Raw genomic sequence first — 59,420 nt, forward strand, 5'->3', positions numbered from 1 at the left:
CTGCTTCCCTCGCTGCTTTTCTCCCGCCAGGGGCCAAGGACACAGGCTGGGCCAGTTCCCTCTTGGGTTCTCCTGCGCTGGCCCGAGGGCGTGGGGTGGGGATGGGGGTGGCCACCACTTTGGGGAACCAACCCCATCCAAACCCAGAAGGAAAGAAGAAACCTGGAGGGGGCGGGGGTGGGCATCGCTACAGGGCGTGGGCTTTGCAAAACGTATGTGGCTGTCTCTGGGAGAGCGGTTCGGGGGTCAGAGCTGTGGGGGGGGGCTGGGAGTTAGGACTCCTGGGTTCTGTTCCCAGCTCTGGGAGGGGAGTGGGGTCTAGTGGGTTAGAGCAGGGGGGGCTGGGAGCCAGGACTCCTGGGTTCTAGCCCTGGCTTTGAGCAGGGAGTGAGGTCTAGTGCATGGGCAGCGTGTGACTCCCACGTTTGGGGAGGCTGGGCATGAGCATAGGATACTCCCTAAAAGTGTGGGAGGGGGGGCGACCGGATCATGACCCTGCCCCCTGCTGCGCCCCGAGGTCCACCCCCGCTCGGCCTCCTCCCCCTGAAGCTCCACCCCAGGCCCTGCTCCTGCTTGGCCCCCTCCCCCGAGGACCCTCCGCCCCGGGGTGGAGGATTCTTGGGGGAAGAGGTGGAGCGAAGGCGGGACCTTGGGGGGAAGAGGCTGAGTGGGGGCGGGAAGAGGAGCAACATGGGCGGGGCCATGGGGGAAGAGGCTGAGTGGGTGCGGGGCCTCAGGGCGGAGCATGGGAGCCCTTTCGGGGGCAGCACTCCAAAGGGGGTGGGCCAGCGCACCTCCAGAGGGAGGGGCACTGCATCCTGTTTAGGGGAGGCTTAGCCCCCCCGGCCTCTTATACCTGCCACCCGTGGTCTAGTGTTGGGGTTCTCAAACTTCATTGCACCGCGAGCCCCTTCTGACAACAAAATCACTTCATGACCCCGGGAGAGGGGACCGAAGCCTGAGCCCGCCCGAGCCCCACTGCTCTGGGCAGGGGCCCAAAGCTGAAGCTCAAGGGCTTTAGCCCCAGGCAGGGGGCCTGCAACATGCGTCCTGCAGCCCTCGGGCTTTGGCTTCGGCCCCGGGCCCCAGCAAGTCTAAGCCAGCCCTGGCGACCCCATCCAAGGCATGGGTCATGATCCACAGTTTGAGAACCGCTGGTCTAGTGGGTTAAAGTGAGGGGACTGGGAGCCAGGACTCCTGGGTTCTTCTCCCATCTCTCCTGTCCCTAGCCCGGGGGGCCGCAGGGTGGGGGGGTCCTACTCCCCCTAGGGACCAGTGATAGTCTTAGCTCAGCGGTGACCCTCTAGGTATGAAAGAGGCTCCGGGAGTCCCAGGGGGGCCAATCCCATGGGCCACCAACCCACGTCACTTCCCTGGTAGGGGGCTGTTGTGGCTGGCCAGCTCCAGCCTGTTGGACGGCGTGAGTCCGGAGGCGGAGAACTTGCCTGGGGCGGAGGCGGGCAGGGGGTGCCATGTGCAGGGGAAGGTGGCCGTGAAGGCCTGGCGGAAGGAGCGCATGCGGAAGACGTACACCACGGGGTTGATGGCGGAGTTGGCGTGGGACAGGACGATGGTCGCCAGCACGAGCGGGCTGGGGATGGGGCAGCCGGGGCAGGCGAGCTGGAGGGTGTTGATGACGTGGAGGGGCAGCCAGCAGAAGGCAAAGCAGAAGAGGACGATGAAGAGCGAGGTGGCCAGCCGCAGCTCCTTGTGCAGGACACGGCGGCGTCGGGCCTGCCGGCTCACCTCAACCTCCCGCTCGGCCACCTTGCGGATCTGCCGCTTGGCCTCCAGGAAGATACGGCCGTAGAGGACCAGCATGATGGCCAGCGGCACCAGCATGCAGGCCATGAACTTGAAATAGACCTTGAAAGAGTCCTCGATGAAGGCGTTGAATTTGCACTGGCCGTCGGGCGGGAAGGGTTTATGCCAGCCCATGAGGGGCAGTGACCCAATGAAGGTGGCCAGCACCCAGCTGCTCAGGATGACCAGGAGCGAGTTCTGGGGGCTCATGAGGGATGGGTACTGGAAGGGCTTGAGGATGGAGATGTACCGCTCCACTGCAATGGCCAGCAGGCCGAAGACCGAGGCCTGCGTGAAGATCAGCAGGGTGCAGAGCATCAGCAAGCACAGAGTCGGCCGGCCCCGCGGCAGCCCCGCATCCGCCATCTGGGCGCAGGGGATGGCCACGGCCCCCACCAGGATGTCGGCCGCGGCCAGCGAGACCAGGAAGTGGTTGGTCACCACGGCGCGCAGCTTCCTGTCCCGCAGGATGACAGTGCAAATGAAGAGGTTGCCCGCGACGGACAGCACAGCTGTGACGGTCTCCGTCAGGAAGTAGGGCACGTCCAGGCTGGGCAAGCTCCTGTTCGATGCCCCCGGGCAGGGCGGGGGAGTGATGGGCGGGAAGGACGAGTTGGGGAAGGCGTTGGTGGCACGTGGGGCTCTGGCCATGTTAATCCAGGTGCCTCGCTGGGCCGTCAGTGCTCCCCCGTCTCCATACTCCATCAGCGCGGCTGCACGGAGGGAAACCAGAGCTCAGCATATGGCCAACCTCTACGGGGGGTTGGGCTACGGGGGTCGAATTCTGGTCTTTGATTTGGTGAGCAGGAAGCTGGGAGGGGGTCACTGGCCTGGGATCTGCAGGTCAGACCGGAGGATCTGGTGGGCCCCTGCGATCGGGGGGAGAGCCTCCGAGAATGCCCAATTCCCCTGCTCCTGAGGGCTAAGACATGGGAACCTGGCCCTGTTCTGTTGGAATCAGAGGGACACGGGATGTATCTCCCCACCTCGTGTTAATGGCTGTCGAGGGGCCACATGCCCGCACACGCTAGGTATTTCCATACATCCAGTGACGTATCTTATACGGCCGCTACTTCCATTACCAGGGAGGGAGCAGTTCACCGAGGGCTGGGGTGGATTCTCCGTCCCTGGCACTTTTCTCAATCAAGGCGGGCTGTTTTTCTCTGGCTCAACCGGGAATTAACCCAGCACCATCCTATGGCCTGAGTCATCCAGCGGGTCAGCCTAGATGGTCCCAATGGCCCCTCCTGGCCTTGGAATCTCTGGCCCAGGGAGAGGTTGGACCCAGGTGAAAGCACAAGGCAAGTTGGAGGGGGGGCAGATTCCTGGTGTGCAAGGCGGGCGGGGGGGGGATTAAGGCATTAATCCCACGTGCAATGCCCATATGCCATGCTGTAAGAAAATATCTCCAGTTTGCTTTACAACTTTGAAAATGTTCTCTCTGAACTTGTGAACACAGCCACCGGAATCGTCTCCCACCCCACACCCCGCCTTCCCTGCCAGAGGGACTGTCGAAAGCAGATGGGCCATGGAGCGGGTTGGTCAGATGGGGTTAAAACAGCCCTGGGGGGGTGGCGGGACGGACAGGACTGCCCTGGGGGAGCCAAAGGCTAGGCTGATGGGGAAGGCAGCCACAGCTGGGGCCACGCCCCAATCAGGCCACAGCTGGCCTTATAACAGGCTATGAGCCAGGTGCTCAGGCAGTCTCTCTCTAGCTGTGGAGAGAGATGGGCCTGGCTAGCTTACCAGTGTATCCAGAGTGAAGCAGGGCTGGGGAAAGGCCAGAGGAGTTGGGGAGCTCCAGGCTGGAAAGCCCCCTTCCTGCAGGCCTTGCTGAAGGCCTAAAGCAAGTACTGGGGTTGCAGAGCAGCAGCCCAAGTTTAGACAAAGGCAGCAGGTCCAAACCCTCCTTGCCGATGATGAGTGGTACAGACTGCAGTCTGCCCCAGTGTGTGTGGGCTAGATGAGGACTGGTAGTAGCTGCTGAGGCAAGGTGGGGATAGAGGGTGGGGGAAACCCAGAGACTGTGGGGGGTCCGCAGAGGGCAGAACCCTGAGGGAAGGGGCAATGGGCTCTGGGAGGGACACGGAGGCCTGAGGCAAGCGGGACACCGGCCTGCAGAGGGTGCTCTGAAAGCTGGAGAGCTAATTCCCAGGATGACCAGGGGGAGGCACTGCACTGGTGAGCCATGCCCTGCTACAGGCCATCAAGGATCATTGCAATACAAAGGATTGGTTAATGGCCCTTTCCAGCACTTAAGAATTGCTATGTGCCAGGAAGCTCAATCTGTGAGCTTGGAAACTGAAGGAAGGAAATCAAACAAAGCCACAGGAATATTTTCTGTCTTTTTGGCTGGTTGAACTCCTAAGGAAGCTAGAGATTCCCTGGGGCTGCCCTGAAAGACCCTCTGAATTGACTGATGCATCTGCCATTTTGTTGCCCAGTCACGCAGTTTTGTGAGGTCCCTTTGTAACTCTTTACGGTCTGCTTTGGACTTAACTAACTTGAGTCATTTTGTATCCTTGGCAAATTTTGCCACTTCCCTGTTTACCCCTTTTTCCAGATCAAAGGAATACTGGCTCTGCTTAGTTTGCATTTAAGCAATAAACAAAGTAATCAAGCAGGAAGGAAAAGAAAGGGTTCTTAAACAGGTGAGGGAAAAAGCAGCAGGGAACATCCTTTCTAATAGACACTTTCTCTCCTGAATCTCAGCTGGAAAGGCTTTTCAAGAGGGTGACTGACACCCCCTCCCCCCTGCTCTTTGCATTCATGGCATCTGAAGCAATAAGAGGCATTCTGGGGAGAAGGGGTCCTGACCTAAGAAGTTTAGTCAGTAAAACTACTGAAAGCATCTGGTGAGAGATCTTTAGTTGAATTTAGCAGAGTTTGTTAAATTAAGCATTGGTTGCATTTTATCTTTACTTTTCTTGTAACCATTTCTGGCTTTTATGCCTCATTACTTGTTCTCACTTCAAACCTCTCTCTTTGTAGTTAATAAACTTGTTTCTCTGTTTGATCTAATCCCATGTGTTTGAACTGAAGTGTCTGGGCAACTTCATTTGGGGTGGCAAGTTGCGTGCCTATTATCTCTATTAAAGCAACAACAGACTTTGTATAATTTGCGTTGTCCAGGGGAGGACTAGGCAGTACAGGACAGACATTTCTGGGGGAAAATCTAATGCTGGGAGTGTGTTGGGGTCACCCAGCAAATTAACCAGGGCTGGTAAGAGCCAGGGTGTGACAACAGCAGAAGCACAGGCATAGCTGGGAGTGACTTGCACGCTGGAGGTTCTTTGTGAGCAATCCAGGCTGGAGAGTATAGCAGCAAAGCAAGGTAAAGGGCACCCAGGTTAGAGGGCAGGAGTGACACAGCTACTCACTAATCTGGATTGTATCTTGTATGTCACAGCCCGCTTGGCAAGGGTGAGGGAGGCAGGCTAAAGCCTCGGTTGACAGCTCTCAGCCAAACCTAGCAGGCCACTTGGCTCAGCCCCCCAAACAGACCTAATCTTTAAGCAGGCGGATACTTGCTTTAAGCACGTAGCAAGAATACAACGTTTGTGTGCAGACAAGACCTGAGTCTCTTCCCTCCAAGCTCTGCTCTGGCCAGGGCCGTCCCTAAGGGGGTGTGGGGCCCGGGACAAGTCAGCCCCTGCCATAGGCACAGGAACTATGGGGGGGGGGGGCTGCAGCACCCCCGGGCTCCCAGCTGCCAGCCCTATGCCCAGGGTCCCGGCTGATGGCCCCGCGTGCCCCGAGCTCTGGCTGCCGCCCCATGCGCCCAAGGTCCTGGCTGCCAGTCCTGTGCAGCAGGGTCTCAGTTGTCGCCCTATGCCCAGGGTTCTGGCTGCAGCCCCGTGCGCCCGGGGTTTCTGGCACCAGCCAATCACACTGGCCTGAGGCACCCCCCCCCCAAAGTGCGGGGCCCGGAGTGGTCACTCCCATTTGCCATACCCAAGGAACAGCTTTGACTCGGCCACCAGCTCTGGTCAGGGTGGCATTTCTGGCCTGGGATGTGCAGGAGATGAGGGTGGCTAATCCTGAAGGGCCCTGCTGGCTTTAGAATCTAGAGCCCAGGCCCATATCCTTGCAGATAAGACACCTAACACCCCCTCCCTCCCAAGACCTCTGGGGTTCTGTTCTGAACGTTTCCCAGGGCCACGTGTGGCCCAAAGAGCCTGGGCTTATACTGGGCAGAAGCAGACACGCTTCTTACATTTGAGGGTGAATTTAAGCCCAATGAAGGGGACTGGCAGCTCCTGCAATTTGCATCCCTCTAGTTATCAACAGCACAGGGCCAGCATAGAGCCTAAGGAAGCAGGTGTCCCTCCCAGTCGGGTAAATTTCAACACTGCTATATGCTTTCCGTCTTCTTCTTTCACCTCTGTGATGAGATCATCTATGCCTAGTGGATAGAGCACTGGGCTGGGGCTCAGGCGATGTGGCTTTTATTTCTGGCTCTGTCACTGGCCTGACAGGTGACTTTGGTATGCCCTGGTCTGTGCCTCAGTTTCCCCATTTGTTAAGCACTTTGAGATCCAGTGATGATAAGAACTAGGAGTTATTACTGCTATGAGCCAAGTGAAACCTCACCATGGGTTAAGAGCAAATGGATACGGGAATGAATCCTCTATGTCAGAGACAGTCGAGGGGCCTGCGCAAGCCTCATAGAAACTAGCCCCATGTGGGCAGAGGGTTCAGCCAGGCATTGTGACCCAGTGCGGGTGGGTGAAGCGAGATAATGGAGAGCAGACAAGGATGGAGAGGTGAGAGGCAAGAAAGCCAAGCAGGAGACTGTATGTTCAGCGTGGGCCTGGAAAAAAGACACAGAGAACTCTGGGGTCTGGGATTGGCTAAAGAGGGGCGGTGGGGTGGGGGGCTGTAAGCTAAGAGACTGCTCCTTTTGGTCTTCGTGTCATCTGTATTCAGAGCCACAGGACTTCATACATTCTGGGGGTTGCGTCAAAGAAAATACCAGACTCCATCAATGTCTCCTCCTCTCTGGAACATCCCCAGGGCCCTGGACTTTGGCTGGCCACTAGGGACAGAAAGGGGCAATGGTATTTAGTGTCCCTAGCGGGCCCAGTCCTCTGTCGTCTTGCCATTTCTACAGTCATTTGCACCTGTGCAAAGCCCTGCTAGATCACGTACAGGGGTATCAACCAGGACACAAGGTGGGGGACCGTCTAGTGGATAAGCAGAGCTCTAGAGAGAGCCGGATTCTGCTGCCAATCTCAGCATAAGCTCAGAGTGAGTCCATTGACTTTGTGTTGCCTGCTGTGACAAAGTCATTGCACGTCTTGGGATATTCGGGGTTTCCCTGAAAGCCCCAGCTGCTGGAATCCAGGGGCAGCCAGAGGCTCTCAGCGTCAATTGTAAAAATAACGCCTGTTTCCAGCCCCTGTGTTTGCGGAGCGAAGCCCACAAATCCATTTTAAAATAATAATATTGCGTTTTTTTAAGACGCCGTCAGGCTTTGGAGGACCCGACGCACGGGTTTATGCCGTTTGAGGTGGCAGTCTTGTGGTTACTGCCCCGCAACAGATCAGAATAGGCCCCCAGCTTTTCAGAGATCTGAAAGGCCGTCCACAAATGCTTCGGCTCCTGGGTGATTTTTTTTTTTAATGGTAGCGTGAATCGCTCTAGCTTGGTATAAACCCCCTTCACTAGTGGGTGAAGCACTGGCTGGAGACTCAGGATGCCTGGGTTCTGTGCCTGGGTGAACTTGGCCTGACTCCCTCCCCCGACCCCTCTGGCCACTTAGAGGAGTAACTCCACCGGAGACCGCAGGAACAGGGCTCAGAATCTGGCTCAGCAGCCGGAGTGCTCCGGAGACGTGAGGGGCCGTTTCCAGTGAGGAGCAGGAAAGCCAAGTCACAAGCAGGTTATTGATCACAGCCAAGGCGTGGGAAGATGGTTTTGATTTTCTCTGCAGCGTGGGGCATCTGGGCAGATCTCTCCTCATCAGTCCCATCTCAGGGCAAGGACATCAGGGAGAACCCTGGTCTCTCCCGCTGTCTGCCTGCGGGGCACAACGGTTTTGCTTCCTGGGATGTTTTTGGCTAACCCAAGTTACTGGGCTGAGTATAGGGGTAGCTGGGTAAATGTAATAGCCTGGGGTACACAGGAGACCAAACGGGGCGATCTGCTGGCCCCATCTTGCCACAAAAACTCTATGGATGTATGTTACAGCCATGAGCCGCAGTGGCAAAGGCGAAGGACTCACCTGTCGAGGCTGCATATCCATCTCTGCTCCCGCAGGGCATCTGTCCAAAGGGCTCTCATGCGGTCAGCTGGTGGCCGGCATGTCTCCAAGCCCCGTCTCGCCAGCAGCCAGCTGTCCCTGGCCCATCAGAGCCCAGCACAGCTCGGTCCGCCGCAGCCTCACACGCCAGGTGTTTGCAAGGATTGGATCTGATAAGCTGCTGCGCCTATCAAGGTAGGCGCTCTCCACAGCGGGAGAGGGAACTGGGTGGACAAAGGAGGAGGGGATGTTTGTTGGTGGCGCTGAAGGGAAACAGACAGAGAGGCTGCTGGGCTGGGCAGGGGGGCCAAGGACGTTACCCCTCCCCCTTGATTCCTATTGATGCAACATCCAACAGGGTTCAAAGATGCTCTTCATCAGGGTCATATGGGGGAGCAAAGTCCTTGGGGCAGGTGACCCCCCAAATAAAGGTGTGACACGCAGGAATTGTGGCTACAGCCCCCCCCCTCCAGCTATGGATTTTAGGGGCAGAGGGTACCAGGGGTGATGAGGCATTCTCCCCTCCACCCTACAATTTCCACCATCATTTCCTCCCCTTTGTCACTTCTCCTTCTCCCAGGGCCGCTGTCCTCCATGAGGGGCTGGACCCTGAGGAGATCTGGCTGCAATCTGGGGAGGGGACAGAACTCCCTCCCCAGGGGGAGGGCGGTGGAGCTTGCAGCTGAACCAGGGCTCAGGAGGGTGCGCTCGATTCCCAGCTACACTGGGGCCACTTTTATCAGCAAGACTCAAAATCAAACGTGGACAGATGCAAGAGAAAGAACATTTGGCTGGTCAAACTAGTGTAGACCGGGCCTTGTACCGAAATAAGACCCTCGGCATTGCCTTGTGCTCCGGTTTAGCTAGATCACACCTTAAATTAAACCAGGACAATTTCCCTGCGTAGACTCAACTTCATTTACCAGGCAACACTGATGAAAACCAGATTGAAACTGATGGAGAGTGTCCACACACAAAGGGTGCGTCCACCCTAGGAGAAAAAATGGGGGGATCTTACCACTGGGGAAAATAATATGAGGTAATTTCCTAATGTGGACCCAGCACTTTGTGGGGTTTGGGACCATTAGGGCAATTTCCTGGACAAACCATATTGAATGATGTTAAAAGGGGGGACATGGTAGAGGTCTATAAAATCATGACCGGTGTAGAGAGGGTAGATAAGGAAGTGTTATTTACTCCTTCTCCTTCTAATACAAGAACCAGGGGTCATCAAATGAAATTAATAGGCAGCAGATTTAAAACCAACAGAAGGAAGTATTTCTTCACACAACGCACAGTCAACCTGTGGAACTCCTTGCCAGAGGATGTTGTGAAGGCCAAGACCATAACAGGGTTCAAAAAAGAACTAGATAAGTTCATGGAGGAAAAGTCCATCAATGGCTGTGAGTCAAGATGGACAGAGACAGTGTCCCTAACCCTGTTTGCCAGAAGCTGGGAAGGGGCGACAGGGGATGGATCACTGATGATGACCTGTTCTGTTCATTCCCGCTAGGGGTTCATCAGATACAAATGCAAATGTGTATGGTGGGATCGCATGGAAAGTCTTTAGGACAAGGGTGGCCAAACTTTTTGGCCCGAGGGCCACAATGGGGTGCGAAACTGTATGGAGGGCCAGGTAGGGAAGGCTCTGCCTCCCCAAACAGCCAGGCCCTGGCCCCCACCCCCATCCACCCCCTCCCACTTTCCGCCCCCTGACTGACCCCCTCAGAACCCCAACCCATCCAACCCCCCCCCGCTCCTTGTCCCCTGACTACCCCCTCCCAGGACCCCTGCCCCAAACCGCCTCCCCCGGGACCCCATCCCCATCCAACTCCCCCTGTCCCCTGACTGCCCCCCCGACCCCTATTCACCCCCCCACCCCCTGACAGCCCCCCCGGGACCCACCCCCATCCAACCCCCCCTGCTCCCTGTCCCCAGACTGCCCCACCCCCCTATCCACCTCCCCACCCCCTGACAGCCCCCCGGGGACTCCCACACCCTATCCAACCCCACCGTCCCCTGACCGCCCCCCCCAAACCTCTGCCCCATCCAACCGCCCCCTGTTCTCTGTCCCCTGACTGCCCCCTGGGACCCTCTACCCCTTATCCAACCCCGCCCCCTTACCATGCTGCTCAGAGCAGCAGGAGCTCGCAGCCACGCTGCCCGGCTGGAGCCAGGAGGTGGCACAGCAAGGGAGGGTCTGGGGACTAGCCTCCCCGGCCAGGATAGTCCCATGGGCTGGATGTGACCCGCTGGCCATAGTTTGCGCACCTCTGCTTTAGGAGGAACATGGGATTCGCGCAGTCTCTGGAAAGCATTACGAGCTTCAAGGGACAATGCGGCAGAGAGGAATGCTCTTCTGGGAAGTGAAGTGGAAATTGGTGGCAGGAGGGGTTGCAAACCCCTATCTAAGGACTCGGCACATGAAGCATTGCCCGGTGCGGGGAACACACCTTTTGTCTGCTGATCCTCTGTGCCGTGAGGATTGTTCAAAGCTGAAGGGTGGAAAGGAGTCACCGAGTTACTCAGGAGGGGGCTTATTTGGAGTGGAAGCCTTGATCACCGGCCAGATCCATTGGTGGTGTCAGGGCAGGAGGGGGGGAGGGAAATCTCTGGTAAGCCTATCAGCATGTGGGTAGGTCAGCTGATGGGTTTTAATATGTTTTCTCTGTAACGCTTTTACCTTCGGAATCAATGTGCTTGCTTAGAAAGGGCTGGGTGGTCATCACTGGGGCAATTGCGCTGGTTACCGTCTCTGTGTAGACCCGTAAAGCAGGCTGCATTAGGCAGGTGGGCCTGGAGAACTCACAGGTTGGGCAGGGCTCTGTGCAGCCGGGAGGAGAGAGAGAAACACAGGTCTCCACCCAGGAGAGGTGACAGCTGGGAAGCTGGGGGTCTAGAGTGGGGGGTGCGCTTGCTGGAGGGGGAGTACAGGTGCAGGTGCCCTGAACTGTGACTGTTTGTACTCGTGTTAGCAGGGCAGGGTAATGAGGGGAACGGGATTTATCTGGGCTTGCTGAGTTATGCTTACACATTTAGGAAGGTACGCCACATTAGCCACGATGCAGTCACCAAAGCATGCACCCTGAAGCCACCTGTTTAGCTCACCTGATGCAACCTCCCATCTTGAGCTAAACTGGCCTTGCCAGAGCGGGAGGATGGGGACGTGGGATGCTAGCGAGGGTCAGTTCCCTGCCATGCCGCAGATTTCCTGGGTGAATCACTTAGCCTGTCTGTGCCTCAGTTTCCCCATCTGTGCAGGACTCTACCTCACAAGCGGATTGGTGAGGAGAAACACACCACAGATTGTGAGGTGCTAAGACACCCTGAAGAACCAGGCAAGAGTCTAAGGTATCCAGATGATTAGTGCGTCTGTCCCCTCAGCTGATATAAGAGTTTGCACCAGTTCAATAACTGGTTTTAAAATACCAGTTAAACCGGTGCCTATTTCTTGGGCAGAAAGGAGGGCTTTGAATGGCACGAATCCCATTGATCCGCAGACAGGAAAAATCAGCAAATGGCTTTTTTTTCAAGACAGAGCCAACTGTTTACTCTGGCAAAGCCTCCCATAGCCCTCTTACTGGGTGCACGGCTGGTGAGCAATTTTCCAATCTCTCTTTGATCAAGGCCATTGTTAGCCGCTTTTATCAAGGAGATGCCTCATTAAACCTCATCAGCTCTAAAATGTTTAAGCGGCGTCAACTGAAAACTCCGGCCCTGAGTACACAGGCTAAATGAACAGGCTTGGGAGCAAGTGCGTGGCGTGGGGGTGAACCAGAGATTCGGGCCCGGCTCCTGATCCGATCCTCATGCTGCTTGTAGCTCCTGTGTTACCCGTGTTCACTGGTGTTACTCCGGATTTACACTGGCCTGGATGAGCTCAGTATCAGGCAGCTGTTGTTCCTTTTCTCCTGCCAGCTCTTTTCAGTTCTGAGAAACCTCCGACTGAGTTCTTAATGCCTCCCATTACTAAATATGTATGTACTTAATAAAAATCATATACATTGGAGTAGGGGACATTTCCAAAGGGTGTTTAAAAATAACTCTTCTGGTTGCTGTTTGTACTGCGCTAGCCCCTAGAGGTGCCAGATTGGGGGTCGAGGCCCCGTTGTGCTAGGCCCTGTACAAACACATAATGAAAAGGTGATCCAATTTTGATGGTGCAACACCTGCTTACACCCGCTGGGGATCTGGCTTGTAAGGTAACACCCCCAGAAAGGAGGTCTAGGATAGGGGTTCTCAAACTTTTTTTTGCTGGGACCCTCTTTGAAAATATTTCAGGCTCTGATGACCCCCTCTCCACACCAGGCCACCCTTACTTCTGCACTGCTGCTTGCGACACCCTCCCCCCCAACAATAGGCTCGTGATCCCCTTTTGGGTCAGGACCCCCAGTTTGAGAACCACTGGTCTGGACATCCCAAACTCTTGTGGCTGTTCAGGGGATTGGTTGAAGTGCCCCAAATCCCACTGCCATGTATTTTTCTCCCCATGAAAAACAACCATGAGGTTGCAAACCAGATAAGCCTCAGCTCCCACAGCTGGGTGTTTTCCCACAACCTCAGCAACAGAGATGCATGAAAGAAGGAATTTGCAATCTCTTTCCCCGCCTCCCTCCTTTAGATATATCCGTATCCCAGAGGCGCTGGTCCCGACTCCACAGTTCAGGTTGAGCTTTCAGAAATTTCTAGTTTCACAGGAGCTTTAAATCTTTATTTTGTACTGATCTCACTGAAATGGTAAAAAAACTCCCACAAACACAGCCTGTCACAGGCAGCGAACCGGAGAAATGACAGGCTGGAAGGAATCTGGTCCAGGCGCCTGCGCTGAGGTTGGACCAAGTGGAGCGCAGTTTGGATGCACCTGGGGGCTTGACGAAAAACAAACTGATGCAGAGAGAATAATAAAGGTTTGTGTCGGCCCTGTGAAATGAAACGGTTTTTTAAATGAAATGGAAAGATGTGTTTCGTTTAGCAATTTTAGCTAACTTAGAAGTAAGGGGGAGAAACACGCAAACTGAAAACCTGAAAAAATTAGTTTCAGGTTGAACGAAAATGGGGCTTTTTTTGTTTGTTTCAGGGACAAAGATGGAGGGAAAAACCTGTTTAAGTGCAACATGAACTGATATGTTCCCCAGATGTTTTGGTTTGGTCCCTACTTTACTGACGCTACCATCAGCCCTATGACTTCAAAGATCAGGAGTCAGAGACAAAAAAAAAAATCACAAGATTTTTTTCAAGACCCATCTCTGGTGCTTGGGCCTGTCAGTCCATCGCTAGACCTCCCCCCCCACCCCCCCGGTGCTGCCAACTGCCAGAAGTGCAGCGGGTGATGCCAGCCTGGCCCCACTGCAGGGGCAGCTGCCTGACGGCGGGGAGTTTCCAGCTTCTCCCCACAGCCCCAAATTCCAACAAATTAGTTCTGTGTTGTCGTCCCCCCAGCCCCACATCTGTCCTCCCCCCAGCCCAGCAATTAATTACATCCCCCCAAAGCCCCATATCAATTCTCCCCCCACCCCGCACAGCTGCTTTTCCTGCAGCTCATGGGGTTAGTCAACCCGCACATCAGGCCTGGTGTTGCAAGGAAGGAGAGGGGAGCGGAAGTGCCCTGAGCAGCTGAACTCTTCCTATCCCCCCAACCCCAAAACCCCTCTTGGCTCCTTGTGGGGGCAAGAAAAGAGCTATGCCTGCCTCATGCAACAGCTCCAGCTCCCTCTCCTGCCCCCCAGCCTCTGTCCCAATTCCCTCTCCTGTCCCGAGCTTCTGCCCCATCCCCCTCTCCTGCCCTGCCCCCCAGACTCTGCCCCATCCCCCTCTCCTGCCCCCCATCCCGGCCCCAGCCCCATCTCCTGCCTCCCAGCCTCTGTCCCAATTCCCTCTCCTGTCCCAAGCCTTTGCCCCATCCCCCTCTCCTGCCCTGCCCCCCAGACTCTGCCCCATCCCCCTCTCCTGCCCTGCCCCCCAGACTCTGCCCCATCCCCCTCTCCTGCCCCCCATCCCGGCCCCAGCCCCAGCCCCCTCTCCTGCCTCCCAGCCTCCGTCCCAATTCCCTCTCCTGTCCCGAGCCTCTGCCCCATCCCCCTCTCCTGCCCTGCCCCCCAGACTCTGCCCCATCCCCCTCTCCTGCCCCCCATCCCGGCCCCAGCCCCCTCTCCTGCCTCCCAGCCTCTGCCCCATCCCCCTCTCCTGCCCCGCCCCCCAGGCTCTGCCCCAACCCCCTCTCCTGCCCCCGAGTCCAGGCCCCAGCCCCACCCGCGCTCCGCCCACTCCGCACGGGCCCCGCCCCCTCCTCGCTTCCCGCCCGCCCCTCCCCCGCCTTGGAACCCGGGCCCGGCTCGTCCTCGCGCCCCGCCGCGCTCCCGGGAGCTCGCGGCCCGCCCGGGAAAGGTGGGGGGGGGGCGGGGGTAGGGAGCCTATTCCCCCCGCCCCTCCCCCATCCGCCCCGGGGTCCCCCTCCCTCATCACCCCTTCCCCATCGCCCCCTCTCCCTCTATGGCCCCCCACTGCCCCCTCCCCTGTCACCCCCCCAGACCTTCCCCTCCCACCTCAGCCCCAGGGAGCCCCCTCCCCCCGGTTCCCCCTCTCCCATCACCCCCAAGAGGCTCCTTCTGCCCCCCCCACAGCTCCCCTCCCACTGCACCCCCTCCTCCATCAGCCCACCAGGGAGCCCCACCCTCTCCATTCCCCCCCTGTGGGAGCCCCTGTCACCCCCCCAGGAAGCCTGCTCTCCCCCACTGGTCTCCCATCACCCCACAGGGTACCTCCCCCGACTCCTCCCCATCACTCCCAGGGCTCCCCCCCACATTGTCTCAGGCTCCCCCATTCCTGGGAGCCCCCCCATAACCCCTCAGGGAGCCCCCTCCCCCCCGTAGCCTCTTGACTGCCCACAGCCCCCTCCTGGCATCCCCGCATGTGTTCCAGGCTGGGCCCCCTTACCACTCCCCTGAGATCTTCCCCCCATTTGCCTCTCAGAGCTCCCCCCCACCCATTGCAGGGGATTGGGCCTGTCTCCCTTCCCCCACAGTGCTGGGTCTAGTAACAGCTGCCTCCGTCCTCCGTGCTAGTCTCAGCATTACTGCCCCCTCCCTACTGCATGGGGGGCAATATTTGTCCTCCCCACCAAAAGGAGCAGGTGATATTTGCCCCCCTCCTTTATATCCCTGAGCCTCGCAGGATGGTATTGGTCATATCTGCCCCACCCCCACACTCAGATCAGTTCTCTTCCCCCTTCCTGTGTATCTGCCTCTGATTCTTGCAGCTGATGACATACCCCCCCCTTTACGGCACCCCCTTCACCACCCACCCTCTGTAGTGGGGCGGAGGGACAACACATGGGCTCCCCGTTTCCCCATCTCATTCCTGGTCTGGGATCGATTGGAATTCCCCTTCTTTTTCCCTTTGTTCTCCATTGCAGATGTGGGGTCAGGTCAGGCATGCTGGCCCCTGGGAGCCACGTCCTGGCCGCAGCAACTGCCAGCCGCGAACCATCGGAGACGGGTGAGGACATGGGACAGGGCAGTTAGGGCCTATCCCTTCCACGCCAGAGACCAGATTTCCCCTGGCTTTATCCCCTGCCCCCATTCAAAACCCCTTCTTGACACACCAAGTCACTTACGCCAGTGCAAAGCGGTCCCAGAATAGAGTGTTTTATACCCGCTTTGCCCTTGGCAGCTGGGAGTGAAGTTCAGGGGTTTTGCCTTCACTTCCTGTCCTAAAGTGCTGTGTTATTGTGCTGTGTGGCGTTAAATAGCTTTCGCAGTCCCAACGGGATACATGCAGTGTGATTTCTCTGAGCAGCTCTATCATTCCTAGAGAGAAAGCGTTGTTAGGATGGAGTCAAGTTTGTCAATATGTATCAGTCGATCAGTGCACGGGGGAAAGGGGTAGCCTAAAAAAAAGCCACCCCCTGCTCCCCGTCAGCTGGCTGGAGTACAGTGATGAGCATTATAACATGTCTTCGCCTTCCACGCCCTTCGTGGCCCATCCCTACCTGACCTAACATCTCTTCTTTGCTATCGAGTTGTTGACCCGCGCCTCTAGTGGGCCCATGGCGCCAGCCTCCGTCACCCACCAGAGAAACTTTCCAGCAAGCATCTTTGTGCTTCCTCCTTTGCTGCCCTTCACGCTTGGGAGGAACTCCCTGTAAACATCTGCAAAGCCGCCTCCTTCAAAACCCACCTCGAAATGCTCCTTTCTGTGATTCCTATCTGAAACTTGACAACAGTCGGGCTGCTGGTGTGCCGAGACCTCGGCCAGTCGTGCTGACCAGCATTGTCTCGTTTCCTTATACTTCCCGTCCATCTGTCTGTCTCCATCTGTTGACCCTTGGCTTGGGGCAGGGACTTTTTCGGTGTTGGTACAGCTCCTGGGTGCGGCGGTACTACAAATAATTAATACTAATATATTCATGGTTGCATTGAGTTCACTTTTGGTTGCTTTAAATAAAAACTGCTTCAACCACTGTTGCACCCTGTGTGGATGCTCTACATTCAATTATAACCAGGCTTATACCAGTTTAGCTTACCTGGGTGAGGAATCAAGCTAAAGCTAAATCCAATTTAGAATGTCCACACAGGGGTTTTGAACTGATTTAACAAAAATCTATTCAAACTTGCACCTTTTGTGAAGATTTTGGAGTCATGATGGATAATCACCTGCAAATGAGCTGTCAGTGGGATGCTGTGGCCAAAAGGGCTAATAGGATCCTGGGGTGTATAAACAGGGGACTCTCAAGTAGGAGCAGGCAGATTATTTTTACCTCTATATTTGACACCAGCTGCTGGAATATTATGTCCAGTTCTGGTGCCCACAATTCAAGAAGGATGTGGATAAACTAAAGAGGGGCCACGCTGCAAGAATGAAGAAAGGCTGGAAACCTGCCGTATAGTGATAGACTCAAAGAGCTCGGTCTATTTAGCTTAACAAAGAGAAGGTGAAGGGGTGACTTGATTAGAATCTATAAATACCTACATGGTGAACAAATATTTAATAATGAGCTCTTCAATCTAGCAGACAAAGGTCTATCCTGATCCAATGGCTGGGAGTTGAAGCTAGATTCATTCAGCCTGGAAATAAGGTTTAAATTTTTAACAGTGAGAGCAATTAATCATGTGAACAATTTAGCAAGGGCCGTGGTGGATTTTCTATAACTGGCAATTTTTGCATCACAATTGGATGGGGTTTTTTTGCAAGATCTGCTCTAGGAATTATTTTGGAGACATTCTCTGGCCTGTGTTATGCAGGGGGTCACAGTGGTCCCTTCTGGCCTTAGAATCTAGGAATCTCTCTATAAACTCCTAGTGGAAATTCACAGATTCAAGGATTCCCAAGGCTTAGAAGGGACCATTGTGATCAACTAGTCTGACCTCATGTAGTTTTTTACCTGGGGGTAGCTAGTTGAGGTCAACTTCAGGGGGATATAGGGTTGATCTCAACTAGCTACATCAAGGTAAAGACTCCTCGTGCCTCGTCTTCGCTAGGAGCTTACAAAGATAGCTGACTCCATGAAAAAGCTCACCTCTTTTCACAGTTAAGGCATAGCCCAGGGAGCTAGATGGATACCATTCCTTCTTGTGCATCCTCAGCCCAACTCTTCGTGTTCCAGTGAGAGGGCCAGTCAATGAGACCTCGTCTCCACACAAAAGTTGTGCTGCTTGAACTGTGCTGGTCTCGCTAAATCAGGACGGTGATTTCAGTATAAATGTGTTTCTACTGGTAATGCTGATTCCTGTAAGGGAAGGGGAATAAGCTATATGGGTGTATGGCACCCTTGTTCCAATATAACGCCATCTGTACTAGGAGTTGTGCCGGTATAACTACACCAGCAAAAATAATCATTCCCCTAACCAACATGATTGTATCAGGACAAAATCCGTGGGTAGAGCAGACCTCAATAATGAGCGCTTTCCAGCAGTAGGTCTCAAAGCGCTTTACAAAGGAGGCCAGTCTCATTATTCACATTGCACAGAGGAGGAGACTGAGGCACAGGGAGGTGACAGGACTGGCGCAAGTTCACCCAAGCCAGGATTAGAACCCGGGACTTCTGAGTGCCAGTCCAGTGCTTGTTTGACTGCCTGTGTGACCTCTATTGGTGGCTACCCAATTTGTGTGAAGCCTGAAAGTAGTAAGTGCTCAGCAGTCAGGAAATGCCACAGTCAAAGTTGCCTGCATAAGCTTAGAGCTGCCCCGTTTGGATGCATGCAGTAGTACGATAGTACCCGGCCCAGTTCCGCAAAAGTATGTAGGGACCAGAGCAGGCCATTCGTCTGCAGTTTCCTGCCTCTTCCCTGAGCTACGCCTGTGCCACTCGTCTATGTAGCTAAGTGAGCTTTGCAGTTGGTCAGAGGGGAGCATTACCAGAAAGGACTTTTTTGCCAGTGGATTTGGAAGCAACTGTTTGACCTTCTTTTATCCCTGAACAGAAAGAGACGTGGTAACTACACCAACATGCTCCGAGAGCTGGCTCAGATGCTGCCTGTTCCTCTGCATACCGGCTACAAAAAGCTTACCAAGGTACTGCCGGCCAGAGTGGGCTGCTGCCCTGACAGCTGCTTCCCCAAGTATAACGTTCTGGAGAGAAGCAAGGGACCATGTTAAAGAAATAATGTGACTCAGAGAAATCATAGGTGAGGCAGGATGGAAGCCAGCCCGCTCTGAGATCTTCAGTCTATTGGAGGAAGAGAGGCTTTGAGCCTTGCTGCTGCTAAACCTCTAGGCTTCTTGAAGGGAACAAACAGCTTGGCACTCTTATGCGATCTTATTCTGGAATAATGACTCTGTTTCAGAAGCATGCTAATTATTCCGGAATACAGTGTCCACAGGGGGAGCTATTCTGGAATTGCTATTCCGGTCAATTTCCCCTGCAGACAAGCCTTTAGACTCTGGGTCTTATATGCAGGCTGCCAACCCCATCCCAGAATAAATCAAGGAGAAGAATTTCCTCACTGAAATCATCCTTGTGGGGTTTTCTAAAAAGCAAATGTGTTGTGGATGGGTCTGTTGGATTTGCAGCCTTGGAGGCTGACGTGCTGTATCTGCCCAACAGCTGCGTCCCAGACATTTGGAGGGGACGCTTTGCCCCACGCTCACGCCTTGCTCACCTGCCTTGTTTCTGTTCTGGGGGGACCCACCATTAAAGATGAAACATGAAATCATGAAACTTGATGACAGTCCTTGGTTTTTCTGCTGAGTCTTCCAGCTCGTACCAACCCTTGGTGATGTGGATACTTACCCTCATTGAACTGGGCAGAAGAGCAACTTAATTCGCACAACAGCCGTCCCGTGGCAGTGAATTGAGTCGAGTAGGAACCAGTGAATTGAGTTGGGTCACCAGTGAACTGAGTTGAGTGGGCACTGAGCAGTCTAGAGGCAAACGGCTCCACGTCCCATCCCATGAGCCAACCAGCCCCCCTCATGGTCTTGTTTTGCAGACGGGTCTGTCTTACACAGGTGCACGCAGACTAGAAGGTGTAACTCATTATTACTGATAAGCCTAGAAGAAGGTTCCCAGCCACTCTCCAGCTGTGCAGGGCCAGGGACATTAGTGGCTGTGGATTTTGTTTGTAGAATTCACGTGTTGCCACAGAATTGTGCCACGGGTGCTGCATCTACCAACGCTCCTTGTGAGTATAAAGCCTTTCCCTGAGCGTGTGTTCCCTTTGAAACAGAAGGAAATCCTGTTGTGTGTCCTCTGCTACATTGAGCATCTGCAGGCGAGCATCAGCACCGCCAGGACTCTGCTCCAGCTCCGGCGTGGGGAGAAAGAAGGTAAGGGATCGCGGGCGGTGAAGGGAGATGGGGGAGGGCACAAGGGACGTGAGCTGCCACGTGGAGGGAAGCCAAGGGGCGGTGTAGGGACATGGGTCACAGCAGGGATGTGGGATAAGCCAGAGAGGAGATCCGCTGTACGTGCATTGCTCAGCCAGGGGGGCAACAGGGGCTTCCGAGTAGGAGATACAGTATTTTCTGGGAGTGTTTAACGCAAACCAACTGGAGCTCTGAGAAGCCCCTTGGAAGGTGGTAAGAATTCCCCTGGACAGGGAGCCAGTTCTTCCAAATGCCTTGTGCCTGCAGTCGTTCCGGTCCCCTGTCCTTCTGGCTGCTGGGGGCTATCTGCTCAGTTCTGGAGTATTTATGCAGGTGCTTCCTTTTAGAGCTGCGTGAAGAGTTCAACAAATAGCCCCCCACCCCCCACATACACACCTTGGCCATAGCATGAAGTGACTGGGAAAAGCCCCAGGAGGGTCCTATTCAGTCCAGTGTCCTGGAATCCAGTGCAGGATTGGGCCAGGCGATTTGTGTCCCAGCACTTTGGTCAGAGGATTCTTGGTTTTGGAGTCCTCTGATTTGGTCACATGGGGTTAAGTCAGGCTGGCTGTTAAATTGTGCCCTGTGGGTTTGGCCCACCAGGTGTATTATTATTTTGTATTCTTGTAGCCCGTGGGCTTCACAGGGAACAGGGCCCCATTGCACTAGGTCCTGTACGAGCCCAGAACAAAACCAGTCGCTGCCCCACAGAGCTGACACTTTCATTCTGTATTTTCATTTCCTTGAGACCGGAGACCAGGCCCTGCTCAAACCCCCACCCTCGCCCCTTGACCTTGCCCTGGAGGTCAGGGGGGTGTCTGTGACCCACTCAGTCCTTGACCTTTCCACTGAAATGGTGATCCAGGGGGCCATTTGTGAGGCAAGCCCATTAGGAACTGGAATGGGCCACCCCTTGCCACTTGGTTCACCTGGGCCACCAAACAGCTGCCGGGGGTGGTGACTTTTGAATGCTGCTGGGCGGGCGTTGCATTCGCGTGGCTGCCCCTGGAGGGATCAGTTCCGTCTCCAGACCCACACTCCGTGGGCACTGTGGCTGTGACAGGCTCCTCTGACTCCGGGGCCGTCCGCGCTGCAGCTGGGAGGTGTAATTCCCAGCTCAAACAGACGTATGGGCTAACTCTACTCCAGCTAGCATGCCAAAAATGGCAGCGTGGCCGTGGCATCATGGGTGCTGGGACGGGCTGGCCGCTCCAAGTACAGCCCCGTCTGAACCTCAAGGTGTGTACTCAGGTGGCCACCGCTGCCGTCAGAGCCATACTGCTGCTTTTAGTGCACCAGCTCAGTGGTTCTCCACCAGGGGTACGCAGAGGTCTTCCAGGGGGTACATCAACTCATCTAGGTATTTGCCTACTTTTACAACAGGCTACGTAAAAACCCTAGCAAAGTCAGTACAGACTACAATTTTATACAGACAATGATTTATTCGTATTGCTCTATATTCTATACACCAGCAGTTCTCAAACTTTAGTAACCCGAGGACACCCATTTTGATTTTAAAAAATTTCGTGAACTCCCAAGACCCAAACGCTCAGCCCAAGGCCCCACCCCCACTCCACCCCTTCCCCCACCCCACTGCATCCCTGCCCCCCCACCCCCGCCTCTTTCTGCCCCCTCCCCCGAGTGCGCCTGTCCCCGCTCCTCCCCCTCCTTCCCAGCACCTCCTGCACCACGCTGAACAGCTGTTCCCCGGCTTGCAGGAGGCACAGGGAGGGAGGGGGTGGATTGGATCAGCAGGGCCCGTGGACCCCAGTTTGAGAAACGCTACTATACACTAAAATGTAAGTACAATAGTTATATTCCAATTGATTTATTTTATAATTTATGGTAAAAATGAGAAAATCAGCAATTGTTCAGTAACCTTGCGCTGGGACACTTTTGTATTTTGATGTCTGATTTTGTAAGCAAGTTGTTTTAAAGTGAGGTGAAACTTGGGGATACGCAAGACAAATCAGACTCCTGAAAGGGTTACAGTAGGCTGGAAAGGTTGAGAGCCACTGCCCTAGCTTGAGCAGGGCTAACGTGGACCTCTACACAAGCTGAGTGATCGTCAGCTGTGTTTTTTTCTCTCTCCCTTTTCGGCCCGGGGTCCTTGCGAGCCAAAGTGGTTGCTGGAGGGGGGGAGTTCTGACCTGCTCTGCTCTCCCCTCGTCCTGCAGAATTTGAAGCGGGTGCGTTCAGATGTGCAGAGATGTCTGCCTGTCAGCGAGGGCGTGGAGACGGCACTCCGCCCATCACCCCGCAGAGGAGGAGAGCCAAGCTCCTGAACGTTGGCAAGAAACCCCGCAAAGGAAAGCGATCCTGCAGATCAGGTTGGGACAGAAGCGATAGCAGCCATTCCCCCTAGCCTCGCTCTGCAGAGCGATCTCTCCTCCTCCCCCCGCCCTTTCCTGTGGGACAGGCCCATCTCTGCTGCATTGGGACAACCAAGGGGAAGAAGGGGAGATTTCTTAGGAGAGGCAGCTCTTCTCCAATGGCCGGACCCCCTTCTGTGCTCACGTTGCTCTCCATGCTTCGCTTTGGCCAGCCCTGGCTTTTGACTTCATTTTGAACATCCTGACCCCTTGCCTTTGGCAGGGCAGAGCACCGGACCCCCACCTGGAAAGTCACTGGCCATTTTCCCCTAGGAAGGCCCTACAGCACTCAGGGTACATCCGCACTGCAGCTGGGAGGTGTCATTCGCAGCCTGGGTAGATGTACACAGTACGCTGCTGTTCAGTATTTTCATTACGGACGTGGGTAATGGAGAGGAGAGGATGCTTATAACATTTGCGGATGACACCAAGCTGTGGGGTGGGGGAGGTCTGCAAGCACTTTGGGGGACAGGATTAGAATTCAAAGCAACCTTGACAAATTAGAGAATCGGTCTGAATGCGACAAGATGAGATTCAATGAAGACACGGGCAAAGTGCTGCACTTGGGAAGTGCACCACTACCAAATGGGGACTAACTGGCTCGGCGGTCAAACTGCAGGAAAGGATCCGGGGTCATAATGGATCACCAGTGGAATCTGAGTCAGCGATGTGACGCAGCGGCTAACCAGGCTAATATGGTTCTGGGTGTATTAACAGGGGTGTCGTATGTAAGTCGCAGGAGGTAATTGTCCTGCTCTGCTAGGTGCTGTGAGGCCTCAGCTGGAGGGCTGGGTCCAGTTCTGGGTGCCGCACTGTAGGAAAGATGTGGACCGATTGGAGAGATTCCAGAGGAGAGATACTAAGACGATCCAAGGTCTAGAAAACCTGACCTAGGAGGAAAGGTTAAAAAAACTGGCAACATTTAGTCTTGAGAAAAGAATCATAGAATCATAGAATATCAGGGTTGGAAGGGACCCCAGAAGGTCATCTAGTCCAACCCCCTGCTCGAGCAGGACCAATTCCCAGTTAAATCACAGGGAGGCCCTGAGAACAGTCATCAAATACACTAAGCACTGTTATAAAGAGGGGGATTGATTGTTCTCTGTGTCCACTGAAGGTTGGCCAAGAAGCAATGGGCTTAATCTGCAGCAAGGGAGATTGAGGTCAGATATGAGGGGAAGTTTTCTAACTCTCAGGGCAGTTCAACTCTGGAACAGGCTTCCAGGGTGTGGGATCCCCGTCCAGAGAGGATTTTAAGACCAGGCTGGACAACCCCCTGTCAGGGCTGGTCTTGGTTTGCTTGGTCTGGCCTCAGGGCAGGGGGCTGGGCTCGATGACCTCTCAGCCGGACATTTCTCTGATTCCATGACACACGTGCTAGCTCTGCTCAAGCCGGCGTGCTTCCCTAGGATCTTGGACCCGGTGGTCCTCAGGCAGCTAGCTCAAGCCTGTGCCACGGTTGCCAGATTGCTGTTTTTTAGTGCGCTGGCTTGAGCAGAGCTAGCTCATGTACATCTGCGTGAGGTGGGAAGAAGGCCTCCCAGCAGCCTCCGTGTCACAGATCTGAGATTACCTCCAGAGCGTCAATTGGTGAGTGTGGCTAGCAGGGGCTGCTGTTACATTTGTGAAAAACTCTCCCTCTTCTCCCCCCACCCCTCCCGTCCCGTGCATGTGTCATCCCCGTAAGGGTCAGGATCCCAGCTCACCTCCTAGGTTTCTTGCCATGGAATGAGGTAGCTGGGTCTTTGGGTTGCTTGACCCAGCAAAGGGCTGATGCAGGGAAATGATTAGTGTAGCTTAGAGTGGGAGGAGGGCTGGGAGCCAGGACTTCTGCGTTCTCTCCCCAGCTCTGGGAGGAGAGCGGGATCTAGTGGTTAGAGCAGGGGGGAACTGTGAGCCAGGACTCTGGGGTTCTCTCCCCAGCTCTGGGAGAAGAGTGGGGTCTAGTGGTTGGAGCAAGGGGGCTGGGAGCCAGGACTCCGGGGTTTTCTCCCCAGCTCTGGGAGGAGAGTGGGATCTAATGGTTAGAGCAGGGGGGCTGGGAGCCAGGAGGTTCTCTCCCCAACTCTGGGAGGGGAGTGGGGTCTAGTGGTTGGGGCAGGGTAGTGGAAGGCAGGACTCTTGGGTTCTGGACCTAATTCTGCCACTAACTTGCTCTGTGACCTTGGGCATGTCCCTTAATCTCGCCATATGTCAATTTCTCCAGCTGGCCTGTTAGCATTTCCCTTGCTCCTGGTAATCTTATGTTTCCTTCTCTCCCGGTGAAGCTTGCTGAGCTGATGTCCGGGAAGCCTAGGGCGGTGTGCGGCACAGGGGTGTTACCTTGGAGCTCTTGGGGAAGGGGCGTCCTCACAAGCTGAGCTTGGAGCTGACGGGTGCCCAGGGCAAGTGGAATGTTCCTCGTGCCTGAGCTGCACTGTGTGGCGATGCACCTCGGGGCTCACCTGGCTCCGTGTCCTAGGTGAGTTGCTGGGAAAGCAGAGACACAGTCCGTCCTAGAGTACTGTGCCCTTTCCCTTCGCAGAGCAGCATGGGGTGAACAAGGAGATGCGTCGGAGCCTGAGCCTGGGGGAATCGCCCTGGCAGTCTGGGCAGCGCACAGAGGCAGATCTGCACGCGGCAGGCGAAGGGGCCGTGCTTTCTCCTGGCATGAAGCAGCTTCTGTTCCAGTTCAGCCGAAGGGACCCGGCGCTGGGGTCTCGCCAGCCCACAGGCAGCGCCTTCCTGGACAGGGGCAAAGGTGGCATTCCCGACTGTGCAGCAGGTTTGGTCCCTCTCTGTCCTTTGCTGGACACCTCCTGCAGGACTGGGTGAGAGATGGGAGCTGATGGGAGCTCGCCCGTCGCTCGGGTCAAGGGAGTGTCTCACCCCCGCCACGTTCGCCGTGCACGGGGCCTCTGGGGAGCATCAGCTCTCGCCATGCACAGGGGTCCGTGGCAACACAGGGTGTGTGTGAAATCCAGGCCCTCATTAACAGAGATTATGCACCAGATCCCCAGCTGCCCATTTCCACCCACAGAGCATCTGGCCCCGTTCCTATAAGAAGCCATGGCCGTAGCGTCCATAATCTGGGTTGGATCCGTGGTAACCTTGAGTCTCCTCTGCTGGGGGTCGCGGTATCTGGTGGAGCAGGACCAAAGCATGCATGTGCATTTGCAGATTGGTGCGTAGGCTGTGACCGAGAGGGGAGCCAGGAGGAGGATGACATCTGCTCTACCTGCGAGGCTCAGCTGATTTACCGGGAGCAGCGTCGGTACGACGGACCGGACCTTGCTCTGCTGGGGTAAGAGCTGGTGCGGGAGCTTGACCACAGAAACTTGTGGCTCTGGTGACTTCAAGGCGGCTCTGCCAATTTGCACTTGCTAGGGATCTGGTCTGGAGCCGCCATCCAGCCAGGGTGCAGCGTTTTCAAACCCTGACTCCAGATTGCTGCTGGGAGCTCCCTCCACAGCCAGCACTTCTGCCCCGCTCCCCACAGTGCTCCCTGCTGGGGGAGGCTGGGACTGGAGTAGCTGGGAGCTCTGCCCCCAGCCAGTGCTCCACCCCTGCTCCCCACAGCACCCCCTGCTGGGAGAGGCTTAGACTGGAATAGCCTGATGCTGCCCCACTCCCTACAACGTCCCCGGCTGGGGAGGCTTAAACCAGAATAGCCTGGCATTCTCCACAGCACCTCCTGCTGGACGGTCCCCCTAGTTTTCGCCCCTGCAGCGTGCTTAGCAAAGGGGAAGGCTCCCGCAGCCGTACCTGGCAGAAGGCGAGGCTGGGTCTTACGTACAGTTGGGTTCTCTGCCATGTGCCTGCTGGCTCGGCTATAGCCTGCAGACAGCCAGAAGGAGAGGCCTGTTCCCGGCCGGCACTTCTCAAAGAGGATCAGCCGTAGTGCCCAGAGCAGGTCTCCCCGGTTCCAACCCTCCCTGGGCGGGAGGCTGCAGCTGAAAATCTCCAGGAAGCTGGGGTCCGCCCTACCCCACTGCACAACTGGGCCCTAGGACACTAGGAGCTGCTTTCAAAACCCCCTGTGTTTGGTCCAGCCCCTTGCGGCCAGCTGCACAGAGCTGCAAGCAGTTCTGTCTGGGGCTCTGGGAGAGAAGAGACAGAGCAGCAATCCAAGGCCGTCTCTAAACTGCTCTTCCAGGCAGGAGCTGGTGCAGTATTATTCCTGCGGGGAGGAAGAAGAAGATGGGCTGGATGCTGGTCCTTGGCTCTCAACCCAGTCCCCTGTGTGTAGTTCCCATGGTGAGTACTGCTGTAGACTAGAGCGTGCAGAGATGGCAAAGGCCCCTTAGGCTGCACCAAATTGCTGCTCTTCATGTAGCTAAGTAGCACCCGCCAAGGTGGTTGTGTTGGGTACCAAGCATCTGTGTGTCCAGGCTCTGTGAGACAGACCTCGTCAGTACTTTCAGACCTGAAAGGTCCCCCCATCTAACAGCACAGTGTGTTCATTGACAGACAGCTGGAAAAAGGGATATGGACATATCAGCTGCATGTGTCCTTTTTAAACTTTATTGTTTTGATATCAAATACAAACACACAAGGAAACACAATGAATGGAAACACATGCACAAGAGGGAAATAACGCATAACAAAATTCGATGTTGGTTATTTGCAAAACCTGGGGGGGAACAACCAAAAAACCCTGAACATGCAGAGGTCATGCAGGGCATCGGTTATTAAAGGGGCTAAATAAGTGAGAACATAACCTCTGATTATCGGGGTGGGGGAAGGGGGGCAGAGATTATAGGTCCCGGCTGACAAGTGGTAGAGGAAGTTAACAAGCGTCCTTTAAATAATAAATCCAGCAGCATCTTAGTGGTCCAAGTTAGTCTATTTCCTGGAAGTCTCCAGCTTTGCTGCTGAGGAGCAGCCCAAGTTCTCCTGGCTGATTATGGGGACAGAGGGTAGCAGAAATGTAGCCAGTGAGATTCCTGTGTAAATGATGTTTTGGTTCACAGGCAGCTCACTCCTGTGCTCTCCCGGGAGCGGAGGCCAAATCGGGGCTTGCTGGGCCAGTAAGGATCTGGGCTTGAGCCCCTCGCTGTTCTCCTCTCCTGGACGGCTGCTTCCCGGTCATATTCTGCAGGGGGGGTCAGAGGAGCTATCCCAAGGTAAAGGGGGTCCACGTCCCTCCTTGCGGCCGGAGGCGTCTGAGGGGCTTGCCGGGATCGGTTGTGGTGATTCCCAGGAGGCGAGCAACGAACCGTGCCATGCAAGGGAGGCGGGGAGCAAATGAGAGCTGTGCAGCATGCCTTAGAAAGGACAGAGCACGTTGCTGTCATTACAGCTTATGGGAGCGTTGTTGGGATCCCAAGAGGGGGGCTGGATTCTCCTGTTGCCAGTCACTCTCTCCCAGATCACAAGGGAGCCTACTACATCCACGCCATAGTGCACAAGACAATCGAGAGTTAACCGCCCCTCCCCTCTTTTTGTGTGATCTCTACCTAACGTGTCTGGGGGCACCATGCCATCATTACTGTGTGGCCACGTGCTGTGTACCGGAGCCATTCAGCAGTGGCACGTTACCGGCTTTGTCAGCCAGACCTTTCCTTATATGTGGGCAGCATCCGTATATTTATCTGGCTCCAATCACTGTACTGTCTGGGCACCTCCTGATTCTTCATGTGGTTCTCCTGGCACACTCCTGTGTGGCTGAGCAGGGCTAGTCTCTCCACTGTACAGATGGAGAAATTGAGGCACAGATCCTTAAAGATATTTAGGCGCCTAACTCCCATTGATGTGAATTACCTTTGAGGAACCAGGGGCTGACGTGGCTTGCCCAGGGTCCCACAGGCAGGCTGGAGCAGAACAGAGAATCCAACCCAGGCCTCCCAAGTCCCAGGCTAGCAGCCCTAACCGCTGGGCCATCTTTCATCTCCAGCCATCCAACCGCGGTAGAGTCTAGAAGCGCCAAAGCGGGATTGGGGCCCCTTGTGTCAGACGCCGTACGAAGTCCTTCCACCTGCCACAGGCTTCAGCGGAGGTTGGGCTGCAGGGATTGACCCTGTGCGATTTCAGCAGAAGGAGCTGGTTGGCCATGTCTACATGGCGAGTTAGTGTCACAAGCTAGGGTGTGAATCTGCTGTGCACCCACTTACTGCTCAGTTACACCCTGAGTGGACAGTGCTACAGTGCAAGGGAAGTCCCAGACTGTGTTTTCCACTGGGAACATGCCCCAAGAGCAACGGTTCTCAAACTGTGGGGCAGGCCTCCCAAGGGAGGCAGGGGAATGTGTCAAAGAAGGCGTGAGCTATATGCTTTTCTTTTTTGTGTGTGAGTGGGGGGGAGAGAGCTCTGGCTGTCACCCCTGGGTGGCTGGGGCTTGTGCAGAAGGGCTGTGAACACTGGGGATGGGGGGATAAAGGGGATGGCTGGAGCCCTGCCACCCAGACTCTCTCCTTTTCCTCCCGCAAATCCCTCACCTGCAGGCGGCGAGGCTCTGGCTGCCAGCCCCAAAATGGCAGCAGCAGTACAGAAGTAAGGGTGGAAATGGGGCACTACGTCTGCTGTGGAAAGTGATATTGATGAATGTGGCTTTTCACATTGCCACCCTTACTTCTGCACTGCCTCCAGAGCCGGGCGCCGGGCCAGCAGCCGCTGCTCTCCGCTCTGCCTCCAGAGCCGGGCACCCGGCCAGCAGCCGCTGCTCTCCGCTCTGCCTCCAGAGCCGGGCGCCCGGCCACCAGCCGCTGCTCTCCGCTCTGCCTCCAGAGCCGGGCGCCGGGCCAGCAGCCGCTGCTCTCCGCTCTGCCTCCAGAGCCGGGCACCCGGCCAGCAGCCGCTGCTCTCCGCTCTGCCTCCAGAGCCGGGCGCCCGGCCACCAGCCGCTGCTCTCCGCTCTGCCTCCAGAGCCGGGCGCCCGGCCACCAGCCGCTGCTCTCCGCTCTGCCTCCAGAGCCGGGTGCCCGGCCACCAGCCGCTGCTCTCCGCTCTGCCTTCAGAGCTGGGCGCCCGGCCAGCAGCCATGGAAGGCCATGGGAGATCTGCTCTGATGTTACTTGTTTCGAAGGGGTGTGTCTTGTTCTCCGGCAGGTTTGTTTGAGGACGTGTGTCTGAGCCCAGAGTCGGCTGGTTCCTCGGACAGCCTGGCTGGGACCCTGCTGAGAAAGGTGGGCAGGGGGGAGCCCCTTCCTGAGTCCCCTGTCGGCCCCTCTCCCTCTCCCTGTCAGCAGGCAGAACCCGCCTCCCGGCTGCATATTGTCGTACAGCCTCCTCTGGTGCTACAAAGTCAGGCTCAGATGTGGATGATCATAATAACGGCCCTTAGCATCAGTAGGTCTCACAGTGCTGCACAAAGGAGGACCAGTACCATTATCCCTGTGTTCCAGGTGGAGAAACCGAGGCACAGAGCGGGGAAATGACTTGCCCCAGGTCACCCAGCAGGGCCGGAATTAGAGCCCACCTCTCCCGAGCCCCCGTCCAATGCTCTGTCCATTAGGTTGCTCTTACCTGCTGGCTGTGAGTGGCCTATGTGAAGTGGCCACCCACGGGCATGGGCGCTATCCTCACCACCACCATCGCAGCTGGCATTAATCGGGCCTCCTTGGGGGCAGCTGTAGAGAGGGAGGCCAAGGGTCGAATGAATCGTGTGACCCCTCCATGAAACATGCTGGTGGAGGGGAATGTGGGGGAGCTTTGCCCTGCTGCTGGGGTCTGGAGCTGCGAGGTTCTCATCCCCCTTTGTTATTTGTGCTGGAGACCCCGCTTGGGGCCCTGTAGTGCTGAGCGCTCTCCATATCCATACTAAAGCCAGACTTGCTGCCCCAAGGGGTTTGCAACCAGCCCTGTAAGGAGAGACTGCAGGGAAGCATTGGAGAAGGGCTTGCCTGTAGAATGGAAATCATCTGGGGCGGGTGAAACCTGCTGCATTCCTCGCTGAAGATTGAACAGCCCAGGCCTGGGAGGATTAGACAGGCCATTCAAGGCTTATGGACACAGGCCGAGATTTTCCCACACGCCTGTGGCCAGCCTGGGCGTTGTAATGGGAATCAGGCTCCCGGATCCCTTCTGAACATTTCAGCCTTAATGTTTCATTGGCCGTGTTCCTCTCCCCTCCCTCACATCCTTCTCAGCACGACCCTCATCAGACCCTTCCGGACACTCCGCTGAACTCCCGCAATCTCTTCCAGTCCACCTTCTCGCTGGATCATTGCTACCTCTCCTACAGCGAGGCGAGTAAAACCGATTCCAGCCCCAGCTCAGGAGTGACGGAATTAATGGGGGTGTGGAGTGGGCAGCTCTTGCAGGAGGTGAGAGGATGGGGTGGGGGTGGGGGGGAAGGAAGGAGGGAGGGGTCATGGCGCTGCCCTGTAGACTGTGAAAGGGGGGAGAAGATGGGTTTTGGGGGGCAGGGGTTGAAATCTTGCAATCTTAGGGTAACAGAATGGGAAAAGGCAGATGTACATAGTGGCTGTATAAGGACTGGATGAGACACCAAGCCTCTGATCTGGCTGGAAGCGGAGCCCGCTTGGGTGTTCTCTCCCTTCCACTCCAAGGCTGAGGCTTCCAAAACTGCTTTGGGGATTTAGACCTGCAGCCCCCAGTGAGGCTTGTGCCACTTCCTTTCCCCGGTGTCCCAATCTCAGGGGCCTGCCTGGGTGTTTGCCCACCACACCCCCCTCTTTCTCCGCCCGCCAGGGTTCCAGCCCTGGACCGGCTCGCTCCATGTCCTCCAGTGACGAGAACAGCGACAGCACCTGGATCCCTTACAAGCGGACGAAGCTGCCACCTGCTGCCAGCCGGAAAAGGAAGAAGGGGGAAGGCGGGCGGCAGCCGGAGGGCTCCAGCAAGTCCCGGTCCCCCTTGCAGCTGAAGAAGAAATGTGTCAATGGGTTCATCATGTTCTGCCGGCTGAACCGCAAGCAGTACATTTGGTAAGCAGGAGGGGGTGCTGAGTCACGGGCTGGAGAGCGGAGCTTGACCCAGCTGGCCCTGTGTCCAGGCACTATGGCCATGGCTCAGCAAAGCGCTCGAGCGTGAGCATTAATTTTAAGCATGTGCTCTAGGTTTCATTGGCTTCAATAGGACTTAGGGAATGTAAGATCCAGGTTCTTATTGCTACTTATTATTTGTATTACGGTAACACCTAGGGGCCCCCAGTCATGGACCAGAACCCTATTATGCCTGGCGCTGTACATTGTTTATTGCTATTAGGTGTATTACGGTAGCACCTAGGCCCGAGTGACGGACCAGGCCCTCGTTGTGCCAGGCGCTGTACAAACACAGAACACAAAGACAGTCCCTGCACCAAAGAGCTGACACTACAAGTATCAGACCAGAGTCACCTGATGGAGACCGACAGAGCACTAGTGCGGTGCAGCAGCTAATGTAGTCCTTGGCTATACAAGCAGGGGAATATAGCCTAGAAACGGGTGGAGGGCAGTTACCTCTGTATATGGCAGGGAGACCATTACAGGGATGCTGGGGCCAGTTCTGGCGTTCCCACTTCCAGCAGGATGCTGGAGGGTTGAGCTGCGGGAATGATCCATGATCTGGGACACCTGCCTCAGAGATGGCTCGATCGGTTTCATTTAACCAGTTGACCTTGCTCCCGGGCTGTCAGCCGCTCTGTGGGGAGGAGATTGCTACGAGCAAGGGGACAAAGGCAGAGCAAGATCTGAGGGATAGGAACTGAAGTGAGAGAAATTCCGAATAGAAACAAGAAGGGAGGGGAATTAACTGCTGCAACAACCAGCCCAGGGTCTGGGGAGGTTCACATTTGGAGTCTTTACATCAGGTGGGACATCATTCTAAAAGATCTGCTCTAACTCGAGCCGGCTCAGAGTGCAAACCGCTGGGTGGGGTCTCTGGAGACCTGATGGTCAGAACGGTCCCTTCAGGCCTTACCATCCATGACGGAAGCCGTACGCCAACGCCCTATCACCAACACCTTTCAGCCACTCCTTTTCCCTTGGCACAATCCCAGGCTGGATATTTTTAGTGCCCTTGTGGCGGGACTGACCTGCTGGATCTCAGCACGCAGCTGTGGTCCATAGCAACCAGCTGGAGAGAGCAGGTTGTTTGGGTTTCGTTCCCCTGAACGTTTAACATCTGTGTCCATGGAGAAGGCAAGGCGGGTGGAATGTGTATACAGCTGCTGGGTATTGCCTCGGCAACCCACGCTGGTAGGCCAGGCAGACGTGTGCTGCTGGGAGAACTCTGAGTTCCTGGTGCTCTCTCCCCTCAGCGCCTGCCCGGGGATGGCGTCCACCGCAGCCACCAGGGAGCTGGCACAGCTGTGGCGCACCATGACAAAACAGGAGCGGAGGCCCTACTGGTAAGGCTGGCATTCGGAGAACCCCATCAGAGCCATGGGAGTCAGTCTGGTGTGGGGGGAGATCTGCTGGGGAAGGTGCCAACTTCCACCACGGGCTGTTCTGGCCCAATGTTGCAGCTGCTCTTTGTATTACACTAGCATCTATAGGTCTCAACCGAGATCAGGGCCCCGTCGGGCCGGGCGCTGCCCAGACACCCAGTGACCGAGATCAGGGCCCCGTCGGGCCGGGCGCTGCCCAGACACCCAGTGACCGAGATCAGGGCCCTGTCGGGCTGGGCGCTGCCCAGACACACAGTGACCGAGATCAGGGCCCCGTCGGGCCGGGCGCTGCCCAGACACACAGTGACTGAGATCAGGGCCCCGTCGGGCCGGGCGCTGCCCAGACACACAGTGACCGAGATCAGGGCCCTGTCGGGCCGGGCGCTGCCCAGACACACAGTGACCGAGATCAGGGCCCTGTCGGGCCGGGCGCTGCCCAGACACACAGTGACTGAGATCAGGGCCCCGTCGGGCCGGGCGCTGCCCAGACACACAGTGACCGAGATCAGGGCCCTGTCGGGCCGGGCGCTGCCCAGACACACAGTGACCGAGATCAGGGCCCTGTCGGGCCGGGCGCTGCCCAGACACACAGTGACCGAGATCAGGGCCCTGTCGGGCCGGGCGCTGCCCAGATACACAGTGACTGAGATCAGGGCCCCGTCGGGCTGGGCGCTGCCCAGACACACAGTGACTGAGATCGGGGCCCCGCCGGGCCGGGGGTTGCCCAGACACCCAGTGACTGAGATCAGGGCCCTGTCGGGCCGGGCGCTGCCCAGACACCCAGTGACCAAGATCAGGGCCCCGTCGTGCCGGGCGCTGCCCAGACACACAGTGACCGAGATCGGGGCCCCGTTGGGCCGGGTGCTGCCCAGACACACTGTGACTGAGATCGGGACCCCGTCGGGCCGGGTGCTGCCCAGACACACAGTGACTGAGATCGGGGCCCCGTTGGGCCGGGCGCTGCCCAGACACACAGTGACTGAGATCGGGGCCCCGACGGGCCGGGGGTTGCCCAGACACACATTGACCGAGGTCAGGGCCCTGTCGGGCCGGGGGCTGCCCAGACACACACTGACCAAGATCAGGGTCCCATCACGCTGGGCACTGCACAGAGTTAGACACCTCCTGCCCTGAAGAGCTTGCAGCCTGAACGGACAGCAATGGGAGGGGAGACAGTGTCTCAGGAAGGTGCAGTGACTTGCCTCCAGTCACCCAGCAGGCCAATGACAGAGCCAAAGGTTACTCGAGTCCCAGTCCAGGGACCTTCCAAGGGACCCCATTACCCCTAAAGTCTGCCTTAGTCCTGCCACACAGGGGTCACCTCAGGGGCTCCCAGGGGAGCGGATTTTGCCACATGGACAGTTGTCCACTAGAAGTTGAGATTCCCCTAACTCATTACACATAGGAGCCAGTAGAGTGAGATCCAGCCACTGCTGGCCTGGTGGGTTCACACCAGGGACCTAGAAGTGAAAAGCTTCCAATTCCATCCCCTGTCCCCAGGGAGATGCTGGTGAGCAGAGAGCCTAAAATGGAACAGGATTGGATTCTTAGCACCAACTAAGCCTAAATGGGATGTAAATAAGTACTATAATCCCCTCCCAGCCCCCTGCTCTAACCAGACACCACTCCCCTCCTAGAGCTGGGGATAGAAGTCCTGACTCCCAGCCCCACCTCTCACTTGCTATATCACCCACCATAGGTGGGATTAGAACCCAGGAGTCCTGGCTCCCAACCACAAATGCCCTTTATTATCCACTGAATTACACCTGCTGGCTGTCCGTGGCATGTGGCTGTCCCATCCTGGGCTATACGGGAAGAGTTTTATCAACCTCTAGGCTCAAGGCAATTGATCAGGCCGGGCGGTTATTTGCCAACAGCCCATGGGACGGACGGTGATGAGCCCATAGAGGAAACGGGCGCAGAGAGCCATCTGGTTGGATTTCACCTCTTTCTTCCAGCGTCAAGGCCCGGAGGTTCAGCAGGCTGAACAACCGCATCGTGAAGCAGGACTTCTCCAGCGGGGGAGAGGAGGAGGAGGAGATGGAGGCTCCTAAACCATTTCATTTGCTGCTGGCCGAGAAATCCCTCGGTTCCCGGGACCTGGGACCGCCAGCCCCGCCCTGCTCGCTCCCACACCCAGCCCCGGAGTCTGTGTGACGAAGGGCAGTGCAGGGCCCCTCCCACCCAGTGTGCTGGGGCCCCCATCCCCTGATGTGGCACCTCTTCCTTCCTTTGGAGACACTTGCTGCTCCATTGAAATGAACGAGGGTGCTTGGGAACAGGCAGAGGCTACAGCGTGCGTGTTGCCGTTGGGAGACAAGGCTTTGGGGTTTGTAGACTGGCCTCTTGTTTTAGCTCTGGCAAGGAGAAATTGTGTATGGGTGTGGCGGAGTGGCTCATGTTTTTAATTAAAATCCTATTTATTCTGATAGTTTTCCGCCATAACTACACCACTGTGCCGATCAGAGAGCACCGACCCCGGGCTGCCCATAGGTCTGGTCAGTTCCAAACTGCCCTGTCCAACCAGCTAAGGGAGGGTTGCTTGGGCATAAGGGTAGCCGTGGTTAAATGGAGGATTAGAGGGCCCCCCCCCCAAAGAAAACCAAACCGTCCTCCACTGGTTCAGGCCAGACTTGTATTGGATTCTGTTCGTTGCTTGAATAGTTTGACAGCTGTTATATGTATGTATGTATTTATTTATTTATTGGTTTTAGAATAAAGCTCATTTGTGGGTTTCCTGGCTCCGGTCCGAGGTCTCAGACCCTCCTGGGGCAGCCCCATTCACCACTCCTCCTGGGTTTATTCAAAGCAGGAAGAGCAGCAGGGGTTGTGGTTGGGCTGAAAACTCTTCCTTTGTTCAGCCACTGAGCTATCAGAAGGGGATATTTTAGATAAGGGTTTCCCAAAGTGTGGGGCACACGCCCCTATGGGGACACATGATGGACTGGTTGGAGGGTGCACTCACGCAGCTTCGTTGTCTTCCAGAATCTCGCATGAGTCTCTAGCTCTTACGGCTGTGAAGGAAACCTGGAAAACACGCTCCAGGTACCCTGCTTCTGATTCCTGGCTCTTTTGGCTCTGGCCTCCGGCTTCTGGCTCTGGGTCTGAGCCTTGGGTCCATTTCCCAACTCCTGCTGTGACCGCTAGGCCTGACTGCCCCAAGCCCTGGTTCCTGATGCCTGACTCCCATTGAAATCAGTCCTTTGAGCCCTGGGGCCTTGGCCGCTAGAACAGGGCTAACACCCCCACCTGCAGGCTCTGCAGTGACCAGGAGGTCTCTGGCGCTCGCTCACACCTCAGCGCTCCCTAGCAGCACCAACTGGATCACCGCTACAGCCTGGGTCTGCCGTGGCCAGCTCCCATCCGAGCAGCTAATGCCATGGCGGCTGCTTCCTCGGGGCTGCCACCACCCCAGCTGGCCTGGCTCTGGTGCTCCCTGTCCTCGGCTGGCGCAGCGGTGATGGTGGTGTCCCTCCGTCTGCCTGGTGAGTGATGCTGTCACACCGGTCCCACGGGTGGTTTCCAGGAGGGCCGAGGCTACGCAGAGGTGGGGCCGGCAGCTGGCCCGGGCAGAATTCCCGCCCTGCTCTCTCTGCCCGCTAGCCAGGGCCTGTGCCAAGTGGATCCAGCTCAGACGGAAGAGATCCTTAACCCCAGCACCTTCCACCCCCTGATGTTTCTCACCTCTGCCTGTTGCAGGCAAACTGCAGGGGGAAGTTTCCTACCCCCTATTCTGCTCCTCTGCCAGGCCTGATCCAGACCAGCTGCTCCTGGAATTTAGGACCTGCCGCATGGAGACGTGAGCCGAGGCTGCCCTGGGGGGTTATTTCCACGCGACAGAGGGGTTCCTCTGCCCTGAGTTTTAATGGGTTGACCCCCTCGGTAACCAGAGCACCATGGGAGGCGGGAAGGTATGAGTCCCCTTCTCCCACCCTTCCAGCTGCAGCCAGCCAGAGTCCAGGGAATGGCGAGGGGTGAAGCAGGACCTGTGGGCAAGAGGAACCCTGTAGAAACGTAGCCTGCTAGGAGACCCTGAGCGATGTGGGTGCTTCTGGGTGGTAATCACAGCCCCCTGGCCCTGACTAGAGCCCCAGATGTGCCGCAGCGGGTGGAGTTCTGCTGGAAAGCAGGGGATGGAATTTGACCAGGCCGCAGCCCTACTGACACTGTCCCATGAACACTCTGCTCCAGCCTCAGCTGCTGCTTTTAATTCCCGAGGTGCCAGGCTCGAGTCCCGCAGATGGCGACCCCCCTGCCCCCAAAGGCGCTGTGATATGAGCACCGTGGAGCCCTGTTCCGTAGAGGCTGCCTAGGCCTCGCTGCAGAGGAGGCTGTAGGAGCCAGCCCGTGGGGATGGGGGCCATGCCTTGGAGGCAGCGCTGACCATGGTTAACTTCAAGTTTCAGGCGTTGGTTTGGCTCCGTTCCCATGGCCCAAAGAGTAGAGGGTCCAGCTGAGCCCCTCCAGCCTGGCTCTTGCAGGGGGAGATTCATGCTGCAGAGGCTCACCTGGGAGGATGGCACATTTAATGGTGCAAAACTTGGGTGCCCTTTGCTCTCCTGGCATCACCCAAGATCCACTGAGGGGGTTGGGGAGAGATCTGTAGGGGGAGGAGGCGCAAACAAGGGAAAGTCCTGGCACAAGGAACCCTTAAAAGCTGGGAGATGAATGTCCCCAACCCTCAGTTTCCCATCTCCAGGCTGAGGAAGGGTAATTAGTTGATTAGAATGCTGCAAGCTGTTGGCAAGAGCAATTCATGGCTGACTGGGCATCCCGGGGCTCCGCACACAGGTTACAATGCAAATTCCTGGAGATGCTTTCCCCTAGCCAGCCGCCAAACATACCAGCCCTGCGCCCCCTGCTGCACACAGCATAATTGGAAGAGCAAAAGACTCAAAAACTAACAGCAAAAAAAACTATTTCGGTACATCAGAAGCAGGAAGCCTGCCAGACAATCAACGGGGCCACTGAACAATGGAGATGCTAAAGGAGCACTCAAGGAAGACAAGGGTGTTGCAGAGAAGTGAAATGAATTCCTTGCATCAGTCTTTACCGCTGGGGATGTGAGGGAGATTCCCACACCTGAGCCGTTCTTTTTTGGTGACAAATCTGAGGAGCGATCCCAGATTGAGATGTCAGTAGAGGAGGTTTTTGGAACAAATTGGTAAATTAAACAGTAGTAAGTCACCAGGACTAGATGGTATTCACTCAAGAGTTCTGGAGGAACTCAAATATGAATCTGCAGAACTACTAACTGTGGTATGTAATCTATTGCTTAAAAGAGCCTTTGAAGCAGATGACTGGAGGGTAGCTAATGGCAGATGAAATTCAGTGTTGAGAAATGCAAAGTAATGCATATAATCCCAACTATATATACAAAATGATGGGGTCTAAACGACCTGTTCCCACTCAAGAAAGAGATCTTGGGGTCACTGTGGATAGTTCTTTGAAAATAGCCACTCACCGTGCAGCAGCAGTCAAAAAAGCGAACAGAATGCTGGGAACTATTAGGAAAGGGATAGATAATAAGACAGAAAATATCATAACACCACTATATAAATCCATGGTACGTCCACACCCTGAATACTGTGGGCAGTTCTGGTTGTTCTACCTCAAAAAAGAGATATTGGAATTGGAAAAGGTTCAAAGAAGGGCAACGCAGATGATCAAGGGGCTGAAACAGCTTCCATGTGAGGAGAGATTAGAAAGCCTGGGGCCGATCGTCTTGGAAAAGAGATGCCTGAGGGTATGACGGAGGTCTGTAAAGTCTTGACTGGCTTGGAGAAAGTGACAAAAGGAAGTGACAAGAACTAGGGGTCACCCAAGGAAATTAGTCGGCAGCAGGGTTAAAACAAAAGGAAGTATTTCTTCACATAATGCACAGGCAACCTGTGGAACTCACTGCCAGGAGATGTTGTGACGGCCAAAACTATAACAGGGTTAAAAAAAGAATGAGAGAAACTCCTGTAGGATGGGTCCATCAATGGCTGGTAGCCAAGGAGGTCAGGGACGCAACTCCATGCTCTGGGTGTCCCTGGGTGTCCTCTGACTCAGAAGCTGGGAAGGGGCGACAGGGGACGGATCACTTGATGATGACCTGTTCTGTTCATTCCCTCTGGGGCACCTGGCACTGGCCACTGTCGGAAGACAGGACACTGGGCTAGATGGACCCTTGTCTGACCAAGTATGGCCATTTTTATGTTCTGTTAGGATCTGGGCACGTCAGGAGCTTTGGGGACAAGCGTGACGGGTTTTCAGACACAATGAGGCCAGAAGGAACCATTCTGATCATCCACTCTGACCTCCCCCCGCCCCCCCAGTGATTCTGGCCTCCAGCCCATAGCTTGTGGTTGAGCTAGCTTTCCTAGGACAACATCCAGTCTTCATTTAAAGACCCTCAGTGATGAAGAATCCCCCCCTCCCTCACCCCTGCATCAGTCGTTATTTCTCATCCCTGTTACATGCTGGCACCTTATTTCCAGTCTGAATTTATCTCACTTCAGCTGCAGTCACTGGATGGCGCTCTCTCTTTGTTTGCTGGATTGGAGAACCCTGTGCTCTCAGGTGTGTCCTCAGGCAAGTGCTGAAAGACCAGGATTAAGGCACCACTGAACTGCCCTTGGATAATCTAAATACACTGAGTTTCCTCCCCATCAGAAAAGTTGCACTGGTCACCCCAGGACAGTTTTCCCAGGCCGGGAATCTGCCAGTATGGAGAGGGCGTGTGGGCCATGCACCAGGACTCAGGAGAGCTAGGTTCTGTTCCGGGATGTACCACTGGCCTGCTGGGTGACCTTGACCAAAATCCTTCCCGTCTCTGTGCCTCAGTTTCCCCACCCATCCTTTGTCTAATTAGTTTAAGCTGTTTGGAGCAGGGACACTCTCTCAATCTGTATCTGGGCAGCGCCCGGCCGAACGGGCCCCATATCTCAGTCACTGTGTGTCTAGGCAGCGCCTGGCGCGATGGGGCCCTGATCTTGGTCACTGTGTGTCTGGGCAGCACCCGGTGTGATGGGGCCCTGATCTCGGTCACTGTGTGTCTGGGCGGCGCCCGGTGTGATGGGGCCCTGATCTCGGTCACTGTGTGTCTGGGCAGTGCTCGGCGCAATGGGGCCCTGATCTTGGTCACTGTGTGTCTGGGCAGCGCCCGGCGCGATGGGGCCCTGATCTTGGATGGGGACCTCTAGGTGCTACTGCAAAACACCTAATAAAATCCAGTACCAGCACAGGGATGTGACCGCCTGTTAACAGAGGGACCCAAACAAGGTTTGCCTCTAGTCTAACCAGCAGGTGGCGCTGGAGCACACGTCTGCCTCATCAGCACCCCCTGGTTGGTGGGCCCTTCCTTTCAAAGCAGGCAGCCAGCTCTCTGCCTCAGTTTCCCTAACTGTGAAAAGGGGGAGGCCAAAGTCTGCCTGCCTCTTGGGGGTGTGTGGAGGACGGTTAATGCTTGCGTGCAGCATTTGTAACTCTAGTGAAGAGCTGGGTGAGCTGAAAATCCTCCCTGAGCCACCTGCACATGGTTATGGGGGTGCTACTTTGATACCCCGATTCTCCTCCCTGCCTCACCCCCATTTGTATAATCCCCTAGCACCTCGCTATGCAGCAGCCTGGCACACCCTCACCCTGCCAGTGCCCACACAGCAAGGTCCATGGCCCTGCCCCTCACATTATGTCTTGTAGGTGTCAGATGCCCCCACACCCCCCCCGCCTTTTGATCCACCGGCCTCCAGCCCCTGCTCTGCACTGGTACAATGCTCCCGGGGCCAAACAGCAGGCCCCAAGCCATGGCGAGCGAGGGCAGGGGGCCCCCAAGGGCACTTGGTTGGATCCATGTGATGGGCGGGTGGGGCTGCTGGTGTCATTCCCCGTGGAGCATGGGGATGTGCAAGGGGCTGGGCTGGAATAGGGATCTTGGGACAGGGAGCAGGAAAAGCCGGTGGGGTGGGTCAGCCCTGGGAGAAGCGAGTTTCTGGGGCTTGCACTAAAATAGCCGTCCCCCAGAGCTGCACCCAGCGGCGATGGAGATGCCCCAGCAGTATCCATCCTTCTAGCCCATCCCCACATGGGGCAGGGTCCCTCGTTGCCCCATCCCAGCCCCCAGGAGCAGTAGGGCACAGCTGGGGTGGATGGCCTGGCTCAGCTCATACCTTCTCCCTGGCTCAGCTGACCCTGGGCAAGGGGAATTTGCGCCGCACCCACAATTTGCACACATGGGCCACCCAACACCTGGCTGGAGAGGGGCTCCACCCGCCCCACAGCCCAGCATCCAAGGGTCTGACCTCACAGTCCTCTCAGAAGGGACTTAAAATCACCTTTGACTCCTCCCAGAGGTGAAGTCACCTGACACAGCTCTGAACTGCAGGGGCCAGTTCACCACAGAAACAACTTACAGGGGCAAAAACTTGGTGTTCAGAGGGGGATCACAGCTTGGCGGCCATGATGGGCCTTGTGAGGAGGGTGGAAGAACTCGACAGAGGATTTGATGATATTGGGCTTTTGAAAGGAGATCTAGTACAAATCAAAGTAAGAGACAATGCTGAGCCACACAGCGTACAGACACCTCTACCAGACAGAGCAGGGAAGAGATTAGCTGCAGATTTATGTAAATTTAGAGGATAGCATTTTGTGGTTGTTGTGGGCTGTTTTTCCAGGTATAGAGAGAGAAGACGTAACATGTCACAGTATTATCAAGAAACTGACGTGCTCATTCGCTCCCTTTGATTTTCACAACTAGCGATGGACAATGTGACGCTCTGTACCTTGGGGGAACACCCAGCACTCCCCTGTTTATCTTTATAAAATGATTGTGTGGTATTCAATGCAAAGTTAGTCATGTCGGGTGTCTTTGGAAGGCTTATAATGCACTGAGCAAGGTTGTTATAGTGATGTTATAGTAATTGTTACAGTAATGTTATAGTGAGGTTATAGGTTATAACTTCCACGTATATAGTTATGAGGCTGAAAATGTATCCTCATGGCTTAAAGCAAGCCCAGACAAAAACCTCTCCAAGAGCAGAGAGGTAGTTCACACCTCCTCAGGGCATGGATGGGACAAACCCAGCCCAGCCTCACAGGAACAATGGACACTGGCTTAGGCAGCAACAAAAGAATCTATTAGACCCTCAAGGGAGTCACCTCCTTCCTTTGGGCAGTTTGGGACTGCGATGAGGTAATGGTCACCTGACTCTGAAGGGCTGGGGGGGAAGCCAAGAGGAAAGAAAGGGCATGATAAAAGGGAGAGACGTTTGCCATGCTCTCTCTTCCATCCACATCTACAGACACCACCACCACCAAGTGACTGAAGCGCTGATCAAAGGGGAGAGCCTGACGGAAGGGCAACCAGCCAGCCTGTGGTGAGAAGCATCTAAGTTTGTAAGGACATTGAAAGTGTTAAGATCAGCTTAGAATGCGTTTTGCTTTTATTTCATTTGACCAAATCTGACTTGTTATGCTTTGACTTATAATCACTTAAAATCTGTCTTTACAGCTAATAAATCTGTGTGTTTATTCTACCTGAAGCAGTGTGTTTGGTTTGCAGTGTGTCAGAGGCTCCCCTTAGGAGAACAGGCCTAGTACATATCAATTTCTTTGTTAAGTTGATGAACTTACATAAACTTCCAGCGTCCAACAGGCATAACTGGACCCTGCAAGATGGAGGTTGTGTCTGGGACTGGAGATATTGGTTAGTGTCATTCGCTTGCAAGTAGCTGGAAGCAGCTTACATGCCAGAGGCTGTGCGTGAACAGCCCAGGAGTGGGGGTTCTCACAGCAGAGCAGGGTCAGGCTGGCTCCCGGAGTCAAGGATTGGAGTAGCCTAGCAGATCACTGGTCCAGATAACCCCAGAGGGGAACGTCACAGACAATGAACCACAAAGTGGTGCAGCAGAATGTACATCATTCCACATGAAATATGATTTTAATCATATTCCCAGCAGCCCACATTACCCACAAGCGATGGAGAGGCTGAGAGAGCTGGACAGACAGCCAAGGAAATCCTACTGCAGGACGATCCATTCCTCACTCTTCTGCGTTACAGATCAACACCAACAGCAGCTACTGGATCCAGTCCAGCACAACTCCTGATGGGAAGACAACTCAGAGCTACTGTTCCAGCTTAGGTTCTTTTCCAGTCTTCAAAGTGGCCAGGCATGTGGAGAGTAGCCAAAGCGCATAAAAAGGCTAAAAGAGCTCACAAACACTTTTTTAACAGATGTCACTCAGTTAGAGAACTGCCCGCTCTAGAGCCTGGTGAGCGTGTTCATGTCCAGTTGAGTAGAGAAGAAGGATGGATGCCTCCAGCTGCCATAAAGAAAAGGAATTCAGCGCCCAGGTCAGAGGTGATCGAGACCGACAGTGGAGACGTCAACGGACACCGTCAACACTGACAGTTAGTTCCTCAGCAAGAGCTATCGGCAGAGCAAACTCTGCCAACGGCGGCTGCAGGACAAGGAGACGATTCCTCAAGGTTTCCAAACCAACCGCAGCCCGTTGCTGCAACGGCCGGCCAGCCTGCTGGCCGAGTGGTTCCGCGTTTGGGTCACGTAACTAGAAAACCAGCAGGATTCAGAGAGACGTGACAGCCTGAGCCGCCGTGAACGGCACAGACAGCGTGACGGTGTGAATAGCGTACGTGGTAGGAAGGGAGATGGAATGGGGTGTTCAGCTGTATTGCGCTAGGCAGCCACGAGGAGGCGCTGCGTGTAACGTACCGTATTGAAACGAACCGGAGCCGCTGGTGATGTTTTGGGATCCAAGGATGGGCACAGCCCGGGTGTGGGCGCGAGGGCCAGGGCCAGCCCACAGCTGGGACAGGGGCATGATGGGCAGCTCCCAGCCCCGCCCGCCTCTGCCAGGCTGAGCCACCAGGGGCACGCGCCCACCCTGCTGTGGCCCCAGGCGCTGTGGGTGCAGGGCACTTCCAGGTGTATGGGGCAGGGGGGTTCATATCACACACACGGCACCATCCCAGCCAATGCGCACCCCCGCACAACCCACACATAATTTATACCCCCACGCACAGAATATGTACCTGTCCATACTCCCACATGCGCACACCACACAATTCCACAATGCCCCCCCACACGCACAAAATGTGCACACCTCACAACACCCCCCACCCCACAACACCCTCCCACGTGCACTTAGTGCACACACACAACCTGCACACGGCACGCTCCCCCACCTTACACAGACCCACCCAACAGGTACACAGCCACAGAGTGCACGCTCAAAACAGCCCTCTACACAACTCTCACACACGCACCTCCATACAATTAACACAGAGCACACACCCAAAATATCCCCCATACACCTCTCAGCCCCACCTCCACCCAACCCACACAGCCCCTACACATCACCGGCACCCACAATGGCAAGACAAACACTTGTGCACTCACAGCGCGCCCACGCACAACACAGCACAATATGCCCGAACATCTACACAACTCACACAGCCCCCTCCCAACACAGGCACCTGCAAACCCACCCTCCACAACTTGCACAACACAACACACACACCCCACATTCACAGAACACAGCATGAAATCCAGGGCCCAGACAGAGCCCAATACGCACCCCCACTCAGAATACGCCATTGTGTATGGGCAACACCCAACCCCATGGGACTACGACACACGCATCCCACACGACACACATGCACCACAAACTCTAGTACTCACAACACATGCACACCCACCATACACCCCATCGCATACAACATCCCCACAGCAGCTACCCCCCACAAAACACACACTCAAGTACCCACAATCCCTGCAACTCCACACACACCCCTGTAAGAAACGCACAACACAGACCCAAGGACCCACAACCCCCCCCCCCCGCACCACAAAACACAGGTACTCACCCATACATGACACACACACACACCCCAGTTTCAAGAGTCCCAGACTGCGGGCTGATTGCCCTGGGTTTCACATGGCCTGTAACTTAAGCCAGGGGCCTGAGCCCAGAGTGGGGGCAGCTCAGTAGAGAGGTGATGGGGGACTCGCGGGAAGGGGGCTACCTGGGGTGGATCAGGAGGTGCAGGGGGGCAGGGCTGGGGAGCAGTTGGCTGGTTCTCAAGCCCAATTCGGAGCTCAAGGCTGGGTGGGCGTGCAGGGGGGTGGGAGGGGTCGTGCAGTGGAGGAGTGTTGGGGGATGGGTTGTGCAGTGTGTGCACGAGGGGGTTGTGAGGTGTGTGTGGGGGGGGGGTCATGCCGTGTGTGTGCCTGGGGGTTGTGTGTTTGGGAGTTACCATGTAGGGGATCATGAACTGTAGTGGTTGTGTGGTGAGTGTGTGTACGTGGGGGGATTGTGCAAAGGGTGGCATACGATGTGTGTGGAGGGGGTATCGTGGGGGGTGTCGTGGTGTGGGGGGGTGCCATGCGGTGTCTGTGGAGGGGGTACTGTGGGGGGTTGTGCGGTGTATGTGTTGGGGGTAACAGTGTATGTGGATGGGGTATTGGGGGTGGGTAGGGGTGTGTGGGCAGGGCATCTTGTGTGTGTTGTGTGGTGCGGGAGTTGTGCATGGGAGGGGGTGTGGGAGGGTGTCATGCAGTGGGGGGAAGTTGTGCAGTGTGTGTGTGTGTGTGTGTGAGTTCAGTTCCCAGTGCCCACATCCCATAAGCCAGCCCGACCAGGCCTGGCAGGGGCAGCGCCCGTGTCCCCAGGATGGGGGAGTAGGGGGGCCAAGGGTCCCATTTAAACCTAGACTCAGGGCAACAGTTAGAGGGTGCAGCCGGGGGGCAGGGGTCACTCAGGCATTTCAGGCCCCAGCTGCCCAGCTCTCACCCAGGTCCCCGGCAGGGCTCAGGGGCCCACGGAGCTGACAGCACTCACCAGGCCCACGGCCCGTCTGCTCTGGCTGAGAAGAGGAACCTGCGCGTCCTGGCTTGAGAAACTGAAGTGGGCATGAAGTGAAGTGAAGTGAAGAGGTCGGACAGGAGCTGGGTGTCTGGGAGAGCCTGCTCCCCTCCTAGAGCTGGGGAGAGAACCCAGGAGTCCTGGCCCCCAGCCCCCCCTGCTGAAGTGCTGTGAGCCCCTTGGCTGGGCCATGCTGGGCTGGCATGATCCCAGCTGGGGCCTATGCAGCAAGAGGCAGCCCTGAGGGGCAGGAGGGTAGTGCTGGGCACAGCAGGGCCAGGTGCTGATGACACCCATGGGAGGGACGTGAGGCCTGCCCCCAGCCCCATGCCCCTGCACCAGGTGCCCTCTGCCCTTTGACTGAGGAAACCCTCTGGGTGCTGTGCCACCCCAGTGTGGAGCCACGGGACCAGCAGTACCCTGCGGACCCTGGCCCTGGGGGTTCCCCCTTCACTGCCAGGAGGGCACAGTGCATGGATCTCAGCCCTCTGCACCCCTCTCCTGGTGCCCCCCAGCCTGCTCCCCTCTGCACCCCCCTCCTCTGTGCCCTCCTTCCCATTACCCCCCTCCCCTCCTCTCCTCTGTGCTAGCCAGGCAGCCGGCAGTTTCATCCCACCTGGGGGTGTCACCCACTAGCTGGCACCCAGGGGACCAGCGTTTGGACAGAAAACACAGGGGACACAATCTTGCCCTCCATCCATTGCCTCAGGCCAACGCTGGGCTAGAGGGATCTCAGCAGCCCCCACATCCAGCTCCCCCCCACCCCCGGGAACGTAGGGCTTGTGTCAACGTTGGCATCAGGGCCACAGCCAGCTTGGCCTTCGGGGCGGTGGTTTTCCCAGCCAATTAGAATAGAGACAAACTGGACCCACCCAGTTCATCCCGCAAACCCTCCAGCGGCAGCGTCTCACCCCAGTGCGGGAGGAGACCAAAGCAGGGAGTCCCCCGGGAGTTGGGGGGCAAAGGCCCACGTGTCGAGCAGGGCTAACAAACAGCACTGGGGGGAGAATGGGGCACAACTGATGGACGATTTTATCCTGGAAGTCCAGGGAGGAGCTGATCTGGGAGCAGGGCATAGGTTGGTCGAAACTCTCCCAGACTCTCCGGCTGCTGCAGTAGCACTGGGGACCACACCCATGGGAGTTAGGCACCTTTGAGGAGCTGGGTCCAAGGTCACACAGGGAGTCCAGAGCAGGGCCTTCAAACCAGCCCTCCCAAGTCCTGGCCTAGCGTGCTAGGCACGTGGTCAGCCGAGGTGGAGCAGCGGGAGGAAGGCGACAAAGAGGCGAGGGAGTCCAAGAACCGCACACGCCCTCGGATTTACCGAGTCGGTGCTCTGGGGCCGGAAGCGTCGGCTCTGGTGTTTGTACAGCGCCTAGCGCGATGGGGGTGGGCCTGCTCCACACCCGGCGCTCTGAGGTGCTACCGTAATGCGCCTCCCCACACCAAGTAGGCTGTGCTCACCTCCGGGCCACTCAGAGGCAGCGAGCGCATCTCCCCCCTGCCCAGCCAGGCCTGCAGTACTCAGCCTTGCTTCCCCCATGCGGATCCCCCTCACACACACCTGGGTGAGTCTCAGCAGAAGTTCTCTGTGCAGTAACAAAACCAGCCCCTGGCACCCAGCAACGCTGCCCACCGGGTGCAGATCCAGTTGGGGTGGGGCCAGTTGGCTCAGTGCTGGGCAAGGGGGGACCCAAATGCTCTAGCCAGAGTGAGCATCCCAGCCCAGGAGGCTATACATGCATTTAGGGCCACAGGCGGAGGGCCAGCCTCTCCATCACCTTCCCCACGTGAAGCCCCGCAACTCCCAACCAGCTCAGCAAACAGGGTGAGGCACGAGCAATGCGGCCCGAGTGACAGAGCAGGCTGGTGACGTGGGACCAAGGTGTGATGGTGAAGCTCACAGCCAGGGGGCAAGAGGCCAGGTCTCTTGGTGCCACTCAAGCTGGGGGCTAATGGCCAGGATTACAAGATGGAGGCCATGAGGTAGGGTGGGGGTTACCAAGGGACCAGGCCTGCTGGTGCCCCTCCCCATGGAGACAACCCTCAGCCTGGCCGCCCTTGAGCATTGGCCTGCTGGGAGAGGTCACACGTGGCAGTGGACCCAAGGGGGCAGCTGCTGCCAGTTTCCCAGGCACCCCCCACCCACCACGCTCCCAGCCCCAGCCAGCAGCAGGCTGTGTTATATAGAATATATATTTATGGATATACAAATTTCATACAGTACCAGGATGGATGGACGGACAGACAGACACACACACACAGAGCGCTATGTTAAAAACAACAACAAACAGTAATAGTGTACAGGGATGACGAGGACAGAAGCTTCTTAAAAAAAAGAATATCGGGTAGAAATGATTGTTCCTCACAAAAAAAAAAAAATTGTAGCAAAATGGTGAAGATAATAATAATCGTGAGATGCACTAGTACCTGGTGAGAGGAGGGTGGGACAGGAGGCAGTGCCCCAAGATTCAAGTGCCCAGTCTGGGTCCCTCCGCAGATAACCATGGTGCACGGGTGGAGGGAAGGAACCACCGGTGCCACACCGCTGGCTCGCCAGACAGAGCTGACCCCGCCCCCCGGTTTGTTCGTCTTGGACAGCCAGAGAAACCCAACAGGCTCATGGGAGACCAGGGTGCCGGAGGAGCCCATGGGTGCCATGGTGGGGACAACTTTGAGGAGTCACAATGGAAGCTCTGGATTTTGAGGATGAGGAACCGGGGAAGAAGAGAGGACGACAGGGGAGCCGGTCCCAGATGACAACGAAGGCTGAAAAACCACAAAGAGCAGCTTGTTCCGAGGTGGGTCCAAGAGAAGCCAGCTGCTCCAAGGGGTGGGAACCCATTCCAGTGTGGATCTAGAACCTGGAACGCATTCAGATGATGATCTAGAACCCTGGAAGCTCCAAGGGGTGGGAACCCATTCTGATGTGGTTCCAGTTGCACTGTTGAGGATCCAGTTCCAGTGTGGCTCAAGAACCTGGTGGTTTCCTTGCGGGGGGTTCCCATATTGCCAGGGATCAAGAAACTGGCTACTCCATGAGGCAGGGTTCTCATTGAGACATGGATCTAGAATCCAGTAGCTCCATGGCAGGGGAGAGCTTCTATCCCACTGTAGGTCTAGAAACTGGGTACTCCATGGTGGCAGACAGATCCCACTCCAGTGTGGATCCAGAACCCAGTTACTCCATGGAGCAGAAATCCCAGCCTGGCACAGATTTAGAACCGGATTACTCCATCAGGCTGGGATCTGGTTTGGTGTGGATCTGGGACACAGGAGTCCCATTCTGTTGCAGATCGAGAACCTGGTTGTCCTACAGGGGGAGGGATCCTGTCCCATGGTAGATCTGGGCCCAGGCATCCTGTGTAGAGAGGACCCCATACCAAAATGGCTCTCCGGTAGCTCCATAGTGAGATTTGAGGGAGTCTAAAGCCTTCAACCAGTCCAACATACCCGCTCGAACAAACCCCACCAGGCTGGCGGGAAATATGGCCTCAGCTGGCCATGACAGGAGCGGCCACCGCTCCAACGTAGTGAATGTTTACAAAAGTTAAATGCACTTTATTTTTTAATATAAAAGATTCAGCTCGTGGGGTGTTTATCCTCCTGCTGGAAGAGTGATTCAAAAACCAGTGAGACCATTAAATACAGCTGGGGCGAGGCGCACCGGGGTGACGGTCCCGGGCACGCTGGAATCACGCAGCAGGATTTGCTCCTTCTAAAAATATATATTTTTATATATATAAAAATTCTTTCATGTAAAAAATAAGAAGTCAGGTGAGTTGGTTTGTAGTGTCTAGGAGTGAAAGGTGGGGGACCCATGAAATTCAGGGGGAGTAACTAGGGATGACTTTGGGTTTCATTCGTAAGATTCACATGCAGCCCCATCAGTGCCATTCCGGCAGCCTACCCGGGGCAGAAATGGCCCCAATAATCCCCCCCCCACCCCATGCACAAGGGGAGCTGGCATAAGGGTTCTTATCCCTACTCCTGGTATAGAGGGCGGATTGGGGGTGTGGCCGGAGCACACGGCACTGTGGCTATTCGCTGCCCCACAAGGGGCGTGGCAGGGACAGACTATGGGGAACCCCAGGGCAGGACAGGGGAACAGGGAGCCAGGCCCCAGAATTTTCCTCCACCAGAAAACAGTCAGTGGTTCCCGCAGCGACCGACAGGACCTGGGGTCTGATCAGCAGCTGCCCCAGAAACCCCGTTCCCTTAGCACCAAGACCCCGCTGCGCTGCACGGCTCCCACACCCTGCTCTGGGAAGACACTTAGTGTTTCTAGGAAAGGGGGGGGGGAGCAGGGGGAGAAGGGAGCAGCTCATTACCTCAAAGCCCATTAATGCCTGCTTTTGTCCTGCCCCCTCTAAGCCACAACAGCTGACACCCCCTTCCTGAGGGCCTAGGAGCTTGCCTGGCAAGAGCCAGACTCCCTTCTCCCCACCCCGAAGTTTGGAATTGTAGTGTTTGGTCATGGGGCCCCCCCCCAGATGCAGCCTCGGATCCGGCACCTCCCAACTGCTCAGAGCCTTTCAGGCACCCGCGGCGTCAGGGCCCCCTGGCAGCAGGATCCGGGGCAAGGGCTCGGGGATCTACAGATGTCTGAGAGTTTGGATCTGATGCACTGGGGGCAGCGAAGGCATGGAGGGGCCAAGACCTGGCCCCCCAGGAGGCGGCTCCCTGGTCCCATCCCGTGCTCCCCCCTCCCCCCGCCGAGCCTCTTACAAGTCCAGGGGCTCCTCCACCGGCACCGACTGCAGCTGGGTCAGCACCTTCTCGTCCGAGTCGAGGCCCTCGGGATCCAGGGGGTCGCTGCCTGAACTGCCCAGCAGCAGCCCCTCGCCCTCGGGCAGCAGGAGGCCACTCGGCTCTGTGCCGTCCAGCACCTCCACCGCCCCCTTCTCCATCTCGAAGAGCCCCTCGGTGCCAGCCGCTTGCATCTCCATGCCCGCCGAGCCGGGCCACGCTGCCGGCTGAGGCAGCGGGGACAGCACCAGGCCCTCCTGGGGGAAGTTCGAGAGGATGCCAGGCTGGCGGCCAGCCACACCGTCCGCCCCAAAAGCCAAGGCCGGCTGGCCCGCCCCAGCACCCTCAGAGTTCACGGGCCCTGGGATGGGGGCGCTGGTGGCTGTTAGAGGCGCCGTTTCTTGCTTGATGGGCAGGGCCAGGCTGCCAGCGGGGGCGGAGAGCACCGGGGACATGAGCATGGTGGCCGGGAAGGTGGCAGTCAGGATGAGCTTGCCCTGCTGGAGCGTCATGCCGGTGAGGATGGTGCCGCCACCCGGCACTGGGTTCGTCAGGAGGAAGTTCCCTGCAGAGGGGAGAAGAGGGGGGCAGGGGGAACCCATAGGCCTCAGATGGGTAGTGTCATCGTCCCTTGTACAGCTGAGGGGAACAGAGCGGAAAGGACTAGCCCATGGGCACCCAGCAAGTCATCAGCAGAGGTGGCACGAGAACCCAGGAGTCCTGGCTCGCACCCCCTGCTCTAACTACTAGACCCCACTCTCCTCCCAGAACTGGGAACAGAACCCAGGAGTCCTGACTAGAGCAGGAGGGGCTGGGAGCCAGGTCTCCTGGGTTCTATTCTCACTTCTGCCACCAACCTGCTGGGGGACTTGGGTCAGCCCCTCCTGCTCTCCGTGTCTCAGGCTAAAAGGGGCCAGCCTGACCCTCCCCTGAGCCCCAGCTAGCGAGCCCCCAGGCCAGAGACACCCCCCGCCCCCGCACACACAGCCAGTCCTGTACCCGGACCCGCGCTGGAGCAGAGCTTGGAGAGACATGGCGTCTTGGTGGAAGGACTCAGGGACTCCCCCAACCCCCTGGAACCTTGTCCTAGGGTTCAGCGCCCTTCACCCCCCCCAAACACCCACAGCCCCAGGACTCCCTCTGCTTCATCGGTGCTCCAAAATAGTCTCCCCATGGGCCCGGGTCCACACCCCCTCCCCCCAGCCTCTCCCCAGCCCTCAGGTCCTTCCTCTAGAACTTCTCTGACCTCCCCCCACCCCGACCTGCGGGCCAGGGGCCCCCCAGCCCATGCAGCCCCCAAATCCACCTGGCCCGGGCCCCAATCCTCCCCCAGTCATTCCAGCTGCGCCCCCCCGGCCAGGGCAAACACAGCCAGCCCCTCCCTCCCCCCCCGCCCGTACCTGGCGCACCGGCAGGCAGCTGCAGCGTGGTCACGCCCACGTTGGCATTGATGAGGTGCACGTTGCTCTGCCCCACGGCCCCGCCGGCCGCCTGCGGAGCCCCCACCTTGAGCGGGGCGGCGCTGGCCAGGATCTGGATCGGCCCCACCCCCTGCTGCAGCGTCACCACCTGCGACGTGGGCACCACTTGCGGGAGCGAGAGGAGCTGGGAGCCCTGGGGCACCGACAGCAGCTGCGGGGCGGGGGCCCCCTGGGGCACTGAGTAGACCTGGGTGGGTGAGAGCGGCACCGTCTGGGGAGGGGACAGCACCGGGGTGCCTGGGGCCGGCTGGCACAGGGGCACCACTTGGGAGGGGGGCGAGACCTGGGAGATGGGGATCAGGGGCGGGGCGGGGACGTGGACCACGGCTGGCACCGGGGCAGCCTGAGCTGGCCCCGGGATGGGCGAGGTGAGGGCGGGGAAGGACAGCAGGGGAGAGCCCTGGAGGAGCGGGGTAGCAGCCGGGGGAGGCGACGTCACGGGCAGGGCCTGGCCAGGCTGAGAACTGGGCACCACGTGGGAGAGGGGGACGATCTGGGAGCCGGAGGCCACCGGCTGGGGGAGCGCCGGGGCCGGGCAGGGGGCTTCCTCGCCCGACGGCACCACCTGGGGCACTGAGCTGGCCGGCGCGGGAAGCAGCACCCCCTTCGGGTCGGACACGGCTGGGGGAAGGAACGTGGGCACCTCGGACAGGGCCCCGACCGCCTGGCTCTCCTCTGTCTTCACCTCCAAGGTGCCCGGGCTGAATACCAGAGAGGGCAGTGACTCGCCGGCTTCCGCCTTGATGTCAGGCCTGGCCGAGGCGGCCGGTGGCGACTCCAGGCCAGTGCTGGTTGGGGTCTTGGCCCCCACCAGGGCGGCGCCGTTGAGGAGCACGGGCGGGGTGGGCGCCACAGGGCTCAGGGTGATGGTCTGGCTGTCGCCCAGCGCCAGCCCGTTGATGAGCACCCCGCCTGGCGCCTGGAGCACGGAGCTGCTGTTCAGCAGCATGGCCTGCGGGCCGGCCGTGGTGATGAAGTTGCCGTTGAGCAGGATGGATGAGGCCCCGGCGGGCGCCGGCAAGAAGAGGTTCCCCGAGGCGCTGGCCCCATCCGGCCCGGCGGGCGTCCCCACGGCCAGCTCAGTCTCCTCCAGCCCCCGGCTCGACTCGTCCTCCGTGCTGGGGTTCCCGTCCGACTCGCTGCCAGGAGAGAGGGACTGTCAGGGGCGGGGGGTTAGCCGGAGCTGTCATCCCCCTCTAGCTGCAGCCTCTGCCCCCACCATAAAGGGGCCTGATATCCAGAGAGTAATGAGAGATAGCATGGCCCAGTGGGTAGAGCAGCCAACTGGGCCTTCAGAGACTGGCGTTCTAATCCCAGCTCTGGCTTGCTAGGTGAGTGCCTTCCTCACCCCATGCCTCAGTTTCCCCACTGTATAGTCAGACTGCCAGCTCCTGGGGGCAGGGCCTGAGCCGGGTTAGGATCTTTTGGGCCAGTGAGTTTGACAGCGTTGAAAGCTCCTGACCCCCCTGCCTCCCGACGGCTCAGTTACCTCGTGACACAAACCTACCTGGGGTCCGCAGGCTGCACCACAAGTAGGAAAGTTCCCCAGCAACCCAGGAGTTCCCCACCCCCCGGCAGAGTCCCAGCAGGACTGATTCCAGCCAGAGGGGGGTCCTCCAAGCCCACATGGCCAGAGCCGGAGACCCCGCAACTCTACTACCTACATCACAGGCCATGAACTAGATCCCCAGCTGGGGTCAATCATCCTCGCTCCATTGGAGTCTCTGGGGCTGCGCTGATCTCCCTCAGCCAAGGCTCTGGCCCCACAGATCTACGGAAGGCAGCAGAGATCCAGCGCTAAATTCGTTGCGGGGTCTCAGAGTCGTCACCCCCCCACCCCCAGCAGTCGGGCATCGGCCTCCCCACACCACGCGGCAGGGATACAAAGAGCTGCGACACAGAGATCCAGCCGTCCCAGGCCACGTCTCCAGCTCCGTGGGTTTGCACCAGGCCCCAGCCTCCCCGGACCCAGCTTCCCTAGGCCCCAGCCGGGGGAGGACACCAGCACCGGCTGGAAGGTGAAATCACCAGGATGCCAGAGAGCTGGGGGTGGAGGAAGGGGGGGTCTCATATTTCACAACAAAGGGAGAGAGTTGGGAACAGCCCCCCTTCCCCTCATGGGGAGAGATGGAAGACACCAAGTCAAGACACCTCTCCACACACTTCTTGTACTGAGGGTGTATCGGGTAAGGGCCTGTCCCCCACCACCACTCTTCCCCCCGGGAGCGGTGTGGGGAGGGGGCGCTTCTCTTGCCATGGGTCCCAGCACTGTGGGGGGATGAGTTGGGTGCATATGGTTTGGGGATGCACCTAGCTCTCACTGCAGGGTCCCAGCACTATGGAGAGGTGGGTTAAGGTGTGCATGGTTTGGGGGTGCACCTTGCTCTCATGGGGGGAGTCAGAGCATTGTGGGGGATGGGTCAGGGTGCATAGGATTTCGGGGTGCATCTAACTTTCTCTGGGGGCTCCCAGCACTGACTTCTGACCCTGTAGGGGGAGATGTTTATGAATATGTGGGGGCTGCCAACACCTCTTATTGGGGTTGCTGGCCTGTCCCTGGGGAGAGATGGGAGGGGTGCATGGGGTTTTGGGGTGCACCCTCCCAGCTCCTCTCCTGCCCAGGGATGAGATCTGGGGAGGGAAGCTGTCCCTCTTGCTGAGTGGTCCCAGTCCAAAATGGGGTCTGCCTGGGTGATTTGGAGGTGCTGTTGCAGGGCTCTTCCTGTGTCTATTACTGGGTGCCCTCCTGCCGCAGGGGCTGTGTTATTTTGCGGGGTCCCTCCAGAATCCTGGGGCTTCCCAGCCCCTCTCATCAAAAGAGATTCTTCCTTTCCCTGGGGACACATCTTCAAAGTTCCTATAGGTTCTTGGGGTCCCTCTTTCCCTGCAGCAGGATGAGATATTGGGGTATCTCCTCACATCTAGCTGAGGATGCCTGCAGAGGGGGGGTTCCTCTTGCTAGGGTTCCCTTCACCCTATAAGGGGACGCTGGCAAGAGGTCAAGGTCCATCCTCCAACCTCCTTTGGAGGTCCCTGCAGGGGGTGCCTATGGGATCCAAAGAGGGGGTGAATAGGATTGAGGGGGGATCCTTCCAGGGGGAGCTGAATAGGATCTTTGGGGTGTGTAGGATCAGGTTGGGGTGCTTGCAGGAGAGGGCTGTATAGGATGGGGTGCCTGCAGAGGGGAATCTGGGGTGTATAGGATCTGGGGGGGCCCCCAGAGGGAAAATTTATAGGTTCTAAGAGTTGTAGGCTCTGGGGGGTCCTAGCAGAAGAGGGTGTATAGAATCTGGGGCTGTCCCTGCAGGGGGGGGTTGTATAATATTGGTGTGTAGGGGGGGGTGTCGTTGCAGAGGTGTAGGCTCTGGGGGCTGCATAGGATCCAGAAAGGTCCCTGAAGAGGGAAGATGTACAGGATCTCCGGAGTACAGGGCCCCAGAAATGCCGGCTGCAGAGAGGGGGCTTTACAGGCTTTCGAAGTGGGGGCGGGAGCGAACAGAGTGAGCTGCAAAGTCTCGGGGTGGGGGGGTGTTTCTCTCATGGGAAGTGGGGGTGCTGCATGGGAAGTGTTCCCTGCAAAATTTTCCCCTACTGGGCTCTCAAGGGAGAGGGTGTCCCGCACCCGCAGAGGGAGGAAGTTCCTGTGCGGGGCTCTCGGGGGAGGGGAGCTCTGGCCAGGCTCTCAGGGGATCCCTGCAAGTGTGGGGCCTGTCGGCGGGTGGGGGGATACGGGCTCTGGTTCCCCGCAGAGGAGGGGGCCTGTCCGGGCTCCTGGGGGGGGGCGCTCGAGTTCCCCGCAGAGGGGGGGGCTGTCCAGGCTCCCGGGGGGGGGGAGGCCTCGGGTTCCCCGCAGAAGCTGAGGAGGGGCTGTCCGGGCTCCTGGGGGGGGCGCTCGAGTTCCCCGCAGAGGGGGGGGGCTGTCCAGGCTCCCGGGGGGGGGGAGGCCTCGGGTTCCCCGCAGAAGCTGAGGAGGGGCTGTCCGGGCTCGAGGGGGGGGGCTGTCCAGGCTCCCGGCGGGGGGGGCGGGTTCCTCGCAGAGGCTGGGGGGGGGGGGCTGTCTGGGCGCGCGGGAGGGGGCGGGTTCCTCGCAGAGGCTGGCGGGGGGGCTGTCCGGGCTCCCGGGGGGGATGTCTGGGCTCGCGGGGGGGGAGGCGGGTTCCCCGCAGAGGCTGGGGGGGGCTGTCCGGGCTCCCACGGGGGGATGTCTGGGCTCGCGGGGGGGGGAGGCGGGTTCCCCGCAGAGGCTGCGGGGGGTGGGGGGCTATCCGTTCTCTGGGGGAGTCCGGTCTGGAGGGGGGGGATCCCCTCCCCCCTTTACCTCTTGCTGGGGGTGCCGGCGCCTCCCCCGCTGCGGTCCCGCTGCCGCCGGTTCTTGAACCAGTTGCTGACCTGGGTGAGCGAGAGGCCGGTGTCGCGGGCCAGGCGCCGCTTCTGCTCGGGGCTGGGGTAGCGGCTGCGGCCGTAGGAGTCGCGCAGGGCGGCCCGCGAGCGGCGCTTGAAGCAGTACACCGTCTCCTCGCCGTCCCAGATGGTGCTGGGCAGCGGGAACTTCTTGCGCAGCCGGTACTTGTCCACCGCGCCCAGCGCCCGGCCCCGGGCCGCCTCGGCCTCGCGGTAGCGGGCGCGCAGGTAGAGGTCCTGGAGGAAGGGGTGGTGCGGGGCGGCGAAGGGCCGGCTCTGCACCAGCCGGTACAGCTCCCCGAAGTCGCCGCGCTGGAAGGCCAGCAGCGCCCGCGCCTTGGCCAGGCTCTCCCCGCCCGCCGCCGCCGCCGGCTCCGGCTCCGGCTCGGCCGGCAGCGAGCCCAGGAAGCGGCCCAGCCGGCCCGGGTCGCCGGCCTGCAGCGCACACGCACGACACTTGCTCCGGGGAGAAGCGCGGCGGGGCGGCCGGCGGCGGGGAGCCCGCGGGGGCGGGGGCGGCGGCGGCCGGCGGCGGGGAAGGGGGGGCGGCCGCTAAAGTTGGCAGAAGTTGGCGGGACTCGCCTGCCGGCGGGAGCGGGGACGGCGGCGGCGGCGGCTGGGGGGCCCCCCCCGGGCCGCGGCCGGGCGCGGCGGGATCCGCAGGGAAGGAAGCCATGTTCGGGGCTCGGGTGCCTCCTCCCCCGCCCTGCCCCCCCCCCGCGTCCCCTCCCCCTCTGTTCTTCTTTTCCCCCCCCCTCCCCGCGTCGCCGCCCCCCAATCCTCGACCCCCCCCCTCCCCAGTCCCCCCTTCTCACTTGCCCCCTCCCGCCCCTTCCCCAGCCTCCCGTCACTCCCCGGGCTCCGCCCCCTGCCCCTCGGCTCCGCCCCCTCTTCCTCCACTTCCAAAGCGCCAGCCTGGCTTGTCCCGTTCACACACAAAGGGAGCGTCGCCAAAAAACAGCTTCCTTCCTCCCCCCGCCTCCCGGCCAGCTCTGCCCGCCGTCCCCGGCCCCCTTCCTCCCGGCGCCGCCCCCGCCACTTTGCAAAAGTTTCCAAACACGTTGCCACGCGGGGAGGGGGGCGGATCCCGGGGCGCTCGCGCCGCTTGGCCAAAGTTGGCGAGTGCCTGCAGGAGCCTGCTGGTGGGATGCGGCTCCTTCCCCCCCCGCCCCGGGGCCTAGCGAGCCGCGCCCTCCCCCGCCGGGCGCAGGGAGACGCGGCTGCTCAGCGGGAGGCCAAGCCTGGGCAGGCGACGGGCCGCAGCCAGCGCGGGGGAGGGGGCAGGGCCGTTGTTGTCCGGCCTCGGGGTCGGGGTGGGCAGCGCCTGCCCTCCCCTGGGCTTTCTGGGCCCGGGGGAGCTGGGGGGGAGGGTCTGGGTGCGGGGAGCCAGGAGCGGGCCTGGGAGGAGCAGAGCCGGGGACTGGGGGGGCTGGGAGCAGACCCGGGGGCTGGGTGCGGGGGGGGGGGGCGGTGTCCATGGCGAACCCACCCTCGGGACTATTCTGAGCCTGGTGACTGCTCAGGCCACCATCCGGGGCTCCAGTCGGGGCTGAAAGCGTCTCCCCAGCAAAAGGTGGCTCCGAAGTTTTGCCCTTATAACCCCCCCACACACCCTTCCCCTGCCACCCCCAACCCCCCTCCTCCCCAATGTCTTGCCATTTCGGTGGGGCCCCGCGGGTGGAGCTGCGCTGGGGCCCGGTTGCAGGGATGTCACTGCGGCGGGCTGGGCTGGGGCTAGTTGAGCTGGGGCCGGCAGAAAGAGAAGGAGAATCTGGGGTGTACCCCCCCCCGGGAGCCCGGACAGCCCCCCCTCCTGCGGGGAACCCGAGGCCCCCCCCGGGAGCCCGGACAGCCCCCCTCCTGCGGGGAACCCGAGGCCCCCCCCGGGAGCCCGGACAGCCCCCCTCCTGCGGGGAACCCGAGGCCCCCCCCGGGAGCCCGGACAGCCCCCCTCCTGCGGGGAACCCGAGGCCCCCCCCGGGAGCCCGGACAGCCCCCCTCCTGCGGGGAACCCGAGGCCCCCCCCCGGGAGCCCGGACAGCCCCCCTCCTCTGCGGGGAACCCGAGCCCATATCTCCCCCCCGGGAGCCCGGACCGCCCCTCTCCTCTGCGGGGAACCCGAGCCCATATCCCCCCACCCACCGACAGCCCGGACAGCCCCCACACTTGCAGGGATCCCCTGAGAGCCTGGCCAGAGCTCCCCTCCCCCGAGAGCCCCGCACAGGAACCTCCTCCCTCTGCGGGTGCGGGACACCCTCTCCCTTGGGAGCCCGGTAGGGGAAAATTTTGCAGGGAACACTTCCCATGCAGCACCCCCACTTCCCATAAGAGAAACACCCCCCCCCGGAGACTTTGCAGCTCACGCTGTTCGCTCTCGCCCCCACTTCGAAAGCCTGTAAAGCCCCATCTCTGCAGCCGGCGTTTCTGGGGCCCTGTACTCCGGAGATCCTGTACATCTTCCCTCTTCAGGGACCTCTCTGGATCCTATGCAGCCCCCAGAGCCTACACCTCTGCAACGACACCCCCCCTACACACCAATATTATACAACCCCCCCCTGCAGGGACAGCCCCAGATTCTATACACCCTCTTCTGCTAGGACCCCCCCAGAGCCTATAACTCTTAGAACCTATAAATTTTCCCTTTGGGGGCCCCCCCAGATCCTATACACCCCAGATTCTCCTCCCAGGGCAGTGGGTGCGGCAGCGGTTGGTATGGACAATGGAAGAGCCATGGGCTCGGCTGGGGGTTCCCCCACAGCCAATCTCCTGCCCTGCTCCTCACAGTGCCCCCTACTGAGCCAGCCCAGGGCTGGAGTAGCCAGGAGCTCATAAGAACGGTCAGACCAAAGGTCCATCTAGCCCAGTGTCCTGTCTTCCGACAGTGGCCAATGCCAGGTGCCCCAGAAGGAAGGAAAAGGTCATCATCAAGTGATCCATCCCCTGTTGCCCATTCCCAGCTTCTGGCAAACAGAGGCTAGGGACACCATCCCTTCCCATCCTGGCTAATAGCCCTTGATGGACCTTTCCTCCATGAACTTATCTAGTTCTTTTTTGTTATAGTCTTGGCCTTCACAACATCCTCTGGCAAGGAGTTCCACAGGTTGACTGTGCGTTGTGTAAAGAAATATCCCCTTTTGTTTGTTTTAAACCTGCTGCCTACTAATTTCATTTCGTGCCCCCCCCACACGCAGCCAGCGCCTCTGACCCACTCCCTACAGTGTGGTTGATGTGTGTGGGATGTGGTTGTTGGCGTGTGGGTGGCTGTATCCGTTCCTGAGTGAGGCTGTTTTGGTGCTTGTGCGGGGTTGTCAGTGTGTTCAGGTGCTACAGTGGGTGGTCAGTGCAGGTCAATTGTACGTGTCAATTGTGCTTGTCACTTGTATCAGGCTGTGGTT

The 59,420-nt window shown here is 57.9% G+C and overlaps 3 protein-coding genes across 3 annotated transcripts; 1 reads left to right on the plus strand and 2 right to left on the minus strand.

The window, feature by feature from the left end:
* Positions 1–1,365: 1,365 nt before the first annotated feature.
* Positions 1,366–2,508, minus strand: LOC140902378 (adenosine receptor A1). Its single transcript, XM_073322396.2, has one exon. It carries the CDS (start codon positions 2,506–2,508, stop codon positions 1,366–1,368), a length of 1,143 nt encoding a protein of 380 aa, XP_073178497.2.
* A 12,950-nt stretch (positions 2,509–15,458) lies between these two features.
* On the plus strand, positions 15,459–35,265 carry MEIOSIN (meiosis initiator). Its single transcript, XM_073321873.2, has 13 exons — positions 15,459–15,541; positions 18,466–18,556; positions 19,711–19,810; positions 22,027–22,179; positions 24,746–24,985; positions 25,381–25,504; positions 26,357–26,457; positions 27,174–27,326; positions 29,248–29,324; positions 30,288–30,464; positions 30,853–31,088; positions 32,402–32,491; positions 34,489–35,265. The coding sequence occupies exons 1-13, from the start codon at positions 15,459–15,461 to the stop codon at positions 34,685–34,687; spliced, it is 1,824 nt and encodes a 607-aa protein (XP_073177974.1). The 3' UTR covers positions 34,688–35,265.
* Positions 35,266–47,576: 12,311 nt separating this feature from the next.
* Positions 47,577–56,701, minus strand: SIX5 (SIX homeobox 5). Its single transcript, XM_073322397.2, is given in 4 exon segments — positions 47,577–50,708; positions 51,544–52,763; positions 55,943–56,467; positions 56,469–56,701. Coding segments are annotated over 4 exon segments (2,568 nt in total). The 3' UTR covers positions 47,577–50,118.
* Positions 56,702–59,420: the final 2,719 nt, after the last annotated feature.

The sequence above is a fragment of the Lepidochelys kempii genome, chromosome 23 (genome assembly GCF_965140285.1).
Source record: "Lepidochelys kempii isolate rLepKem1 chromosome 23, rLepKem1.hap1, whole genome shotgun sequence".
Classification (NCBI taxonomy): domain Eukaryota; kingdom Metazoa; phylum Chordata; order Testudines; family Cheloniidae; genus Lepidochelys; species Lepidochelys kempii.

Coding starts and splice junctions, on each gene's coding strand:
- MEIOSIN (XM_073321873.2), top strand. CDS start 15,459: ATGTGGGGTCAGGTCAGGCATGCTGGCCCCTGGGAGCCACGTCCTGGC. Junction 18,557..19,710: donor GCTACAAAAAGCTTACCAAG/GTACTGCCGGCC, acceptor CCTTTGAAACAG/AAGGAAATCCTGTTGTGTGT. Junction 26,458..27,173: donor CCCTGTGTGTAGTTCCCATG/GTGAGTACTGCT, acceptor TTTGGTTCACAG/GCAGCTCACTCCTGTGCTCT.
- LOC140902378 (XM_073322396.2), bottom strand. CDS start 2,508: ATGGAGTATGGAGACGGGGGAGCACTGACGGCCCAGCGAGGCACCTGG.